Below are 71,806 nucleotides of genomic sequence, written 5' to 3'. Positions count from 1 at the left end.
TCTGATCATTTACGTGAATAAACGCTGGTGTAGTCCGGGACACGTTACTGTGAAGAACGTCTCGTGTTGTCAAGATTTAGAACTGTTGGCTGTCAGCATGCGTCCATATTATCTACCGCGTGAGTTCAGTCATGTGATCACGCTGTGTGTCTACATTCCTCCAAGCGCTGCGGCTGCATCTGCCTGTGAGAAGATGCACACAATGACAAAAAAATTAAAAAATACTTTCCATCAGGCTGTTGATTGTCCCACCAGGAATAACAGGACAATTGACCTTCTTTATTCCAACTTGAAGGACGCCTACAGAGTCAAACCTCTTCCTCCACTTGGAAGGTCCGATCACAACCTGGTCCACCTTCAGTCACAGTACATTCCTCTGGTGCAGAGACAGACTGTGACCACTAAGACAATCAGAAAGTGGACACCAGCTGTGGAGGACGCCATCAGAGACTGCTTTGAAACAACAGACTGGGATGTGCTGCTGAGGTCTCATGGTGAGGACATCGAGGGTCAGACACACTGTCTAACAGATTATTTAAATTTCTGCTTGGACGTTGTCGCCCCTACTAAGACTGTCCGCTGTTACCCTAATAATAAACCGTGGGTAACAAAGGAGGTCAAGGATGTCCTTAACAGGAAGAAAGTGGCATTCAGGAGCAGGGACGCCATGAGATCAGCTCAGCAGGAGGTGAAGCGATGCTTGAAGGAGGCAAAGGACACCTACAGGAGGAGGTTGGAGGAGAAGCTGAGCCGAGAAGAAATAAGAGAGGTCTGGGATGGTGTTAAAACCATCACTGGACACAAGACCAAGGCCTCTCTGACTGCAGTGGACACGGTGGAGGAGGCAAATTGACTGAACAACTTTTTCAACAGGTTTGAGCAGGTCACCTCACCCTCATTGCTGCCCGCCTCAGGACCTGCCCCACCTTCTTGTGCCCCCCTCAGCTCCACACAACCACTTCCCAGCTTCACCTCACTCCAGGTACAGGATGTACTTCGGAGGATTCGTCCAGGGAAGGCTGCTGGCCCTGATAAGGTGTCTGCTCGACTGCTAAAGACCTGCGCTGCTGAACTAGCTGAGCCGCTCCAGCATGTCTTCAACCTCAGTCTACGGCTGGGGAAAGTACCAACTCTGTGGAAGACTTCCTGTATCGTTCCAGTCCCTAAAAAGACCCGACCGAGTGTGCTGAATGATTACAGACCGGTGGCACTGACTTCGCAGCTGATGAAGACACTGGAGCGGCTGGTCTTCAAACATCTCAGGCCACAAGTCCAGCATGCGCAAGACCCCCTGCAGTTTGCCTACCAGCCAGCAGTTGGTGTGGAAGATGCCATCCTTCACCTCCTGCATCGGACCTACTCCCACTTGGATAAAGGAAGCGGTTCAGTGAGAATCCTGTTCGTGGACTTTTCTAGTGCCTTCAACACTATCCAACCCACTCTGCTGCAGTACAAACTGACTAAGATGCATGTGGACCCTGGTCTGGTCTCCTGGATTACGGACTATCTTACTGATCGACCACAGTATGTCAGGCTGAAGGACATCAAGTCTGACACTGTGGTGTGCAGTACAGGAGCACCTCAGGGGACAGTACTGGCCCCTCTCCTCTTCACCATCTACACTTCGGACTTCTGCTACAACTCAGAGCTGAGTCTCGTCCAGAAGTATGCTGACGACACTGCCATTGTTGGATGCATCAGGGACAACAGCGAAGACGAGTACAGGAGTCCGATACGTGACTTTGTGGACTGGAGTGAGAGGAACCACTTGCAGCTGAAAACCTCAAAGACCAAGGAGCTGGTCTTGGACTTCGGGAGGTCCAGGACAAAGCCACGTCCAGTGTCCATCAGAGGCGACGAGTTGGAGATAGTTGACAACTATAAGTACCTCGGTGTGTGGATGGACAGTAAACTGGACTGGTCCTGCAACACAGACCATGTATACAAGAAGGTTCAGAGTAGACTGTACTTTCTGAGGAGGCTTCGATCATTTAACATCTGCAAGAAGCTCCTCTGCATGTTCTACCAGTCTGTGGTGGCCAGTGTCATGTTCTATGCTGTGGTGTGTTGGGGTGGAAATGTGTCCAAGAGGAGTGTCAACAGGTTGGACAGGTTGATCAGGAGGGCTGGCTCTGAGGTTGGAATGAAGCTGGACTCACTGGTGACAGTTGCTGAGAGGAGATCATTGAACAAACTACTGTCCATCATGGATGATGACAGTCATCCTCTGAACACTGTCATCAGTGAGCAGAGAAGCAGAATGAGTGCACGAATGCTCCTACCCAGGTGCAAAACAAATAGACTCAGGGACTCATTCATCCCTCGGGCTATTAAATTGTACAATTCTGGGTTCGGGGGCAGGAGTGGAGTGAGAGTATCTGGACGTTCTGTTCCATGTTAGTCTTTGTATCCTTTGTCTTTGTTGTTTTTCATTCCTTGACCTATGTTCTTTGTCTTTGTCTTTAGACTTAGATTGTGTCATCTTGTTCTTCCTCTTTTTGTTCTTCTTATTTTATTTTTTATGTATTATTTTTTATTGTTTATGAAAAATTGCTGGCTATTGGTAAAAAACAATTTCCCGAAGGAGACCTCCTGAGGGATCAATAAAGTTTTACCTTACCTTACCTTTATCCAAGTGGGAGTAGGTCTGATGCATGAGGGGGAGGATGGCATCTTCCACACCAACTGCTGGCTGGTAGGCAAACTGCAGGGGGTCTTGCGCGTGCTAAACTGGAGACTTCACTTCAAGAACTCAAGCAAGGCATCAAGCAGCTGGAGGAGCGACAACAGAAACAGAATAAGTGGCGAAGAGACACAGAAGCTACACGGACGAACCCTTCGTTATCTTCGTCAGCGAGAAGCGAGCCTGACGGCCCGGAATGAGGACCTGGAAAATAGGTCGCGACGCAACAACCTGCGGATATATCAAGTTCCAGAAGGGTCTGAGGGTGAGAACATGAAAAGTTTTCTGCAACAAATGTTGAAGTCGACCATCCATCAACTGCCAGCATTAACTTTCAAATGGAGAGAGCGACCCTGACGCTGCACCGAGATCGATAGTGGTGAGGTTTCTGGACTTATCTACCAAAGGTTTCTGGACTTCTCTACCAAAGGTTTCTGGACTTCTCTACCAAAGGTTTCTGGACTTCTCTACCAAAGGTTTCTGGACTTCTCTACCAAAGGTTTCTGGACTTCTCTACCAAAGGTTTCTGGACTTCTCTACCAAAGGTTTCTGGACTTATCTACCAAAGGTTTCTGGACTTCTCTACCAAAGGTTTCTGGACTTCTCTACCAAAGGTTTCTGGACTTCTCTACCAAAGGTTTCTGGACTTCTCTACCAAAGAAGTTGTCATGAAACATGCATGGAGTCAAAGACGAGTCCTGTACAACAACAAGCCGATGTTCTTTGACCACGATTATTCGCCGGAGGTGCAGCGAAGGCGAGCTCAGGTGCGAGCGGTGATCAAACAGCTGAAGCTCAACAACATCACAGCAGGTGCATCTACCTGCTCAACATGTCCACGGAGAACGGCGAGAAAGTTTTCCCTTCACTCACCGATGCCAGCGCTGCGCAAACTTGACATTCAGGTGCGAGAAGATGAACGGTGGAGACAAGGAGCAGAGCCGGGAGGAGACGAGGAGCTGACGAGCACGGATGTTAAAGCCACTTTTGACGGAGCTTAACGACGGCTCTGAAAGAGAGTTCTTTCCTCATGTGCAGCGACTGCTTAGTTCACCCGACAACAGCTGCAGACTCACACCTGACAACAGCTGCAGACTCACACCTGACAACAGCTGCAGACTCACACCTGACAACAGCTGCAGACTCACACCTGACAACAGCTGCAGACTCACACCTGACTACAGCTGCAGACTCACACCTGACTACAGCTGCAGACTCACACCTGACAACAGCTGCAGACTCACACCTGACTACAGCTGCAGACTCACACCTGACTACAGCTGCAGACTCACACTGGGTGTGTGAACCCCGGGAGGAAGTGTCACCATCCTCTGCCCAGGACTCATCGGGCAACTGGCTCTATCAGGTTAGAAAATGTAATTGCTTCTGCATAACACAACTAAGGTTCCAGTCGGGTATGTGGAAGTTATTTTTGAATCTTGTTTATATAGTTTTTGAGTGCGTTTTGTTCTACCTTGAGACCGTGTTGAAACTTCATTATTATCTTGGGTTTATGTTCGAGTTCAGCAATGGAAGATTTCGGGAAATGTTTACGATGGAGGGTTTTTGAGAGGAAGGGAATGACGAGTTTACTTATTCACTAACTTATGAACAAGTTAAAGTTTGTGACTTACAATGTAAAGGGAATAAATAATCCTATAAAGCGGAAAAAACCAATTCAACTTAAACAAATGCACTGTTCTATAGCAATGATCCAGGACACTCATTTAGACACAAATGAACATAAAACATTGAAAAGAATGGGTTGATCAGGCATTTAGTGCTTCCTTTAAACATGGTAAAAAGAGGAGTTGCCGTTCTTATAGGCAAACTGGCATACTTCAAACATGAAACTACAATAGAAGATGAGCAGGGGAGATATGTGATGGTCATCGGATTCATAAGCGGCATAAAAATAACACTTGTTAACATATATGGCCCAAATGAGGACACTGCAGACTTCTATACAAATATTTCATTATTACTAGCTAAACATGCAGAAGGAATTATTTTAATTGGAGGTGATTTCAATTGTGTTTTGAGACAGAACTTGGACCGACTTCCCGCAGGACCATTAACCAAGAAATCACGTGCCCTGGAGTGTATGATTGAAGAACTTTAGTTGATATATATCCTAGAGTAAAGGACTTTACTTTTATGTCACAGGTTCATGGCAGCTATTCAAGACTGGATATGTTTCTCATTTCAAGTTCTGACGCGTATAGAGCTGTTGAATGCACTATAGAACTCATAACCATATCTGATCACGCCCCAGTCACACTACATTTACAAGTAGGGCAAAGTGATGGAACAAAATATTGGAGATTAAACGTGTCATTACTTAACGACGAAACTATCAGAAACGACATTGCCCAACAACTCTCTGAATACTTTACTATTAATGACAATAATATGGTGTCACTATCTACACTATGGGATGGCGCTAAAGCAGTAATGAGGGGCAATATTATTGCCATCTCATCTAGAAAAAAGAAGCTAAATGAACAATTGCAATTAGAGAAAGAAATTAGAGATAGAATATCAACGATCAAAAAAATCTGATTACTGATTAAAGCCAAAGGGGCACTTCGATTTGCAAGTAGAAAATACTATGAGATGGGTAACAGAGCAGGCCGCCTGCTGACCTACCAGTTACGTAAAGCTCAGGCCAGTAGAGTAGTGCACAAAATTAAAAGGTCCTTAAATAATCAGATGCTACTACAACCTAAAGAAATTATAGATGCATTTGCTTCTTACTATGACACATTATACAAAGGGCATGAAGGACCCGACAAAATACAGAATATTGAAGCCTTTTTTGAATCAGTGAAACTAAACAGTTTGACAACAGGAGGCTGATATGATCATCTCACCGATAAGAGGAAATCAAAAACACCATTCTTAAACTTAAAAACAACAAAGCACCAGGTACTGATGGCTTCCCTGCCGAATACTATAACACATTTATCAGCGAGTTATGTCCAGTTCTCTGCCGAATCTATAACTATGCCCTGACCAAGGGAGATCCACCAGGTTCATGGTCAGAGGCATTAATAAGCGTAATTTACAAGGAAAATAAAGACCCAACTTTATGTGCCTCATATCGACCTATTAGCCTCCTCTGTGTTGATCTTAAAATTCTGACATCTATTATATCAAACAGATACAGAACTATATTCAAAAATTAATAAAACCAGATCAGACAGGCTTTATTAAAAACAGACAAGGTACTGACAACGTCAGAAAAGCTCTTAACTTGCAGTCAACCGTATACAAAAGAGAAACTACGTCAATGTTCCTTAGACGCAGAAAAGGCCTTCGACCGGGTTGACTGGGTGTTTCTCCAACATACCTTAAAGCATATGGGCTTCAATAAAACATTCAGAAAGTGGATTCAAGTTTTCTACAAAATCTATACCTAAATCAAGAGTTGGGGTTAATGGGCATTGCTCCAAGTTTTTCCCCTTGGGTCGTGGTACAGGTCAGGGAGACGCCCTTTCTCCAACATTATTCGCCATCAGCATCGAACCATTGGCTGAGCTGATCAGCTGTAACTCCACTATAAAAGGAATATTGGATAACGGAAACAAAGAACATAAACTTGCGCTTTTCGCAGATGATTTATTATTTCTAGAGGAACCGAGTAAATCAAGCCCTGCATTATTACAAAATCTAGACCAATACAGCTCCATCTCAGGATATAAGATTAATATGACAAAGTCTGAATTGATGATGATGGCCAACACAACTTGATAACATGGTTTCATTTAAACAGCCTGGAAATGGTTTCAAATATCTTTGAGTTAATCTATCTCAAAGATTTTTGCAACTATTCTCCTCCAACTATGACACTTTAATAAAGGAAATAAAAAGGACATTAACAGATGGAACAAGCTACCGTTGTCAATGTTTGGCAGAATCGAGACCATAAGAATGAACATTCTCCCTCGATTCCTGTTCTTATTTCAATCTCTCCCAATAATTGTCCCAAGCACCACGTTTAATTCGATCAACAAACTCATATCACAATTTATCCGGCAAAACAAAAGACCAAGAATTAGATTAAAAATATTGATGTCACCAAAAGATAAAGGAGGACTTGGCCTACCCGATCTAAAACTTTACTACTGGGCAGTGCAGCTTAGAGCCTTGGTGGCCTGGGTGGTTAAAGACCTGAAATAGACTGGGTGTTGATCGAACAAAGCTCAATACTCCAGGTGTCTTTGTCAACTCTACCTTGTTCGAGCCAACAGACCAAAAGAAACTTAAAATAGACCATGTGTGGCTCAAATATACAATAAAAATATGGAAAGCAGTTCAAAAGCAGGTGAGAGGAGTCATGGGACTAACTAGATCTATGCCAATAGTTGATAATATAGAATTTTCACCATCCATCAATGATAACACTTTCAGAAAATGGGCAGAAAAAGGATTGAAAATAATTGACCAACTTTATGAAGGAAATTATTTTAAATCCTTCAAACAGCTAAACAACAAACATAATTAAAAAAAGTGACTTTTTCCGTTACTTGCAGATAAGAAATTATATTACAAAACATAAAGATCTGGGGAATATCATGAGGGAAATGACGAGTATTGAAAATGTCTTTCTTTGGTATTCAAACAAGTTCTACCACCAAAAAAGCTTGTATCTCAGATCTATAAAAGACTACCATCTGATACAACAGATAACACTCTTCACATTAAACAGCAATGGGAAATTGAATACTATTTTGGAAGATGACATTTGGGAAAATAGGGTTGCAGGCTGCCATAAAGGAATCGGAAGCCAAATATGGAAAGAATTTGGTTGGAAAATAAAAATGAGGTTCTTTCGAACTCTGTTAGTGTCCAGTAAGTTTAAAGATGGAACCAATGACATGTGTTGGAGGAAGTGTGGAATGGTTGGTGATCACTCACATATTTTGGGACTGTCCAAACATACGGGCATTTTGGACAAATATTGGGGGCGAGATCAAGACTATCATGGCAAAAGACATTCCTCTGGACCCTCTACTGTATCTTCTGGATGTATCAAAAGAACATTTGTATACCAAAGACCAACTCTATTTACTACACATACTGTTGTTAACTGCAAGAAAAATGATCACAATTCACTGGATAAAAATAAACCTGCCAACATTGGATCAATGGAAACAGACACTAAAGTTTACCAGATGTAAAAAAAATGACCAACTGCAACTTAAGGTCCCTTTGTTTGAAAAAAGATGGTCTCCTGTCATTCATTATTACAGTCAAGAACTGGTTGGTTGGTGAGCAATTAATGTTGTAATAGTATTGTAATACAGTTGTGATTTGTTTTTATGGATTTGTCTTTACTTCCTTTCCTCTTCACCCCTTCTTTTGTTTCAGTTCTGAAGAACTAAAAGTATAACTGAGATGCCCAATCTGAACACAGATACTGTCGAACTGAATGTTTAGCTCTATCTTAATTTATCTCAAGGTAAAGGTTGTTGATGTTGTTTTTTTTATTTTATATTTTTTGTATTCTTTTATTTATTTTTCTTTTGTTTGATTTGCCTTTGTATTACTGTTCTTATATCCAACTGATGGGTGACTCTAATAGGAGTAACTTGTATGTATATCTATCTACATCTATGATTGATGTAAATTGACAATAAACAAGTAAAAAAAAAAGAAAAAAGAACTGCGTGGATGACTCCTCCCCCTTATGAACACCTGCTGGAAAGGTTTTCTATTTTGTTTGCGGATTAAATGTCTGTAAATTACTTCATATATACATACATACAACGTAAATTGACATTTAATTATTATTTAATTTTTTTTAAACAAACTCGATTAAGTTCTGAATGAAACACTCGAGTAAGTAATATATTTATAGAGCGCTTTTTCCAGACCAGGGTCACAAAGCGCTGAAACAATAAAAAAAATACTCAATAAAATAAATACTCAAAAGGTCGAGATAACACAGAGACAGTGTCTCAGAAAATCGAGTAAATACTTTTTGCAAAACTTTAAATTTGTATTACTCAACTTTTTTTTTAGATTGGGAAAATTTAAAGACCTTACAACCCTTAAAACAATTATACCACACAACAACATCCTTAACAAACAGCAATGTACACATTGAAAAATGTACTTTTTTGAATCATCCTCTAGGAAAAATGAGCAAACAAAAATACAACATATTGCATTAAAAATAGTCGTCAACAATAAGTACAGTGTCTGAAAAGGTATTATAACTCCAATGTAATAATATTTAAAGTATTAAATTATATTTTGTATTTATTCTATTAATACCATATTGCACTATTTTTAACTTGTTAATATTTACACTTTTATATACAGTAATTCTATGCAATATTTAAAACGTTATTTATTTATTCTGTTTGTACTATATTGCGCTATTTCTAACTTACTAATATTTATACTTTTGTATATACCTTCACTCTGCTGTGTTTGTTTGCCAAGCAAGCGACGCAATTCTGTTGCCAGTTTCACTGTGTTTTCTGTGCAATGACAATAAAAGAAAGTCTTAAAGTCTAATATAAAGAACATAGTAAACGACGACAGAGATAAAGAGGAAACAATATATCACACAGTGCAAATTACTTTTCACACACAGAAAAGAACCAAGAAAGCAGTATTTAACTCAGTGGAAAAAACAGTTCACTTCAGTTGGTGTTTGTTGCACTGATGTACATCAATGTTAAAGAGGAGCTTCATTTTTTTTTTCAGCTAACAGACTAATGTTACTTCAGAGAAAATACCATCTTTTTTCAAAACATAAGTAATTTGTATTTATAGAGCGTTTTTCCAGACCAGGTTCACAAAGCGCTTCAACAATATTCAATAAAGCATATACTTTAAAGGTCAAGATAAAACTGATAACAGGAGTTCCAGAAACTCAGGGAAAAGCCTGAACAAATAAAAACTTCTTAAGATGTTTCTTAAAGGAGTCAGTAGATCCATCAAGCGCAAAGAGAGAGAAGATGGTTCCAAAGCTTAGGAGCAACAGTCTGGAAGGATTTCTCTCCTCTGGTCCTGAACCGTGTGCGTGGAACCATAAGTAGATTCTGATCCACAGACCTCAGAGCCCGAGCTGGGGTGCAAGTCTGGATCAGATCATGAAGGAAGGTCTGACAACGACGACAAAGCCTCCTGAGAGCGCTCTGTGAAAACACACTGCAACAAAAGTGTGCGGTCGGAGTCCATCCAACCCCTCGCGTCTGCCACACGTTCGAATAAAGAAAAAAAAAATCTTAATCTCCCGCTCAGGGAGGCACTAAACTGAGACTTCTCAGAATATCACGGGCACCCTCGTCATCCGGCGAGTCTTCCCTCGTCCCCATTTTGTCACCCAATATTCCTTCTTTCATTAACTTTAACTTCTCAGTTTCTACCTCCAAGTTAGCCAATTCAGTCCACCGTCTCAACTTCTCAAGAGTAACCTTCTGTTAGATTGGAAATTATTCTACACTATACGTATACGCCATAAGTTAAATTAATGCTAAAAAGATGATCAAAATATAGAGTATAAAATACTAGCCTCATCTAAGAGCTTAAACGTTTAAATACACATTCACAACCAACATTTCACTTGCATACTGATATACACTGTGTCAAGGGTAGCTTGAAACAGACTAGAGATTATTCAGCGATTTAATGAAGGACTGTCTGTCTGCTCTGTTCACACCTGTGGACGTGAAACAAAAGGGCAACACGGAACACACCCAAAAGAGGGGGGCTGGAAGACAAAGAAACTTGCCCACACAACAGGCAAGGAAGGAAGTTACTCTCCAGGTGACTCGAAACAGAAGTTAACATAAAAGAACCACTGCCCCGGAATAGGCGACCCCCTGGACAGGAAACTTTCCCTTAAATGTAGAGACAACCCATAACCCAAGACCGTCTTTCCCGGAGCTATTGACCTGTACAGCTGCCGGCAAAGAGCGAGTCCGATCGATCGTAAAAGTTTCTATGTTTGTTTGTTTTGAAGCGGTGAATAAACGACCGTACACTCTGAATTGATCCTTTTTTCTCCATAAAGCAAAGTATTAAGACCCGGAGGTGACGTCGTGTTGGAGCGACGGTAACGGACTCCGGTTTTATCCGTTTTACTTCTCAGTTTCCATCTGCATGCGTAGACACAATAATTCCTTCTGCTGCTCAAAACTCAGTTGGACAAACAGGTGGGAGTGGCATCACAGATGATTTCAAAACCTTCATTTCCCACAAGTTAGACTTAATAATATCCTTAACATCATCTTTAAACCGTTTATCACCCACAGAAATGTCAAAATGTTCTATTTTAACCAACTGTTCTCGTGTGCACTGCTCCAGCAGCTCCTCTGACGGAGCCTCATAGAAAGCTTCATCAATACTCATTTTGCACGTGAACATAAACCAGCAAACGGAATCACAAAAATGCACCGTATTGAGCAGAAATGCAGCACTTGCTCCGAAAACCACCTCTTAGTCAAATATCCCCTCCAACTACCCAACCCAACTAAAGTGCACACTAGTCTTCAGGGGCTACTGACGGCGGGTATTTACGCACTGTAAATCAGTAGAGTGGCAAAAGTGACCAGCAAGCTGGCAACCCCTCCGAGTCTATGGAGTCCTCCCGAGACAATTGCTCGAACCACTTTCACCTCACACTACAATCACCCGCCAACGAATCCCAAAGGGGAAACGCGCTACTCCTACAGAGGACCTCAATAGAGGCCAACATGTGCGCTTTTAACGGTCAACACTCACCTTTCGTGGACCCGTTCGGGTCTACCACACTCTTTACTCCTAGTTTGGACGAGCTCCCAATTTGTTATGGTCGGCTCTCGGACCACAACAAATGCAGCAGCCACACACAGCTTGGAGAACCAAAGTACATTTATTGAACAAAAAATGTACCTAAACTACAACAAGCAGGAATGATCAACACGTGTGACCCGAGAACCCCTGAGTTATCTATCATAACCTCAGGTTCTACGAGTTGGTGCGAAGCCCTCCAACAGCTTCGCTATGGGTTTACCCCGAGGCACCGCCTCGTCTCTGAGAAAGCTTAATGAACTCGCCACCCAGCAGGGGGCAGTACCTTCCTATAAAGGCGGGAAGCACCCGCCGCACTTTCTCCAACTGAAAACTCAGCGAGAAGGGCGGCCGCTGGGCGACGAGGTTGGAGGGCTTCGCACCAACTCGTAGAACCTGAGGTTATGATAGATAACTCAGGGGTTCTACGTCATTGGTGCTCCGCCCTCCAACGGCTTCGCTATGGGTTTACCCAAAAGGCGAAGCCTGACGGGATAAATGTACCCCCAGCTGGACGCCGCTCCTGGAGCAGCATCACTAGGGCCCCGCCGGCCCAGGGTCCAAACCCACTTGAGCCGTGGGCCCTGAGGGGGGCACAACAGCGCTCAAAACAGTATGAGCTACTGATCCCGCCGTTACGTCGAGGAGATAGGCCTTAGCGAAGGTAGACGTGGACGCCCAAGAGGCAGCAGAGCAGATATCCTCTGCTGCCACACCCCGCAAAAGAGCCACTGAGGCTGCCACGCCACGGGTGGAATGTGCCCTCAGACCGCTAGGAGCGGATCCACCCGCTGCTCGGTAGGCCCGGATAATGGCCGATCTCACCCAATGAGAGAACCTCTGGGGGGGAGACCGCCTCTCCCCGCCGGCATCTACCGTGGCAGACAAAAAGGGCATCAGAGCGCCTAAACTCGGCCACCCGCCGCAAGTAACAGGCCAACGCCCTCACTGGACACAACAGGTGGAGACGTTCCCGACCCGGGTCCGAGTGAGGCGGCGGGTGAAAGGCCCGCAGCATGAAGGTCGTCGCCCGGAACAAGGAACTCAGAATCTTCGGGCGGAACGCTGGGTTAGGACGCAAAGACACCGAAGACTCCTCGACGCCAAAGGAAAGACACTCAGGGCTAATGGAGAGGGCACAAAGCTCACTTGCTCTCTTCGTGGTTGTTAGTGCCAGAAGGAGCGATACCTTGAAAGACAAGATATCCAGTGGGACTTGGTCAAGAGGCTCGAAGGTCGGGCCTGTGAGAGAGTCCAGTACCAACTGGAGATCCCACTGAGGGCTGGAAGGCCTTGCAGGAGGTCGAAGCCTGCAGGCACCCCGCAGGAAACGCGCCACCAAGGGGTGGGCGCGAACCGAAGCACCCTCAAAACCGACATGCCTCGTCGCTATGGCTGATGCGAACACTCTCAGTGTCGCCACAGTCCGCCCGTTATCCAGCAAATGTTGCAGGAAAGACAGGATAGCGGAGACCAAACAAGAGCTGGGGTCCAAGGACCTGTCTGAACACCAGCGGGAGAATATCCCCCACTTTGAGGCATAAAGCCTACGTGTTGATGGGGCCCGGGCGTTCTCCAGCGTGTGGAGAACGTCCGGGTCCAAGGTCCCGATCAGCTCGTCCCGTGCAGGAGCCACATCTTGGGAGGCCGGCCCAGCACCGGGGGCGCTGTCAGTGTCCCCCCCGCCTGACACAGGGCAGCGGGGCCCCAAGGGATGGCCCACGGGGCCCCGACCGCCATGCGCACCAGCTCTGGGAACCAGAGCGCCCCCGGGGAGTCTGGTGCCACTAGAATTAACCTCAGCCCCCCCCGCCTCGTCCTCCGAATCAAGGGGAGAAGGAGCCGCGGAGGAGGGAAGGCGAACAGCAGACCGACCGGCCACCTCGAATGGGCTAAAGCGTCCACGCCTAGTGGGGGGCGATCCGAAGCCCTGAGGGAGAACCAAAGAGGGCATTTGAAGTTCTCCTTGCTGGCGAAGAGGTCTGCAACCGGGTGACCGAATCGAGACCAGATCTCGCTTGCCACTGCCTCGGACAGACCCCATTCGTCCTGGACGGCCCCCCTCGACAGTCTGTCCGCTACTGCATTCAGCTCGCCCGGGACGTGCTGGGCTCTGAGCGAAAGCAGGTGACAGTCCGCCCACAGCCAAATCTTCCTTGCCACACACAGAAGGGCTGGGGATCTGACTCCACCTTGGCGATTTACGTACGCCACGGCGGTGGAGCTGTCTGAAAATACTAGGACGTTGGACTGTGACAGTTGGGGAGAGAGGTGAAGCAGGACATTGTGAATCGCCTTCAGCTCTAGCCAGTTTATGTGTCTGAGCACCGGACTGCTCCAGACCCCACTGGCTTAGGCCTGATCCGAGGTGCCTCCCCAACCTGTCAGGGAAGCGTCTGTAAACACTTGAGTGTAACGAAGGACGCAACCCAATGGAACTCTCCGCCTGAGGTTGGCGTGAGAGTTCCAAAACTGGATGTCCTGCAAAACCCGAGCGGGAAGGCGCACTTTCCGACCTCTTTCCCGCTTGAGGTCTAGCTTGAGACGACCAACCATCTCTGAAGCTCCCTCATGTGCAGCAAGCCCAGCCGAACAACCGTGTGGGCTGCCGCCATGAGCCCCAGGAGGGACATAACAGTGCCTGCTGTTGTCACGTGACACCGAGCTTCCAGCAACTGTGTTGTCAGTCGGAGAATGGGCTGGATACGCACGTCCGGGAGGCGCGCGTATCCTTCCTCCGAGTTCAACAGTACCCCCAGGTAAACTAACTGTTGAACTGGAGTCAGAGCGCTCTTGCTGAGGTTCACTGTGAACCCCAGGGTGGCAATATGGCTCAACACCTTCTGTGTGTGAGCGTAACTTTCTGCCTCTGACCTGGCAAGGATCAACCAGTCGTCCAGATAGGTCAAGATCCTTACCCCACTCACTCTCAAAGGCTCCACTGCCGCTTCCACACACTTGGTGAAGGTCCTGGGTGCCAGAGAGTAGCCGAACGGGAGTCGAGTGTACTGAAACACCCGACCCTCGAGGGCGAAACGCAAGTACTTTCGATGTCTCTTGACTATCGGTATGTGAAAGTACGCGTCGGTCAGGTCGATAGATGTCATCCAATCTCCTGGACATACACCTGAAAGCAGTTTCTTGACCGTCAACATGCGAAACGGGCGGGTAGCTATGAACTTGTTCAGATAGCTGAGGTCCAAAATGGGCCTCCAACCCCCGGTCTTCTTCGCCACGAGGAAGTACCGGGAGTAAAACCCTGTCATCATCTCGGCTGCAGGGACCAGTTCTACGACCTCCTTCTGCAGCAGAGTAGACACCTCGTTTCTCAAACAGGATAGTTTCTCCTGCTCCGCCATACGCGTCCAGAGAATCCCTGAAAAACGCGGGGGTTGACGGGCAAACTGTAGCGCATAGCCCCGCCTGATTACTCCCCCCAGCCAAGTGGGTCCTAGAAGTAAAACCAGGCGACTCCAAGCCGAATAATGTTCTGTCAGAACCGCAGCCCTGGCGAACCTTGGGTAGTCCTCCGGCCCGCCCCCCAAGGACGGGCCGTAGACGAAAGGGCATCACACAAGCCGCGTCTCTATCTCTTGAATCCACAGAGCATGTACTCGAGTTGGATTCACTAGAACCCCCACTCTCATACATAAAAGCCGGCTCTGTGGGAGAAGCGCGCAAGTGCGCGTGAGACACCTCAGATGCGCGTCGTGCGTGTTCCCTTCCCCCCCCGGAAGTCTTCCCAACTCCCTGAGCACTTCTTAGTGTCACCGGAGCTGACAAAACCCGCAATGTGGAGGAAAGCGCTGGAGAATTAACCCGGAGCTGAAGTGAGTTAGGTCGCGCGCGCGTCGGCACCGCATCACTCACCCGGTCCCGTACATTCTCCAGCCCCGCTGGCGGTCCCGACCTGTTCGTCACTCGTGAGATCCGACCGCCACGCACCTCTCCAGTTGATCTACCAGACGGGACGGAAGTTCCTCGCCCTCGCCTGGTCTCAGAACGGCGAAAAAACTCGCGCGTAAAAGCACCAGGTTGCGTCAGTTCCATGGCGCTTCTCCGCCGCCAAACGTGACGTCCTCCACGGTGCCAGTGTTTGTAGACAGCGCTGTGGGGGAAGGAACAACCTTCGGTTAACATAGACATGTCCGGACAAGTTCCACTCACCTCATCAGCTGTCACGCTCTGTCGGGCACGAGCGCTGGTCGACGCGGAAGTAAACACAGCTGATTCAGCCGGTCTCGCGGACCTCTGCTCGCCTGTAAACAAAACACATGTGGTTGGAGTCTGCCCCTCATTCGTGTGGACAGACTCCGTAATTGCAGTCTCGGTATGACCCGGACGAAGGGGTTTAAAACCTCCTTCGGACTGTGTTATGAGAGGAAAATCACGCCGTCTATGACCGGCGGAGCATGTTAGCTTAGCATTAGCGGCGAAAGTTTCTAATGACGCCTGTGAATACGTCACACTCACAGGCGGAAACACATGCACGCTACCAACATCTCTCTCAGAACAAACCACAGAAACGTCATACGTTCTTTTGTTTTTATTTACATAGAGCCCTTTGAAAGAGTAGGGGGGAGGAGGGCTCCCCCGAGACGAAGCCTCGACGCCCCTGCGTCCTCGCCGCTGCGGGTCCCTCCTCCGCTGGCTCCGCTGCGGGTCCCTCCTCCACTGCTGGCTCCCCGGCTCCTGCTGCGGAACCCGGCGACGCTCGCTCGTCGCCCGCCGCGGCTGTTGCCGTTGCTGCTGGTGCTGCTGGGGCGGCTGGCTCTGGTGACGCTTTCCCCCCGCACCAGCTGATGGGGCCGACGAACGGGCTCTCCGTCTCCGAGCGCCGGAACCCCGTCGCGCCTCGTCCTCACGCCCATGCAGGTGATGGCGGAGCTGCGCCGACTCCTGCTGCGCTGCCTCCTGCCGGGCCACGACGTTCCGGAGCTCCGGACCGAACAGGGAGTCCTCCGTAATTGGTCCGTCCAGGAGGAGCCTTCGGTCTCTCTCCGGCAGCGCTGTGGCCAGGTCTAGCCACAGGTGCCGGTGGCCCAGCTGTCCAGCGTCGCGTAGACCCCCTCCCAGGATCGCGTACGCCTGCGACATCCGGAGGAGCGCAGCCACCGAGTCCTTGACTTCCTCCAACTCCGAAGGTCCAAGGTCGTCTCGGTCCACGGTGAGCCTGTCGAGCGAACCGCACAGGAGAGCCATGTTGTTCGCGAGGGAGACCACCTGCGTCCCCCCCTTGTAGGATCGGTTGAACAACATTGCCGTCAACCTGTCTTCAGCTCTAGGCAGAGCTACAGGGCGGCCTGGCCACAGTCGAGCCCCCGGGTCGAGGGCGGCACGTACCGTATCCGAGGGCTCCGGGACACCGCGCCGCCAGTCCACCCCGTCCACACGGCAATAGGGTCCGTAGGATCCTACGGGAGGCCCTGAAGCCATGGGAGAGGCAGACCCTCGCCGCGCGTAGCCCCAGATTTCGTCCAGCTTAGGACAAATAACCCCCGGAACAGCAGGCCTGCGCGCTTCGTTCCGCCCGACCTTCACTCCGCATGTAAACGGTGGTGGCGCGAGTGGAGGCACGGGGGGGAGCTCGACCTCCATGCGGTTCGCCGCGGCGGTGAATATGCGCGGCAGGACGTCAAGCGGGTAGCGAGGAACCGGCCCGGCTCCCCCGACCGCTTCGACGTCCCCCGGCTCGGAACCTAACAGGGTGCTCGGATCCGCCTCATAACACCGCCGGTCGTCCTCCTCGTCGTAGTCGGCCCACGACCTGGCTGGAGGACGCGGCGTGCGCCGACGGGCCTCGTATGCTCCCCGTCTCTTCCGGACCTCCTCGGGAAGCATACGGCAGGCCCCACAATCCGCAAATGCGTGATCTGGGCCTAGACAGACGAAGCAGAGAGCGTGTGTGTCCCCCCTCCCCAGGGGGGTGTCACACGTTAAACACAAAGACACATCTACGTCCACGTTCATGCTCACGTCCGCCATGCTGTATCCAGGAGCTTTCTCGCTGAGTTGAAAATGGAGAAAGTGCGGCGGGTGCTTCCCGCCTTTATAGGAAGGTACTGCCCCCTGCTGGGTGGCGAGTTCATTAAGCTTTCTCAGAGACGAGGCGGTGCCTCGGGGTAAACCCATAGCGAAGCCGTTGGAGGGCGGAGCACCAATGACGTAGAACACTACATGCTATCCGAGGCCCGCAGGGACACAGACTGGCCCAGCTTCATTAAGAAGGAGTGAATCATGGCAGCTGCCATCAATCACCAATCAGCCTCGTCTCCCAACAGCCAATCCTGAAACACAAAACATAACCCTGCATGGGGCCGTAACATTAAGACATTAAAAAACAAACTGTCACAATAGTCTAAATGACAAAAGCATGGATTATAAGATCCAGATCATGTTGTGACAACATTTTCCTAAGTTTAGAGATTTTTCTCAGTTGAAGGAAACAGTTTCTGGTCAGTTTTCTGCAGAGTTGAACAAGAGACATGTCTTTATCAAATACAACACCCAGGTTTCTCAGGCTCAGTTTGCAAAATGACCCAAGTACTGACTCAACCCTGGAACCTTATCATCAACAATCACCAGAGTTTCAGTTTTGTCCACATTTAGCAGCAAAGTGTTTTAAACTCATTGTTTGATTTCTAGCAAACAATTGACTAAGCTGTTCAGCTTCTGGGGTTCAGTTGGATCAAAAGAGCAGTAGAGCTGGATGTCATCAGCAAAAATGTGATAAGAAACATCTGGAAATCTCTGAATGATTTTACCGAGAGGAATCAAGTACAGCAAAAACAATAAAGGTTGTGTGTAGCATAGGAAGGTTCTAAACTGTTGTTGAACATTAAGGAAAGGATCAAAAAAAGAAATAGATTTAACAAATAACTACAAACGGTGTGTGTGTGTGTGTGGGGGGGGGGGTGTATGTGGGTGTGTGTGTGTGGTGTGTGCGCAGCGGAACAAAGTCTTGTTCTCCTTCACCTCTTTTTGAAGAGGAAGACGTGTGACAACAGCTGGAACAACCTGCGAGTGAACACATGTATAAGTTGACTTGAGAGCAGAAACAGCTTGGGTTCCACACACCTGCTCCAGAGGGACCACTTCCACACGGCTGATGATGATTCTGCAGAGAGCAGCACACACGTTGTCAATCACCTGCAGGTCTGCCTCTCTGGCCAGCATGCTGGAGAACACTGACAGCATCATGGGGTACTCTCTGGAGCTCATCAATTTAGGAACAAGCACTTGTTCTCAGGAGGTTCTGGAGTTCATCTGACACTTCTTTTAAAGGATACAAGGTCAACATGGGACCTGCTGCTTCAGCCAAACACCCGAGACTGAAAGTGCTTTTGTGGCCAACTTCAGCATCACTGCCCTTCACTCCAGCCATCAGGACGGGAAGCAAAAGGTTGGACAGTCGGCCTGCGAGGTCTCGACCACCCGTGACACCGACCAGCGCCTCCAGAATTAGACCGATGGTGTCATGTTTATGTTCTTCCCGTTTTATTTTGAAGGTGGTTTTCCGTTTGTATTGTGTCCTGTGTTTTCCTTTGACAGACGCTGGCAGGTGATGATTGAGTGGCGGGTTCTTCCTATTGATAAGGAGCATCTCTACCCGGAAGAACTCGCCAGAGTATTGCGTTTCCAGACCAGGTTGGCTATCCCTTCGATCTCGCTCCTCGCCTTTGAATCAGAACTTTGATAATCCTTTGGATACTCCTGACGTTGTCAGCACTTTTATTTAGTCACGTGAGTCCTTTTGTCTTTTTCTTTTAGTTGCTGTTCATTCCTATTACGGACCACTCTGGATTTATTAAAGACTTTTGTTCTGAACTTTTCCTCCGTGGATTTTTGACTCTTCCGCATCTGGGTCTCCTGCCCTGATCGGATCCTGAAAGATAGTTTCCATATAGAAAGTTATTTCCTAAAAAGACACCAGTGAGACTAAAAATGATGATTACTGCAAGAAGAAAGTATTATTCCTGGCATTATTTAGCAGCATTTCTGACATCTTAACTTTACTCCGGTGAAAAGAATAGTACTGAAGCAGTACATGAATGCACCGGGCACTTTATATTCAATTTCATACACATGAGGACAGAGACATCCGATGTTAAAAACTCAGTTTGGCTGATGATGAGGCAGCAGATCGTGGAGGAAGGTTGCAACGCTCTCAGCTGGAACTGCTGCAACCAGCAGAGGAATTCCATGGCAGCCATCTTGTAGTAGTGTATTCTACTGCAAACACAACATCACATTGAAACGAGTCCACATAAGTGCATTTAGGTGTGCAGTTTTGAAAGGCATCTCAAACCTTGGATGATCCAACACCATTCTCATGACATGCAGTCTGATCAACAAGAAAAAGTACAAGGTTTCACTAGGATTCTTGTCATTCTAACTTTTATTGTATGTTTTTTCCGTCTCACCTCCATCTTCAGCAGGTCATGGATCGTGTGGCTGATCTGTTTGAAGTATGCAGGGTTTTTGAAAACCTCTGCCTTGCAGGTCTTGATGATATTGTACATGGCTGGAATGGTTCTGAGCACATCATGTAGACTAGTCTCAGTCCTCACAATATCCAAAAAACAAGGTAAGAATGTGGTCTTACCTTGTTTTTTGGATATACTTGTGTATATACTTGTGTAGCGCGAGAGGAGGAAACAGAGAGAGGGTTTATCTTGTGGACCTTGAATTGCCTACAGCTCCTTCACCTATATGACAAACAAGAACTGTTTCTACCAAGTCTACCAATAACAAGCCAATGTACAAGTACCGGGAGGAGATGGTCGCTATGTGACTGACCCGGCATCCCTCTCTGACGCTTGTGGAGAGCGAGTCAGTAAATACGACGTCTGCTCCTCAGGGCTGAAGCATGAGGTAGAATGAAAGCCTTCTATTCATCACATCTCATTTCTTCTCACGTCTTTATCTCATTTAATTTGTATTATTATTTCTCAATTTTCAAATTATTCCATTCGTTTTCACTTACGTCATTTTAATAATTAATAATATTCTTTTTTTGCTCTTCTTTTTCTCCGGTCGCTATCTTTGATTTAATTTTAATGACATAATTACATCTTTGGTTGTTTATTTTCACTTTTTATTGACCCCATATTTTCATTTGATCATCTTATATTTTTATGAGAAAAGTTACTTTTACTGCAGGTGACCAGTTAAGCTCTGAGCAGGAAGATTGTTAAACAAATTGTCTCATCAATCTCCAGGCACAGCGAACTATGTCCACCTAAAAGATTTGAGAAAGGGCTCCTCTAAACATGGACAGATGGCTCAGACTTGTGCTCCTGATTCTTCCCCTGATAATAGTTTTGAGGGTCCTATCATAGCACCGGCTTTTACAAGACTCCGTGATAATGTAAGTTGTTCTCTGACTTTTGTATATTTCACTTAACAAGCGTTTTCTCCTAAACTCCTGTGTCTGTCCTTCTTAATCACCACAACGTATTGATACAAATCCCAACAATAGCATTGTTGCTTTCATAAAGTAAATACAACAAAGTAACTTGCCAGTCAAATATATTCCTGGGGTAAAGGGATCAGAGAGGGATTATTATTTGAAGGTCTAGTGGTCAGCTTTGCCTTGATAGTTGGACTCAGTGCTGTTCTCCTTCCACACATTGTAGATACTTTGGCAGAACTTCCCCATCACGTCAACCTCAAATGGAAATTGTAATTAATTTCATTGCAAAATTCTGTGAACAATGTTTCACAGTTATTTAACAAATGTATTTCACATACATTTGAAAAAAGGGTGGACGATGTCAAAACTGTTTTTAGACTATTTTGATGAATTAATAAGGTTCTTTGTTGAAATGAAATGTTCAGGCTTATAGTGGTAGCCTGTTGGTAGACCTACATCTCTCATCTCATACACCAGCTGAAAGCTCGTCTCAAAGAAAGGCAGGAAGTTGGCTCTGCAGAACAAGATAACAAAGGACATTTTATGATGCTGATATTAAAGGAGGTAATTGATGTTATTTTCTGACTGAACAGCTTCTACGTTGGTTCTCAGGTAACATGTAAAGTATATCATTTGTAAATGCAACTCCAAGTGTTTAGAAAATGGATGAATACCCGAGATTGTATGCAATTTCTCCAAGAGTATTACATTCATTTCCAAACATGGCTCTTTCTTTACTGTCCTTGACGCTCATCAACTTCGGCATGATGGCAGATAGGTAAGGCGTCAGGCAGTCGGAGTTCACGGTGGAAATTGCAGAATACAAGCCGAATCTGCAAGACAGAGAGCAAACAGAGCTTCTTATAGGTGTCATTGTTGGCTAACAGTCATTCTTTTCAGACTTTGAACAAAACAACTTTAAACACGTACATTTGGAAATTCAGGTCGAGGTCCTCAGTGTCTTTGTGAAGTTTGAGGCAGAGCTGGACATATCCTGCAGCAAGAGGACTGAAGATATCTTTGCCAATAGTACGGATGAGCATCGATAGAGTATCTGATAACAAAAAAAAACATATTTCAATCTTTAGGTTATGATGAAATTGAGTTATTTAGTGAGGTTTGTTCCAAGCAGGCTGTCATTTGGCAGATGGCAAGGAGAAGTCAAGTCATTAGAAACCAGCGACCACTCCAGTAGACTGGACAGTGTCATCCAAATTAAACTTGATACAAACCATAACACATACCAAAGGATAGCATTTGCACACTCTTCATGTCCTCAGTGGTGGCCGTCAGGAAACACTTCAGACTCTCAGTGACGAGAAAGAAGTAGGGAACCAGCAACTCCTCAGCATATTTACCTTCAACGGGGAGGTGACATTTGTCATTAAACAACCAAATAAAATGACATTCAAGTACTATAATCATAATAATTCATTAGTTACTATCCCTTAGTTTGTGGGTACATATATATTTAAAATATATATATATATATATATACTGTATATATATTGTATTGTCTATAATAGAGCAGAGATGAATGGTAATAATGTTACCAATGGTACGTATGACAGGGATCGTGAGCTCTAAGATCCTCAGCTCATCAGTGTTGTTGAGGACTGACAGCATTGTGTCCATAACAGTGGGCAGGTAAGGCTCAAGATCCTCTTCTGTTTGAAAGATAACATGAGGGTAATTGCATGACTTATCTTTCAATGCACATCAATTCTGAGAATTAATTACTATGCTCACCCAATTCAATTATGAAGCCCTTCAGAATTCCAACTTTCAACATGAAAAATTCTGGTCTCCTTCAAGGAGGACAAGTAGCCCAGCAGCAAAGGCATCAACTCTGGGTAATATGTTCTCACCTCTGGCTGTAAATTGGCAGGAAAATATAGTTAATGGAAACAAACAGAACCTAACAATAATTTTCACCTGTAGACGTTGAGAAAAATCTTCAAGGATATAAAGTCCAGTATTGCGAACAACTTGATTATTGTCTGACAGACTCTGTCACACCGTCTGCATCACGGAGGAAAGCATCCTAAAAATCCAACAAACATGTCATTTAACATTTGGTCAGTACAAAAACTTTTCTTTGCTCCGAATGACCAGCCATACTTGGTGCGGATCTGATCGTTGCATCCTTGAGTCAATGAACCAAGAAGAAAAAGCCCTGCCCTCCTGTGGTAGGGATTGGAACTGGCCAGGTATTCTTGAGGGAGGGGCATCTGGTGTGAAGGATTCAAACGATGATATAATCAAGACGTGCATCTTCACAACTGGTCAATAATTGTCAAAAAAGGGTTTAAATGACATTTCACCAAGTGTTTGAACATTTCCTCTTGTGGCAAATGCGTCACCACAGTCTGTGAATGACAGCAAATGTTGGTGAATATTCTACATTCTACAAATGTGATGAATTTTCTACACAGACTAGGATGAAAAGACTGCAATATTACGACCGGAAAGGTGCAGGAACTGGAAGGTTTGCATTTATTCTGACATGGTGCTTTCACTTGTGCTCTGGTTGCACCGTATTTTAAACTTCCTGCATCATTCTACTCGAAATATCTTCATCTGTTTCTCTAAAACTGCAGTTTTTGTTCAAGGTCAAACTCTGGAAGGTCATTGAGGCCTCCTGTGGCTACACCCAACTATCAGCATGAACATTCACAGCAATCTTTAAGCAACTTCTAGACACAATCAAAATTAAACACATCATTTACAAATATTGGGCCGATTTTTGATCTGGGTTTTACCTCATCAGTCTGACCAGAGAGTTGATGCAGTCCATCGCAGACGATCTCGCATGATCACCCGTCGAGCCAGGCAGTGTAACATCACAGCTCACCTGAAAACAAAAGTACAGAGAGGGACTTAAGATGGTTAACAATGCAGGGTGTATAAAAACACTGTGGTATCAGTGTGTTAAAAGCATTTAAAGAAGTACATGAGATAAACAGAAAAAAATGTTGAAAAAACAAAACAAGATAAAGAAATGGATTAAATGCCAATGATAGTCATCATAGTCAATCAATAAAGTTTTACCTTACCTTTTACCTTAGTTTTCCAGAGATATCTTTTGTCTTCCACAGTGCAAGTAAATGATCTGCACTGCACCTGACCGTGGAGGAGCTGGCCAGCTCCTTCAATGGCAGGCTCAGGCACCCCCAGTGTAGGACGGATCATTATAGAAGGTCCTTCATCCGGTGTCACGATATTTAACTCTCTACTTTAAATATCCTGATGCTAATCCGTAGTGTGTTTTTCTTCTCGTGTGTTTTATTTTATTTTTATTTTATTTTATTTTATTCTATTTTATTTTGTTAATAGTGTTAAATTTCTAATTTTGTAAATAATTTGTATATTTTTAAGATCGTTTTTATTTTATTTTGTATTATCTCTTTTATTATTTCTTTTTTCCTTGCACTTTATTTTTTTTCAACTGTGCTGTTGTAAAAGTGTGTTTCCCCTCTGGGGATGAATAAACATTTTCTATTTCTTCTTTAAACATTCAAACGTTTAAAAAAACATCGAATCCATCACCAGATGACGTCATTGAAAGCTAGGTATTATTTTTCTTACCATAGTCTGAGGCTCCATCGTAACGCGAGGAATCAGCCGTTAGCACTAAGTGCGGGAGGAAGAGGCGGAGCTTCATAGACGGCGGGACGCGGCGGAAGGGGCGGAAAAGGCGGGGCCGGAAACCGCATCGAGGCTGCAGAGAGCGCGGGCGGGAGAGACGAGAAGGGACCAAACACGAGTGTTTAGATCTGCGTCGATGACTTCTCCCCCTTATGAACACCTGCTGGAAAGGTTTTCTAGACATTTTGTTTGCGGATTAAATGTCTGTAAATTACTTCATATATATATATATATATAACGTAAATGGACATTTAAGTATCATTAAAAAAAACTCGATTAAGTTCTGAATGAAACACTCGAGTAAGTAAATCATTTATATTTATAAAGCGCTTAAACAATCAAAACAATACTCAAAAAAGTATATACTTTAAAGATCAAGATAATACTGAGAACAACACAGGAGTTCCAGAAAATCAAGTAAAAGCCTGAACAAATAGAACGTCTTAAGATGTTTCTTAAAGGAGTCAGTACATCATCAAGAGCAAAGAGAGAGGAAGATTGTTCCAAAGCTTAGGAGCAACAGCCTGAAAAGATTTCTCTCCTCTGGTCCTGAGCCGTGTGCGTGGAACCATAAGTAGATTCTGATCCACAGACCTCAGAGCCCGAGCTGGGGTGTAAGGCTGAATCAGATCAGTGATGTAAGGAGGAGCCTGACCATGAATAGCTCTGAAAGTAAGAACCAGAATTTTAAAGTTGATCCTGAAAGAAACTGGAAGCCAGTGAAGAGTTTTAAGGATCGGAGAAATGCGAGTTCTTCTACTAGAGCGGGTTAGAATTCTTGCTGCAGAGTTCTGAATCAACTGCAGGCGAGAAAACTCCTTCTTGTTAAGACATGAAAACAAACTGTTACAATAGTCCAGACGAGAAGAAACAAACGCATGGATTATAAGATCCAGATCATGTTCCGACAACATTTTCCTAAGTTTAGAGATTTTTCTCAGTTGAAGGAAACAGTTTCTGGTCAGTTTTCTGCAGTGTTGAACAAGAGACATGTCTTTATCAAATACAGCACCCAGGTTTCTCAGGCTCAGTTTGACAGACCGACCTAAGTCACCCAAGTACTGACTCAACCCTGGAACCTTATCATCAGGAGCAATCACCAGTGTTTCAGTTTTGTCCACATTTAGCTGTAGAGTGTTTTCACTCAGCCATTGTTTGATTTCTAGCAAACAATTGACTAAGCTGTTCAGCCTTTGGGGCTCAGTTGGATCAAAAGAGCAGTAGAGCTGGATGTCATCAGCAAAAATGTGATAATAAACATCTGGAAATCTCTGAATGATTTTACCGAGGGGAATCAAGTACAGCAAAAACAATAAAGGACCCAGAACAGAACCTTGAGGGACTCCACACAACAGATCTGCCGATTCAGACCTCATTTGATTGGCAGATACACTAAAACTGCGCCCAGAAAGGTAAGATGAGAACCATTCTAACACAGACCCAGACAGTCCCACTTCATCCCTCAGTCTTTTCAGCAGGATCTGGTGAGCAACTGTGTCAAAGGCTGAGGACAGATCCAAGAGAACCAGAACAGTGAATTTACCCGAGTCAGCCCACATTATGATGTCACTGGACACCTTCACTAAGGCTGTCTCCGTAGAGTGATGTTTACGGAAGCGAGACTGAAACTTCTCATGGATGTCGCTCTGATCCAGGAACAAAGACAGCTGCTCAGACACCACCTTCTCAAGATCTTGGACAAGAAAGGGAGCTTTGAAATCAGCCTGAAATTACTGAGGTCAGTTGGGTCTAAGCCTGTTTTTTTGAGCAGAGGCTCCACAATAGCATGTTTAAATGCATTGGGAAAAAACCCTGTGGAAAGGGAGAGGTTCACCATATTGGTAACCCAGGGCTCGATTAAGCCTACAAGGAAGGACGTCATCTGAGCAAGAGGAGGGTTTCATCTTGTTCAATAGTGCTGAAATATCACCCAAAGATACAGCAGTGAAGGAGGACCAAGAGGAGGAGAGGGGCACAGAGACAGTAGGGGTTCCAAACAAAGTGGGAGAGATTTTCTCTTTGATCAATTTAATTTTGTCAATGAAAAATCTCAACAATGCATTGCTGTCAGCTTCACAGAAGACAGGCGTGATTTGAGGAGCAGGAGACACGAGAGAATTAATCGTGTCAAACAAAACTTTGGGGTTTTTCCTATTTGCTGCTACCAGTTTTCTGATGTAATCAGATCTAGCAGTTTCTACCATCTCACTGTAAGAAGTCATCAGATCCCTGAGGTGAAGTCTATGCACCTCAAGTTTAGTGGACTTCCAGAGATGCTCAGTCTTTCGACAAAGTCTCTTCAGACTCAGGAGATCTTCATTTGTCCAAGGTCACCGTTTTTTCTGAATTTTCAAGTTAGATTTAACAGGTGCCACTTGATCCAGTATTTCAACACAATGATCAGTGAATCAAACTTTCCACATCTGGGCAGTCATCAAAGGAAAGACGGTCAAACATAGCAGAAAAACTGACTGCGGTATCGGCTGAGATGACACGCCCCTGAGACCTAACTTTCAAAGGCTTAGGTTCAGGGATGAAGTCCAGGTTAAACAAGACAAGAGAATGATCACTCAGATGGACATCATATACAGATACATAAGAGATGTCCAGGCCAAGAGTAAAAACTAAGTCTAAAATGTGGACTTTTTGATGATTGGGTTCAGAAACATGTTGCTCAAAATTAAAGGCTTCTGTTAAAGTTAAAAGTTCTTTAGCAGAGCAAGATGTGACGTCATCAACATGAAGATTAAAGTCTCCAAGAATAAGGACAGATTCCATTTGAATAATGGAAGATAAGAAGTCACTGAAGTCTTTCAAGAACACAGCTGCAGGACCAGGCGGGCAGTAGATTGACACACAATAGAAAGGTCTTGTAGAACCAACCATCATCTGAGACTCAAAAGAAGTGAATTCCTGTGTCTGAATCACTTTGCAAGAACAACTCTCCCTAAAAACTGTAGCAAGACCTCCCCCACGACCAGAGAGGCGAGGCTTCCCCAGGACAGCGCTCCCTACTCGAGTTCGTTCAGATGAATAAACTCTTTCTCTCTCTGCCAAGTCTCAGAAAGACATAATAAATCCAAATTAACTCTTGTGAAAAGATCATTAAGAATAAAGGATTTATTAGTAATGGAGCGAACATTTACTACCGTAATTCTACAACTATGAAGCGCACTTGAAATGTTTAATGTCAACAGTGTGATTCCAACCCCGATTGTGCTTAACGACCTCAAACCACTTTAAGGAGGTACAGAGTGAACATAAATCGGTAAAAAATGCTTAATTTTAATTTTTTGAAGCTTGGATTGTTCACGCATCGCGGAAGTCAAGAGGCTCTTAAAAGTTCAACCTCCAAGCGAAACCACTCCCACAAACAAGGTAAACTCTTTCAGAGCTCATTCACACTTGCAGCAGCTGAAAAGACAACGTCTGCCAAGCAGCAGTTCTTATCAGTAAGAGATAGTGTTCAAAGACACACGAACCTGGACTCTCAGCTGAGTCACAGAAAGTCAGAGATCTCACACAAATGAATGCTCATTTTTACAAGTACCGCAGAGAAAAACAAAATATTCAAAAGATAATAGAATAGAATAGAAAAGCTTTATTCATCCCCAGAGGGGAAACACACTTTCACAACAGCGCAGTTTAAAAAATAAAGTGCAAGGAAAAAGAAATAATAAAAGAGATAATACAAAATAAAATAAAAACGATCTTAAGAATATACAATTATTTACAAAAATTAGAAATTTAACACTATTAACAAAATAAAATAGAATAAAATAAAATAAAATAGAAATAAAAACGGGAAAAAAATAAAAATAAAAAGCACACGAGAAGAAAAACACACTACGGATTAGCATCAGGATATTTAAAGTAGAGAGTTAAATATTCTGACACCAGTTGGGATGAAGGACCTTCTATAACGCTCCGTCCTACACTGGGGGTGCCTGAGCCTGCCACTGAAGGAGCTGGCCAGCTCCTCCACGGTCAGGTGCAGTGGGTGAAGGGCGTTGTCCCTGATGGAGGATAGTCTGGAGAGTGTCCTCCTCTCTCCCACCTCCTCCTCCGAGTCCAGCGAGCGGCCCAGGACAGAGCAGGCCCTCGTGACCAGCCTGTTGAGTCTCTTCCTGTCCCGGTCCGTGCTGCCTGCTCCCCAGCAGACCACAGCGTAGTGGATAGCAGAGGCTACCACGGAGTCATAAAAGGTCCTTAAAAGTGGTCTGCACACTCCGAAGGACCTCAGTCTCCCCAGGAGGTGGAGGCGACTTCGGCCCTTCTTGTACACGGCGTTGATGTGTGTGGACCAGTTCAGTTTATTGTTGAGGTGAACACCCAGGTATTTGAAGCTGTCCACCAGCTCAATGTCCGAGCCCTGGATGCTCACCGGTTGATGTGGTGGGGACTTTTTCCTGAAGTCAATCACCATCTCCCTTGTCTTACCGGTGTTTAAGCAAAGGTAGTTGCTCTCACACCAGTCAACAAAGTCCTTGATGACTGACCTGTACTCCAGCTCGCCCCCCCCAGACACGCAGCCCACAATGGCCGAGTCGTCAGAAAACTTCTGGAGGTGACAGCTGCTGGAGTCATAGGTAAAGTCCGCCGTGTAGAGGGAAAAAAGGAAAGGTGACAGCACTGTCCCTTGAGGCACCCCGGTGCTGCAGATGGTCACCTCAGACCTGCAGTCCTGCAGCCTCACATACTGCGGCCTGTTGGTGAGGTAGTCCATCGTCCATGCTGCCAGCTGTGTCCCAACTCCTGCGTCCTCCATCTTCTTCCTTAGCAGCGCCGGCTGGATGGTGTTGAAAGCACTTGAGAAGTCAAAAAACATGACTCTCACAGTGCTACCGGCGGCTTCCAGATGAGTCAGTGCCCGGTGCTGCAGGTAGATGACGGCGTCGTCCACCCCCATCTTTGGCCTGTAGGCGAACTGCAGCGGATCCAACGCAGAGCTCACCGTCGTGCGTAGCTCGCGGAGTACCAGCCTCTCCAAGGTCTTCATCAGATGAGAGGTCAAGGCGACTGGTCTGAAGTGGCTCGGCTCCTTCGCGTGTACCGCCTTGGGAACCGGAACCACACAGGAGGTCTTCCACTGGACCGGGACCTTCTCCAGTTTGAGGCTCAGGTTGAAGATGTGTGTGACCAACTCACAAAGTTGAGCACAGTCCCTGAGCAGTCTGGGGCTGAGTCCATCTGGTCCAGCAGCTTTCCTGATCTTCAGTCGCCTTAATTCTCTCCTCACCTGTTCAGATGTAACAGAGAGAGGTGGCTGTGGGGGGTTGGGCAGCTGAGGCAGTAGGGCGTGTTGGGGGGGAGAAAGGTGGCTTGGAGGTGAGAACGGTTGGGGGGAGGGGGCTGAAGCAGGGGAAAAGCAGCTTTGTGAAGAGTGGGGGGCAGAGATGGAGGGGGGAGGGGGGCCCTGATCAAACCGGTTGAAATACTGGTTAAGTTCAGTGGCCCATCTTTGGTCTCCCCCTGCTGTGGCTCTGGCTCCACTCTGGCCATGACCTGAGATGTTCTTCAGGCCTTTCCACACATCCCTTGTGTTTCCCTGCGCCAGTTGCTCCTCCAGTTTCCTCTTGTATTCCTCCTTGGCCATCCTGATCGCCTTCTTGAGCTCTCGCTGGACCTCCTTAAGCTCCTCTCTGCTCCCTGAAGCAAACACCCTCTTCTTCTTGTTCAGCAGAACTTGAAGTTGAGGGGTCACCCATGGCTTGGTGTTGGCAAAGCACCGCACCTTGCGGGTCGGTGTGACGTTGCCCTCACAGAACTTTATGTAATCTGTGGAATGGTCATTGAAGGTGTCGATGTCATCACCATGAGAGAACACGCTCCAGTCTGTAGACTCAAAGCAGTCTCTCAGCCTCTCCTTGGCTTCATCATTCCACATCTTAACAGTTCTTTTCTGTGCAGGCTGTCTCCTCACCATGGGAGTGTATTCAGGTCGCAGACGTATCAGGTTGTGATCAGAGCGGCCGAGGGGGGGCAGGGCGGTGGAGGTGTAGGCACCTTTTACATTTGCATATAAAAGGTCCAGAGTCTTGTCCTCCCGGGTGTGGCACTTCACGTATTGTGTGAAGGTGGGAAGAATGGAGGAAAGTGAGGCATGGTTGAAATCTCCGTTAATGAGCAGGAGAGAGTTCGGGTGTTTGCAGGTCCGACACTGAGGCGCTCAGCCTCTCGCTCGCTGCGGCTGCGTCCGCAGAGGGAGGAATGTAAACAGTGAACACAATCACATGTGAGAACTCCCTCGGGATGTAATACGGGCGGATGCCCACCGCAACCAACTCTATGTCCTTAGTGCACACTTGTTCTTTAATGGAGACATGAGCGGGATCGCTCCATCTCTCATTAATAAACACCGCCACTCCTCCTCCTCTCCTCTTTCCATCCATGTCCCGGTCCGCACGCACCATCTTGAACCCCTCCAGGGAAACAACAGAGTCTGGGATCTTCTCCGTCAGCCAGGTCTCCGTGAAACATAGAAGGCTGCTCTCCCGGAAATCTCTCTGATGCCGGGTCAGCGCAGCTAGCTCGTCCGTTTTATTCACGATCGAACGTACATTTCCCATGATGATCGATGGAATAAAGGGACGGAACCTACGTTTCTTCTCGTTTCATCCGACCTGCTCTGCATCCGCGTCTTTTTCTCTTGATTTCCCAGGGAATCGTCCATTCCGCGCTGAGAGAGAGAGCGGTGTTGCGCAACCCCAACAGCTGATCCCTTGTGTAAACAAAAGACCCGCTGAGCGTGTCTGCCGACGGAGTTCCCAAAAGTGACGAAAATAGCAGAAAACCGTATGCAAAAGTTGTAAAAGTGGTCTCGTTTTGTGCACAACGGCAACAAGATCCGACCACTCTAAAGAAAAAATTAAAAAGACGCCAAAAAAAAGGAAAAAGTGTAATAAAAAGTAAGAAGAAAGAGGGAGCTGTTGTAACCAGCTGCTGCTCGTGCGGCGCCATCTTGGAAGTATGTCTGTATAAAAATATACAGACAGAATATTTAAACAAACAATATGTCATGACAATACGACGACAACAGTATTTTACCAAAACAGGTCAGAGAGACAAACTATGCTACGTGGAACGAGACTCTTGACCAGCCTGTCGTGTCTAAAGTGTCGAAATCAGATTGGAGAGCCTCTCGGTCCGTAATCAGTTTCAAAACACCCTGGATAGGAGACCGCTCAACTCATCCATTCTATTTCAACCCCCGTCGAACTAACTGGTGATTGTTCGGAAAATTAACTAGCCCTAACTATACTGCCAAATACCTGTGGAGCCTCTCGACACAGAAACACAAATGAGATCTAACTGGCCTACACACCGGCTGGCAGAGTCTTCAGACCAGGATATTGGGAGAGACCCACTCAAATCCCACATATCCCCAAATTTATGATAGCTACTTGGCTTACTGAAAAAGTACGTCTACCATAATCACCCATTGGCCAAGCATCCTAACTAGTTTAAGAATCAAACGTCAGATGCCCTGTAGAGGGAGCCAGCTACACTCCACCCCTACTCAGAATTCCCAAGGGTTACCAGGTCGTGTAACCGTCTCCTCTGCCTATCATTTCAACATAAATTCTAATCAACGTTTTTTTCCTTTTTTTTCAATGATGCTTCTTCTTCCCGGGACACGATAATGTCGTCTACACTTAAAACAACAAACAAACAACAACTGACCATGCAATACCCCAAAAAAACGAGCATCAGCTTATGAAAGCACTATTGAAATATATAATCTAAATTTGTGACAGAACCAGAGACTTACGTTTATTCTTCCAGGCAACCAAAACTAATATAAAATGTATATGTAATCTTTCCTAACCAAAATATAAACTTAATTTTAGATTATAGATTATAAAATCTATGTAGAAAATAAGATAAAATCTTTCTCACCTGATTCTTGAAGTAAGGTATAGTGGGATCCCTGGTTGCCTGGAGAACAATCAGCTCATAGTTCGTCTCGGAATCGAAAAGGCCTTCAAACCATCAGTCCACGCCAAGGGTCACGTGCACCAAGTTGTTAGGGATTTTTGTGTTCCGAGGAACCGACCCCTCCCCAGCCTCGTACGTGGTGATGGAATGAAGGACAGACACATGGATGAGTTTAAGAAAAATGCTCGTTTAGTGAATTATGCAAAAGTCATAGACAAACTTACGTGAACACGGGCGCTAGCAAGCAGAGAGATCTATCGCAGACGTCTTCGAATGCCAGAACGCAAAGATCAGACAAAATGGTGGATCTTTATAGTAGAATATTCAGGTTAACGCCTCTAGTCAAATGTGAATGTATGATCGGTCAGTAACTCTAAACACTTGATTCTAAGATGGCCGGTCGCACGTGATCGTCATGGAAACTTACCGAAGTTGTTGACTTCTCGAGAGAGAGTTTGTTCCCAGCTTCTTGCTGGACTGTTGTGTCTTTCAGTGGGAGTTTTCAAACAGGTGTCCACAGATTTGCTGAGAGTCTGGGATTGTTTAATCTTTCTGTGTGTGCAAGGCTTTGTGACCTCGGCCTTGCGTTGCAGTCAGTGAATGCAATGCAAGAATAGGATTATTTAATATGAATTAAATATAAAAGATTATCAGTTAATGAAGTGACTATTTGAAATGTGTGTTAAATCTAGATGATTGTTTACAGTAAAGTTGTCATTTCCTTACACCGCTGATTGACTGAAGCTGTTTTACTAATAACACACAACTGTAAAATGAAATACAAACATTCGATTTCCGAAATAATTCGCTTTTTAAATAACAAAAATGTTAGAATATTCCTCTTTCAATAACTCATTCTACCAGTGAGTAGTTTATAAACACCTCAGTATTTATTTAGTTTTCATTTCGATTTTTTTTCTTCCCGATTTAAATCAATTATTAAATGTACATAAGCGAATTATTTCTGAACTCGAATGTTTGTATTTCCTTGTTCAGTTGTGTGTTAATATTATATTATTATTAGTAAAACAGCTTCAGCCAATTAGCAGCTTCGTCACATGTAGCGAGGTCACTTCCTGTTGGTGTCAAAGTCACGTGTGTCGTCAGACCAGGAAATGAAAGAAATCGATTATGTTTACGAACATCGTCTTTTTGTCAATATAAATGTTTTATGTGGTAAAAAGTATCATGTAAACCTTCTGTTGACGTTTCTTTAACCCATAAAAAATATTTTAAAGAGACGTTCGCATATGCCGCGTGTGACGTCATCACGTAGGAAGTGGAGGGACCGATATTGTAGGGGGGACCGAAATTGTACCTACAACGGGAACGGAACCGAACCAGAAACTGTCGTTTTACTGTGAATTGTCTCGACTTTTACACAACCTGCTGCGTTCAGTGCAACACAGCTCAGCACTGACACCTGCCGGCCGGAAGATGTAACTGCATGTTTTAATCCATCGCAGACTGTAATGGTATTTTTTAATCGAATATTTACCACCAATAAAGGCTGCTTTTATCACTTTGATCTAAGACAAGCTTTCAAAGTGACTTTCTGAATATAAGGTTAATGACTTTTCAAGTCATTTGCTTTTGAAAATTAAATTGCTAATTGTTTTTTTCCAATAGCCTCAGAAAATACAGCAATTTTTCATGAAAAATAAAAAATAAAAATACAAATTACCAATACCAAATATTACCAGTGATCCAGAATTATAGAGGTTTAATGAATAGTGTAACATTAGTGTATTATACCAGTAATGGTTAATTTCCATCATTTGAGAGCCACATTACCTGGGAATTAAACACATTCTTTACCATTTGTAGATACTTAAGAGTAAGAAAGTTCAGTAAATAAAGCAACTAAAAGTCCATTTCCAATTCCAAGCAGCTTTACTTTTGATAGTTTTATTGTATTTTCATATACATCCTTTGATCTAGATTACCAGCAAGACTGGATCAAGAGAAAGTTTACTCATCACCCAACTATCAACTGAATGATGGCCGCTGCTCCGGTAAGATTACTTTTCATTTGGTAAGTTCAGGAGGAGATGGACACGAAGATATTTTGCAAAAAAAAAAAAATTTTGAAAACCATGTGACCAGAACGTGGCACTTTAACATGTTTCAGCAGCTAACAGCTTCTACGCTGTTAGAACTCATCACCCCCCTCCGCCCCCCCTCCGACAGGGTCGGCACAGAGTTCCTCGTATTCCTTCTCCAGCGCCGTCATGTCGTCTCTGGCCTCGGTGAACTCGCTCTCATCCATCCCCTCGCCCACGTACCAGTGGACGAAGGCCCTCTTGGCGTACATGAGGTCGAACTTGTGGTCCATGCGAGTCCAGGCCTCGATGATGGCGGAGGTGTTGCTCAGCATGCACACTGCCCTCCTCATCTTGGCCAGGTCTCCTCCTGGAACCACGGTGGGGGGCTGGGAGTTGATGCCCACCTTGAAGCTGTTGGGGCACCAGTACACAAACTGGATGCTGCGTCTGGCTTTGATGGCGGCGATGGCGGAGTTCACGTCCGTGGGCACGACGTCTCCACGATACAGAAGACAGCAGGCCATGTATTTACCGTGACGAGGGTCACACGTCAGCATCTGGTTGCCGGGCCTGAAGCAGGCGTTGGTGATCTCTGCCACGGACACCAGCTCGTGGTAGGCCTTCTCCTTGGAGATGGCGGGGGCGTAGGCGACCAGAGGGAAGTGGATACGAGGGAAAGGCACCAGATTGGTCTGAAAATCGGTGAGATGCACATTCAGGGCTCCACTGAAGCGCAGAGAAGCCGTGATCGAAGACACGATTTGTCCAATGAGCCTGTTCACGTTGGTGTACGAAGCCCTGTTGATGTCCAGGTTCCTGCGGCAGATGTCGTAGATGGCTTCGTTGTCCACCATGAAGGTGCAGTCGAAGTGCTCCATGGTGGCGTGGGTGGTCAAGATGGAGTTGTAGGGCTCCACCACGGCGGACACCTCGGGAGATGGGTACACTGCGAACTCGAGCTTGGACTTCTTGCCATAATTGTCAGCGAGTCGCTCCATCAGCAGGGAAGTGAACCCAGAACCAGTGCCTCCACCGAAGGAGTGGAAGATCAGGAACCCTTGCAGTCCAGTACACTGCTCCGCCTACAGGGAGAAAGTAAAGTTATCAATTGCTTTGTGATGGCTAAACTGGGCCATCAAATGCTATTCTTCTTTAGTACCTTTTTTGTCATAATAGAATACCAAGAATAAGAAGTAACCCTTCATAAACAATGAAACAGTATAGTAACTGTAACTGTCTTGTTATCCTAACCCCTACCCTTACCCTTACCCCAACCCTATGGGAGAGTCAAACGTTTAGAACTTGTTGAAGTACACGATCCAACACCATTTTGACCTCTTACCAATATACGAGTCTGGTCCAAAACGGTGTCGATGATCTCCTTCCCGACGGTGTAGCGACCTTGAGCATACATATTAGCAGTGCCTTGATTCCCTGTGATCAGGTGGTCAGGGGGGAACAGTTGACGGTAGGTTCCTGTACGCATCTCATCTGGAGGGAACATGAACAGATTGATGGAGGTGTCAGTTCAAGTATATATGTGTAGTATTGTCCAGTACTTGACTTTGGTGTTGTGATAGTGTAGTAACAAGGATATATGTGTAGTATTGTCCAGTACTTGACTCTGGTGTTGTGATAAGGTAAGGTAAGGTAAAACTTTATTGATCCCTCAGGAGGTCTCCTTTGGGAAATTGTTTTTTTACAATAGCCAGCAATTTTTCATAAACAATAAAAAATAATACATAAAAAATAAAATAAGAAGAACATAAACAGGAAGAACAAGATGACACAATCTAAGTCTAAAGACAAAGACAAAGAACATAGGTCAAGGAAAGAAAAACAACAAAGACAAAGATACAAAGACTAACATGGAACAGAACATCCAGATACTCTCACTCCACTCCTGCCCCCGAACTCAGAATTGTACAATTTAATAGCCCGAGGGATGAATGAGTCCCTGAGTCTATTTGTTTTGCACCTGGGTAGGAGCATTCGTGCACTCATTCTGCTTCTCTGCTCACTGATGACAGTGCTGAGAGGATGACTGTCATCGTCCATGATGGACAGTAGTTTGTTCAATGATCTCCTCTCAGCAACTGTCACCAGTGAGTCCAGCTTCATTCCAACCACAGAACCAGCCCTCCTGATCAACCTGTCCAACCTGTTGACACTCCTCTTGGACACATTTCCACCCCAACACACCACAGCATAGAACAGGACACTGGCCACCACAGACTGGTATGCAGAGGAGCTTCTTGCAGATGTTAAATGAACGAAGCCTCCTCAGAAAGTACAGTCTACTCTGAACCTTCTTATACACATGGTCTGTGTTGCAGGACCTGTCCAGTTTACTGTCCATCCACACACCGAGGTACTTATAGTTGTCCACTATCTCCACCTCGTCGCCTCTGATGGACACTGGACGTGGCTTTGTCCTGGACCTCCCGAAATCCAAGACCAGCTCCTTGGTTTTTGAGGTGTTCAGCTGCAAGTGGTTCCTCTCACTCCAGTCCACAAAGTCACGTATCAGACTCCTGTACTCGTCTTCGCTGTTGTCCCTGATGCATCCAACAATGGCAGTGTCGTCAGCATACTTCTGGACGAGACTCAGCTCTGAGTTGTAGCAGAAGTCTGAAGTGTAGATGGTGAAGAGGAGAGGGGCCAGTACTGTCCCCTGAGGTGCTCCTGTACTGCACACCATAGTGTCAGACTTGATGTCCTTCAGCCTGACATACTGTGGTCGATCAGTAAGATAGTCCGTAATCCAGGAGACCAGACCAGGGTCCACATGCATCTTAGTCAGTTTGTCCTGCAGCAGAGTGGGTTGGATAGTGTTGAAGGCACTAGAAAAGTCCAGGAACAGGATTCTCACTGAACCGCTTCCTTTATCCAAGTGGGAGTAGGTCCGATGCAGGAGGTGAAGGATGGCATCTTCCACACCAACTGCTGGCTGGTAGGCAAACTGCAGGGGGTCTTGCGCGTGCTGGACTTGTGGCGTGAGATGTTTGAGGACCAGCCGCTCCAGTGTCTTCATCAGCTGCGAAGTCAGTGCCACCGGTCTGTAATCGTTCAGCACACTCGGTCGGATCTTTTTAGGGACTGGAACGATACAGGAAGTCTTCCACAGAGTTGGTACTTTCCCCAGCCGTAGACTGAGGTTGAAGACATGCTGGAGTGGCTCAGCTAGTTCAGCAGCGCAGGTCTTTAGCAGTCGAGCAGACACCTTATCAGGACCAGCAGCCTTCCCTGGACGAATCCTCCGAAGTACATCCTGTACCTGGAGTGAGGTGAAGCTGGGAAGTGGTTCTGTGGAGCTGGGGGGGGCACAAGAAGGTGGGGCAGGTCCTGAGGCGGGCAGCAGTGAGGGTGAGGTGACCTGCTCAAACCTGTTGAAAAAGTTGTTCAGTCCATTTGCCTCATCCACCGTGTCCACTGCAGTCAGAGAGGCCTTGGTCTTGTGTCCAGTGATGGTTTTAACACCATCCCAGACCTCTCTTATTTCTTCTCGGCTTAGCTTCTCCTCCAACCTCCTCCTGTAGGTGTCCTTTGCCTCCTTCAAGCATCGCTTCACCTCCTGTTGAGCTGACCTCATGGCGTCCCTGTCTCTGCTCCTGAATGCCACTTTCTTCCTGTTAAGGACATCCTTGACCTCCTTTGTTACCCACGGTTTATTATTAGGGTAACAGCGGACAGTCTTAGTAGGGGCGACAACGTCCAAACAGAAATTTAAATAATCTGTTAGACAGTGTGTCTGTCCCTCGATGTCCTCACCATGAGACCTCAGCAGCACATCCCAGTCTGTTGTTTCAAAGCAGTCTCTGATGGCGTCCTCCACAGCTGGTGTCCACTTTCTGATTGTCTTAGTGGTCACAGTCTGTCTCTGCAAATGATAGTGTAGTAACAAGTATAATATACATGTAGTATTGTCCAGTACTTGACTCTGGTGTTGTGATAGTGTAGTAACAAGTATATATGTGTAGTATTGTCCAGTACTTGACTCTGGTGTTGTGATAGTGTAGTAACAAGTATATATGTGTAGTATTGTCCAGTACTTGACTCTGGTGTTGTGATAGTGAAGTAACAAGAATATATGTGTAGTATTGTCCAGTACTTGACTCTGGTGTTGTGATAGTGAAGTAACAAGTATATATGTGTAGTATTGTCCAGTACTTGACTCTGGTGTTGTGATAGTGTAGTAACAAGTATATATGTGTAGTATTGTCCAGTACTTGACTCTGGTGTTGTGATAGTGTAGTAACAAGTATATATGTGTAGTATTGTCCAGTACTTGACTCTGGTGTTGTGATAGTGTAGTAACAAGACACACGTTTGGTTTCAAGAATCCTCCTGCTGCTGAAAATACACCTGTGAGTATATGAACATATAATGATAATAAATATATAAAACTTTGTTCACAACGTTAACGTCACCAAGATGGAGTCGTTTAGTGTAGAAAGAGTCTATCGATCCATACTCAGTTTAGTGACAGTTTAGTGTGTATGGAGCACTACATTTACATACTAAGAATTGAGACGCACTTATGCACTAAACATACTAAGTTGAAGTACACAAGTATGTGATTTGAGACACACTAAGGCCTCGTCACCTCCTCATCTACGGACCGACCTATGACTGTGGGCTCCAGGTCCACAAAGATGGCTCTCGGGGCAGGTTTCCCGGCTCTGGTCTCATTAAAAAAATTACTGTAGTAATCTTCTTTAACGTTCCTGGACCACGTCTGCCCGTCAGTCTGGACCCCATGTTCCAGGCAGTACAGCTCCCAGCATGCAGTGCCCATGTTGATGCCGGCTTGGCCAACATGTATCGAAATACACTCACGCTGCAAAACACGAGGAAAAAGTTTAGGTTTTTAAACAAGAGAATTTTTAAATATTTATTTATTATTATTATTTATTAATATTATTAATTTATTTGTAGAGCGCTTTTCTAGACCTGGGTCACTAAGTGCTTAAAAGATTTTAATAAAAATACACTTAAAAGATCAAGATAACACTGAGAAAAAAAACACAGTAGTCCCAGAAAAATCAAAGCAGAATTATTGATCATTTTTACTCTCACAGGAATTATGTATCTAGATAGTTTTAAATTGATGATTGATATATTTAAGCAATCAATTTATTTTAAATTACTAATTAAAAAAAAAGGTTTCAAACAAATGAATCAAACTATTCCGAGAGGATGATAAACACACAAGTGAACACAATACACGACACACTTGAAGGATGTAAACTAGTGATGCTAACGTGTCAATGCTGCACAGCTGTAGTTTAATCCGACTGAGGCCTGATGAAAACCGTTAACTTAGGTTAATTGGCTCGATATTGACAGATTCGATCTTTGCGCTCTAATACCTCTTTATACGAGTTATTAAAAATAACAAAGCCCAACGTTTTTTGATCACTGTTACACTAGCTATGTACTACACCCTCATTTTTGAAGAAAATATCTGTTGATCGCACGTAAACAGCAACAATAGCGTGATATATGACCATTTCTGTATAATATTTCACATACATTTTGTAATAGCTTATGAATTTGGTGACCAGAGTTGTAATTAAATCTATTACAAAATGTATGAAATATTGCATGAAAATATTGATTTAAAGAAGAAATTAAAACATCTAATGTGTAGTAACATATATATGGAGGCCCTTCTTTAATCACATGATCATGGTGACCATAAAAACTAAAATTAAGGAGTTATAAAGAAGTCAACCCTTTTTCGGTGTTTGTCTATTGGAGGCCGGTCCCTTATACGCCGCCTCACTTGCTGCCTACATAGAGATCCGTGTATTTTATCAGGACAATATGACGAAATATTAACGTACATATTAACTCTGATTAGAAAAAGATAATATTTGTAATTCAACACCTTAGCGTTCCCGAGTTATTACCGCACAAAGATCGAATCTGCCAAAATCGCGCCAACTTTACTGAAGCCAACGGTTTGATTTAACGCCGCATTCAAAACTTCTAACAACTTTAACTCAACGAAGTACATTTCTTTAAACATTCAAACGTTTAAAAAAACATCGAATCCATCACCAACTGACGTCATTGAAAGCGAGGGATTATTTTTCTTACCGTAGTGTGCGACTCCATCGTAACGCCAGGAATCAGACGCAACCTCGTCCAGAGGAAAGGGAACGAGTCGACAAATTGGAAAAGAACTTGAAAATAACAGATGATATCGCTGACGAGCCGGAGTCGACGCTAATGGCGGAGCTAACGAGCCTCCGTGAAGAGAGAAGGCCAGAGTCACACCAGACAGACTCTGACTAAGGTAAGGTAAGGTAAGGTAAAACTTTATTGATCCCTCAGGAGCTCTCCTTCGGGAAATTGTTTTTTCCAGTAGCCAGCAATTTTTCATAAACAATAAAAAATAATACATCAAAAATTAAATAAGAACAAGAAAATAAAGAGAAAGAACAAGATGACACAATCTAAGTATAAAGATAAAGACAAAGAACATAGGTAAAAGAAAACAACAAAGACAAAGGATACAAAGACTAACATGGAACAGAACATCCAAATACTCTCACTCCACTCCTGCCCCCAAACTCAGAATTGTACAATTTAATAGCCCGAGGGATGAATGAGTCCCTGAGTCTATTTGTTTTGCACCTGGGTAGGAGCATTCGTGCACTCATTCTGCTTCTCTGCTCACTGATGACAGTGCTGAGAGGATGACTGTCATCGTCCATGATGGACAGTAGTTTGTTCAATGATCTCCTCTCAGCAACTGTCACTAGTGAGTCCAGCTTCATTCCAACCACAGAGCCAGCCCTCCTGATCAACCCGTCCAACCAGTTGACACTCCTCTTGACACATTTCCACCCCAACACACCACAGCATAGAACATGACACTGGCCACCACAGACTGGTAGAACATGCAGAGGAGCTTCTTGCAGATGTTAAATGATCGAAGCCTCCTCAGAAAGTACAGTCTACTCTGAACCTTCTTATATACATGGTCTGTATTGCAGGACCAGTCCAGTTTACTGTCCATCCACACACCGAGGTACTTATAGTTGTCCACTATCTCCAACTCGTCGCCTCTGATGGACACTGGACGTGGCTTTGTCCTGGACCTCCCGAAGTCCAAGACCAGCTCCTTGGTCTTTGAGGTGTTCAGCTGCAAGTGGTTCCTCTCACTCCAGTCCACAAAGTCACTTATCAGACTCCTATACTCGTCTTCGCTGTTGTTCCTGATGCATCCAACAATGGCAGTGTCGTCAGCATACTTCTGGAAAAGACTCAGCTCTGAGTTGTAGCAGAAGTCTGAGGTGTAGATGGTGAAGAGGAGAGGGGCCAGTACTGTCCCCTGAGGTGCTCCTGTACTGCACACCACAGTGTCAGACTTGATATCCTTCAGCCTGACATACTGTGGTCGATCAGTAAGATAGTCCGTAATCCAGGAGACCAGACCAGGGTCCACATGCATCTTAGTCAGTTTGTCCTGCAGCAGAGTGGGTTGGATAGTGTTGAAGGCACTAGAAAAGTCCAGGAACAGGTTTCCCACTGAACCGCTTCCTTTAAAAGGATTAAAGGCGCCGACGAGGACGGCTGCCTCTTCCAGTAGCTCCGCAGCAATTTCTAAAATTTTCTGTTTTTTATTAATTTTTTTTTAATATAATTTTTTTAATGGATTCTTTTGAATATGGAGAGAATCGTCTTGTTTACTCAAGAGAGGATCTACTGTCGCTGAAGTCAATGGCACGGGCTGGAGATCGCCACAAGATCCCGATCGAACTTCAGCGCCGGTACAGAGGCTGTCGGGCAGGCAAGAGGCTAAAGGCTAAGCTAACGGACAATCGGAGACGTCACAGACCAACGATCCCAACGATCACGATGGGGAACGTCAATTCACTGACGAATAAGATCAACGAGCTGTCTGCCCTCAACAACCAGCGGATCTTCAGAGAGAGCAGCTTGTTGATCTTCACGGAGACGTGGCTCACTCAGCTGACTCCGGACTCACATGTGGAGCTGCCAGGTTTCAGCACCGTCAGAGCGGACAGAGACGCAGACGCGTGTGGGAAGCGCAGAGGAGGAGGTCTGATCATTTACGTGAATAAACGCTGGTGTAGTCCGGGACACGTTACTGTGAAGAACGTCTCGTGTTGTCAAGATTTAGAACTGTTGGCTGTCAGCATGCGTCCATATTATCTACCGCGTGAGTTCAGTCATGTGATCACGCTGTGTGTCTACATTCCTCCAAGCGCTGCGGCTGCATCTGCCTGTGAGAAGATGCACACAATGACAAAAAAATTAAAAAATACTTTCCATCAGGCTGTTGATTGTCCCACCAGGAATAACAGGACAATTGACCTTCTTTATTCCAACTTGAAGGACGCCTACAGAGTCAAACCTCTTCCTCCACTTGGAAGGTCCGATCACAACCTGGTCCACCTTCAGTCACAGTACATTCCTCTGGTGCAGAGACAGACTGTGACCACTAAGACAATCAGAAAGTGGACACCAGCTGTGGAGGACGCCATCAGAGACTGCTTTGAAACAACAGACTGGGATGTGCTGCTGAGGTCTCATGGTGAGGACATCGAGGGTCAGACACACTGTCTAACAGATTATTTAAATTTCTGCTTGGACGTTGTCGCCCCTACTAAGACTGTCCGCTGTTACCCTAATAATAAACCGTGGGTAACAAAGGAGGTCAAGGATGTCCTTAACAGGAAGAAAGTGGCATTCAGGAGCAGGGACGCCATGAGATCAGCTCAGCAGGAGGTGAAGCGATGCTTGAAGGAGGCAAAGGACACCTACAGGAGGAGGTTGGAGGAGAAGCTGAGCCGAGAAGAAATAAGAGAGGTCTGGGATGGTGTTAAAACCATCACTGGACACAAGACCAAGGCCTCTCTGACTGCAGTGGACACGGTGGAGGAGGCAAATTGACTGAACAACTTTTTCAACAGGTTTGAGCAGGTCACCTCACCCTCATTGCTGCCCGCCTCAGGACCTGCCCCACCTTCTTGTGCCCCCCTCAGCTCCACACAACCACTTCCCAGCTTCACCTCACTCCAGGTACAGGATGTACTTCGGAGGATTCGTCCAGGGAAGGCTGCTGGCCCTGATAAGGTGTCTGCTCGACTGCTAAAGACCTGCGCTGCTGAACTAGCTGAGCCGCTCCAGCATGTCTTCAACCTCAGTCTACGGCTGGGGAAAGTACCAACTCTGTGGAAGACTTCCTGTATCGTTCCAGTCCCTAAAAAGACCCGACCGAGTGTGCTGAATGATTACAGACCGGTGGCACTGACTTCGCAGCTGATGAAGACACTGGAGCGGCTGGTCCTCAAACATCTCAGGCCACGAGTCCAGCACGCGCAAGACCCCCTGCAGTTTGCCTACCAGCCAGCAGTTGGTGTGGAAGATGCCATCCTTCACCTCCTGCATTGGACCTACTCCCACTTGGACAAAGGAAGCGGTTCAGTGAGAATCCTGTTCCTGGACTTTTCTAGTGCCTTCAACACTATCCAACCCACTCTGCTGCAGTACAAACTGACTAAGATGCATGTGGACCTTGGTCTGGTCTCCTGGATTACGGACTATCTTACTGATCGACCACAGTATGTCAGGCTGAAGGACATCAAGTCTGACACTGTGGTGTGCAGTACAGGAGCACCTCAGGGGACAGTACTGGCCCCTCTCCTCTTCACCATCTACACTTCGGACTTCTGCTACAACTCAGAGCTGAGTCTCGTCCAGAAGTATGCTGACGACACTGCCATTGTTGGATGCATCAGGGACAACAGCGAAGACGAGTACAGGAGTCCGATACGTGACTTTGTGGACTGGAGTGAGAGGAACCACTTGCAGCTGAACACATCAAAGACCAAGGAGCTGGTCTTGGACTTCGGGAGGTCCAGGACAAAGCCACGTCCAGTGTCCATCAGAGGCGACGAGGTGGAGATAGTGGACAACTATAAGTACCTCGGTGTGTGGATGGACAGTAAACTGGACTGGTCCTGCAACACAGACCATGTATACAAGAAGGTTCAGAGTAGACTGTACTTTCTGAGGAGGCTTCGATCATTTAACATCTGCAAGAAGCTCCTCTGCATGTTCTACCAGTCTGTGGTGGCCAGTGTCATGTTCTATGCTGTGGTGTGTTGGGGTGGAAATGTGTCCAAGAGGAGTGTCAACAGGTTGGACAGGTTGATCAGGAGGGCTGGCTCTGAGGTTGGAATGAAGCTGGACTCACTGGTGACAGTTGCTGAGAGGAGATCATTGAACAAACTACTGTCCATCATGGATGAGGACAGTCATCCTCTGAACACCGTCATCAGTGAGCAGAGAAGCAGAATGAGTGCACGAATGCTCCTACCCAGGTGCAACACTAATAGACTCAGGGACTCATTCATCCCTCGGGCTATTAAATTGTACAATTCTGGGTTCGGGGGCAGGAGTAAAGTGAGAGTATCTGGACGTTCTGTTCCATGTTAGTCTTTGTATCCTTTGTCTTTGTTGTTTTTCATTCCTTGACCCATGTTCTTTGTCTTTGTCTTTAGACTTAGATTGTGTCTTCTTGTTCTTCCTCTTTTTGTTCTTCTTCTTATTTTATTTTTTATGTATTATTTTTTATTGTTCATGAAAAATTGCTGGCTATTGGTAAAAAACAATTTCCCGAAGCAGACCTCCTGAGGGATCAATAAAGTTTTACCTTACCTTACCTTTATCCAAGTGGGAGTAGGTCTGATGCAAGAGGTGAAGGATGGCATCTTCCACACCAACTGCTGGCTGGTAGGCAAACTGCAGGGGGTCTTGCGCCTGCTAAACTGGAGACTTCACTTCAAGAACTCAAGCAAGGCATCAAGCAGCTGGAGGAGCTACAACAGAAACAGAATAAGTGGCGAGACACAGAAGCTACACGGACGAACCTTCCTTCGTTATCTTCTGCAGCGAGAAGCGAGCCTGACGGCCCGGAATGAGGACCGGAAAAATAGGTTGCGACGCAACAACCTGCGGATATACCAAGTTCCAGAAGGGTCTGAGGGTGAGAACATGAAAAGTTTTCTGCAAAAAATGTTGAAGTCGACCATCCATCAACTACCAGCATTAACTTTCAAATGGAGGGAGCGACCCTGACGCTGCACCGAGATCGATAGTGGTGAGGTTTCTGGACTTCTCTACCAAAGAAGTGGTCATGAAACATGCATGGAGTCAAAGACGAGTCCTGTACAACAACAAGCCGATGTTCTTTGACCACGATTATTCGCCGGAGGTGCAGCGAAGGCGAGCTCAGGTGCGAGCAGTGATCAAACAGCTGAAGCTCAACAACATCACAGCAGGTGCATCTACCTGCTCAACATGTCCACGGAGAACGGCGAGAAAGTTTTCCCTTCACTCACCGATGCCAGCGCTGCGCAAACTTGACAATCAGGTGCGAGAAGATGAACGGTGGAGACGAGGAGCAGAGCCAGGAGGAGACGAGGATCAGAGCCGGGAGGAGACGAGGAGCAGAGGCGGGAGGAGACGAGGAGCAGAGCCGGGAGGAGACGAGGAGCTGACGAGCACGGATGTTAAAGCCTTGTTCCAGGAGTGATCACACTTTCCTCAAAACGGATATGCCGAGTTTGAAAAACAGTTCACTGTGATATAGTTAGGATGACTTTTACGTTTATATTTTTTCCACTTTTGACGGAGCTTAACGACGGCTCTGAAAGAGTTCTTTCCTCATGTGCAGCGACTGCTTAGTTCACCTGACAACAGCTGCAGACTCACACCTGACAACAGCTGCAGACTCACACCTGACTACAGCTGCAGACTCACACCTGACTACAGCTGCAGACTCACACCTGACTACAGCTGCAGACTCACACCTGACTACAGCTGCAGACTCACACCTGACCACAGCTGCAGACTCACACCTGACCACAGCTGCAGACTCACACCTGACCACAGCTGCAGACTCACACCTGACCACAGCTGCAGACTCACACCTGACCACAGCTGCAGACTCACACCTGACCACAGCTGCAGACTCACACCTGACCACAGCTGCAGACTCACACCTGACCACAGCTGCAGACTCACACCTGACTACAGCTGCAGACTCACACCTGACTACAGCTGCAGACTCACACCTGACTACAGCTGCAGACTCACACCTGACTACAGCTGCAGACTCACACCTGACCACAGCTGCAGACTCACCTGACCACAGCTGCAGACTCACCTGACCACAGCTGCAGACTCACACCTGACCACAGCTGCAGACTCACACCTGACCACAGCTGCAGACTCACACCTGACTACAGCTGCAGACTCACACCTGACCACAGCTGCAGACTCACACCGGACTACAGCTGCTGACTCACACCTGACTACAGCTGCAGACTCACACCTGACTACAGCTGCAGACTCACACCTGACTACAGCTGCAGACTCACACCTGACTACAGCTGCAGACTCACACTGGGTGTGTAGCCCCGGGAGGAAGTGTCTCCATCCTCTGCCCAGGACTCATCGGGCAACTGGCTCTATCAGGTTAGAAAATGTAATTGCTGCTGCATAACACAACTAAGGTTCCAGTCGGGTATGTGGAAGTTATTTTTGAATCTTGTTTATATAGTTTTTGTGTGCGTTTTGTTCTACCTTGAGACCGTGTTGAAACTTCATTATTATCTTGGGTTTCTGTTCGAGTTCAGCAATGGAAGATTTCGGGAAATGTTTACGATGGAGGGTTTTTGAGAGGAAGGGAATGACGAGTTTACTTATTCACTAACTTATGAACAAGTTAAAGTTTGTGACTTACAATATAAAGGGAATAAATAATCCTATAAAGCGGAAAAAACCAATTCAACTTAGCAAATGCACTGTTCTATAGCAATGATCCAGGAGACTCATTTAGACACAAATGAACATAAAAAATTGAAAAGAGAATGGGTGGATCAGGCATTTAGTGCTTCCTTTAAACATGGTAAAAAGAGGAGTTGCCGTTCTTATAGGCAAACTGGCATACTTCAAACATGAAACTACAATAGAAGATGAGCAGGGGAGATATGTGATGGTCATCGCATTCATAAGCGGCATAAAAATAACACTTGGTAACATATATGGCCCAAATGACGCTGCAGACTTCTATACAAATATTTCATTATTACTAGCTTATTATTACACCGCTTCCGGTGAGCCTTTGATCGGCTGCTTGAAACGTGAGCTCCTGCAATAATTGCCAAAAACAGTCGTTTTAACGACTACTTGTCCGGATATTATGCTCATATCACTTAAGATATGTCTCAAGCATCTCGGATCTATGATCGTGATGCTCTTCTCAACATCAGAGAGTCGATGGAGGACTTCACTCGCGACCGTTACCAACGTCCGGTGAACGTGTTTCCGGCTCCGCTTCTCATCGACTCGGACTCTGTGGAATATCGTTTGATCTCTCGAGTACCGGGCGATTTCCACAAGGGATCGAGTCGGGCTGGAGTACAGGTCAGGATGAGACGTGCAGTTGCGATCGCTCGGAACAACTCTGACGTCATCAGACGTCATCGATGTTTGATCGACATTCCTCTCACTGTGTGTGACGACACATCAGCGCTGCCGTCTGTCCAGACCTCAACGAAAGGTGGTAAGATTTTTTCATTTCCTCTCTTTAATTCGACTTTTACAACCGAGTTGAACTTCAGTGACAGCTGGTACCCACGTGACCGCTGTTCGCTTCAAAAGATCCCGCTCTGCGCGCCTGTCAGTGACGCGGCGTCGTCAGTGACGTCATCGGTGCTGAATGTGGGACTTCTTAATGTTCGCTCCATTACTAATAAATCCTTTATTCTTAATGATCTTTTCACAAGAGTTAATTTGGATTTATTATGTCTTTCTGAGACTTGGCAGAGAGAGGAAGAGTTTATTCATCTGAACGAACTCTGTCCAGTAGGGAGCGCTGTCCTGGGGAAGCCTCGCCTCTCTGGTCGTGGAGGAGGTCTTGCTACTGTTTTTAGGGAGAGTTTTTCTTGCAAAGTGATTCAGACACAGGAATTCACTTCTTTTGAGTCTCAGATGATCTTGGTTGGTTCTACAAGACCTTTCTATTGTGTGTCAATCTACCGTCCGCCTGGTCCTGCGGCGATGTTCTTGAAAGACTTTAGTGACTTCTTATCTTCCATTATTCAGATGGAATCTGTTCTTATTCTTGGAGACTTTAATCTTCATGTTGATGACGTCACATCTTGTTCTGCTAAAGAACTTTTAACTTTAACTGAAGCCTTTAATTTTGAGCAACATGTTTCTGAACCCACTCATCAAAAAGGCCACATTTTAGACTTAGTTTTTACTCTTGGCCTGAACATTTCTAATGTATCTGTACATGATGTCCATCTGAGTGATCATTCTCTTGTCTTGTTCAACCTGGACTTCATCCCTGAACCTAAGCCTTTGAAAGTTAGGTCTCAGAGGCGTGTCATCTCAGCCGATACTGCAGACAGTTTTTCTGCTATGTTTGACCGTCTTTCCTTTGATGACTGTCCCGATGTGGACAGTTTGATTCACTGTTTTACTGATCATTGTGTTGAAATACTGGATCAAGTGGCACCTGTTAAATCGAACTTGAAAATTCAGAAAAAACGGTGCCCTTGGACAAATGAAGATCTCCTGAGTCTGAAGAGACTTTGTCGAAAGACTGAGCGTCTCTGGAAGTCTACTAAACTTGAGGTGCACAGACTTCACCTCAGGGATCTGTTGACTTCTTACAATGAGATGGTAGAAACTGCTAGATCTGATTACATCAGAAAACTCGTAGCAGCAAATAGGAAAAACCCCAAAGTTTTGTTTGACACGATTAATTCTCTCGTGTCTCCTGCTCCTCAAATCACGCCGGTCTTCTGTGAAGCTGACAGCAATGCATTGTTGAGATTTTTCATTGACAAAATTAAATTGATCAAAGAGAAAATCTCTCCCCCTTTGTTTGGAACCCCTACTGTCTCTGAGCCCATCTCCTCCTCTTGGTCATCCTTCTCTGCTGTATCTTTGGGTGATATTTCAGCACTAGTGAACAAGATGAAACCCTCCTCTTGCTCAGATGACGTCCTTCCTTGTAGGCTTTTTATAAAAGTATTTGATGTAATTGGCCCCTGGGTTACCAATATGGTGAACCTCTCCCTTTCCACAGGGGTTTTTCCCAATGCATTTAAACATGCCATTGTGGAGCCTCTGCTCAAAAAACCAGGCTTAGACCCAACTGACCTCAGTAATTTCAGGCCTATTTCTAAGCTCCCTTTCTTGTCCAAGATCTTGGAGAAGGTGGTGTCCGAGCAGCTGTCTTTGTTCTTGGATCAGAGCGACATCCATGAGAAGTTTCAGTCTGGCTTCCGTAAACATCACTCTACGGAGACAGCTTTACTGAAAGTGTCCAGTGACATCATGATGTCGGCTGACTCTGGTAAATTCACTGTTCTGGTTCTCTTGGATCTGTCGTCAGCCTTTGACACAGTTGATCACCAGATCCTGCTGAGAAGACTAAGGGATGAAGTGGGACTGTCTGGGTCTGTGTTAGAATGGTTCTCATCTTACCTTTCTGGGCGCAGTTTTAGTGTATCTGCCAATCAAATGAGGTCTGAATCGGCAGATCTGTTGTGTGGAGTCCCTCAAGGTTCTGTTCTGGGTCCTTTATTGTTTTTGCTGTACTTGATTCCCCTCGGTAAAATCATTCAGAGATTTCCAGATGTTTCTTATCACATTTTTGCTGATGACATCCAGCTCTACTGCTCTTTTGACCCAACTGAGCCCCAAAGGCTGAACAGCTTAGTCAATTGTTTGCTAGAAATCAAACAATGGCTGAGTGAAAACACTTTACAGCTTAATGTGGACAAAACTGAAACTCTGGTGATTGCTCCTGATGATACGATTCCAGGGTTGAGTCAGTACTTGGGTGACTTAGGTCAGTCTGTCAAACTGAGCCTGAGAAACCTGGGTGTTGTATTTGATAAAGACATGTCTCTTGTTCAACACTGTAGAAAACTGACCAGAAACTGTTTCCTTCAACTGAGAAAAATCTCTAAACTTAGGAAAATGCTGTCACAACATGATCTGGAGCTTGTAATCCATGCGTTTGTTTCTTCTCGTCTGGACTATTGTAACAGTTTGTTTTCATGTCTTAACAAGAAAGAGCTGTCTCGCCTGCAGTTGATTCAGAACTCTGCAGCGAGAATTCTGACCCGCTCTAGTAGAAGAACTCACATTACTCCGGTCCTTAAAACTCTTCACTGGCTTCCAGTTTCTTTCAGGATCAACTTTAAAATTCTGGTTCTTACTTTCAGAGCTATTCATGGTCAGGCTCCTCCTTACATCACTGATCTGATCCAGCCTTACACCCCAGCTCGGGCTCTGAGGTCTGTGGATCAGAATCTACTTATGGTTCCACGCACACGGCTCAGGACCAGAGGAGAGAAATCTTTTCAGGCTGTTGCTCCTAAGCTTTGGAACAATCTTCCTCTCTCTTTGCGCCTGATGGAGTCTACTGACTCCTTTAAGAAACATCTTAAGACGTTTCTATTTGTTCAGGCTTTTCCTTGAATTTCTCGAACTCCTGTGTTGTTCTCGGTGTTGTCTTGATCTTTGAAGTATGTACTGTTTTGAGTATTGTTTTGATTGTTAAAGCGCTTTGTGACCCTGGTCTCGAAAAGCGCTATATAAATATATATTACTTACTTACTTACTTACTTACTAGCTAAACATGCAGAAGGAATTATTTTAATTGGAGGTGATTTCAATAGTGTTTTGAGACAGAACTTGGACCGACTTCCCGCAGGACCATTAACCAAGAAATCACGTGCCCTTAAGTGTATGATTAAAGGTTCACAGGTTCATGGCAGCTATACAAGACTGGATATGTTTCTCATTTCAAGTTCTGACGCGTATAGAGCTGTTGAATGCACTATAGAACTCATAACCATATCTGATCACGCCCCAGTCACACTACATTTACAAGTAGGGCAAAGTGATGGAACAAAATATTGGAGATTAAATGTGTCATTACTTAACGACGAAACTATCAGAAACGACATTGCCCAACAACTCTCTGAATTCTTTACTATTAATGACAATAATATGGTGTCACTATCTACACTATGGGATGGCGCTAAAGCAGTAATGAGGGGCAATATTATTGCCATCTCATCTAGAAAAAATAAGCTAAATGAACAATTGCAATTAGAGAAAGAAATTAGAGATAGAATATCAACGATCAAAAAAATCTGATTACTGATTAAAGCAGAAGTACTTCGATTTGCAAGTAGAAAATACTATGAGATGGGTAACAGAGCAGGCCGCCTGCTGGCCTACCAGTTACGTAAAGCTCAGGCCAGTAGAGTAGTGCACAAAACTAAAAGGTCCTTAAATAATCAGATGCTACTACAACCTAAAGAAATTATAGATGCATTTGCTTCTTACTATGACACATTATACAAAGGGCATGAAGGACCCGACAAAATACAAAATATTGAAGCCTTTTTTGAATCAGTGAAACTAAACAGTTTGACAACAGGAGGCTGATATGATCATCTCACCGATAAGAGGAAATCAAAAACACCATTCTTAAACTTAAAAACAAAGCACCAGGTACTGATGGCTTCCCTGCCGAATACTATAAAACATTTATCAGTGAGTTATGTCCAGTTCTCTGCCGAATCTATAACTATGCCCTGACCAAGGGAGATCCACCAGGTTCATGGTCAGAGGCATTAATAAGCGTAATTTACAAGGAAAATAAAGACCCAACTTTATGTGCCTCATATCGACCCGTTAGCCTCCTCTGTGTTGATCTTAAAATTCTGACATCCATTATATCAAACAGATACAGAACTATATTCAAAAATTAATAAAACCAGATCAGACAGGCTTTTTTCAAAATAGACAAGGTACTGACAACATCAGAAAAGCTCTTAACTTGCAGTCAACCGTAGACACAAGAGAAACTACGTCAATGTTCCTTAGACGCAGAAAAGGCCTTCGACCGGGTTGACTGGGTGTTTCTCCAACATACCTTAAAGCATATGGGCTTCAATGAAACATTCAGAAAGTGGATTCAAGTTTTCTACAAAAATCCTGAATCAAGAGTTGGGGTTAATGGGCATTGCTCCAAGTTTTTCCCCTTGGGTCGTGGTACAGGTCAGGGAGACGCCCTTTCTCCAACATTATTCGCCATCAGCTTCGAACCATTGGCTGAGCTGATCAGATGTAACTCCACTATAAAAGGAATATTGGATAACGGACACAAAGAACATAAACTTGCACTTTTCGCAGATGATTTATTATTTCTAGAGGAACCGAGTACATCAAGCCCTGCATTATTACAAAATCTAGATCAATACAGCTCCATCTCAGGATATAAGATTAATATGACAGAGTCTGAATTGATGATGATTAAGGGTGAATGGCCAACACAACTTGATAACATGGTTTCATTTAAACAGCCTGGAAATGGTTTCAAATATCTTGGAGTTAATCCATCTCAAAGATTTTTGCAACTATTCTCCTCCAACTATGACACTTTAAGGAAATAAAAAGGACATTAACAGATGGAACATGCTACCGTTGTCAATGTTTGGCAGAATCGAGACCATAAGAATGAACATTCTCCCTCGATTCCTGTTCTTATTTCAATCTCTCCCAATAATTGTCCCAAGCACCACGTTTAATTCAATCAACAAACTCATATCACAATTTATCCGGCAAAACAAAAGACCAAGAATTAGATTAAAAATATTGATGTCACCAAAAGATAAAGGAAGACTTGGCCTACCCGATCTAAAACTTTACTGCTGGGTGGTTAAAGACCTGAAATAGACTGGGTGTTGATCGAACAAAGCTCAATACCCCAGGTGTCTTTGTCAACTCTACCTTTTTCGAGCCAACAGACCAAAAGAAACTTAAAATAGACAATGTGTGGCTCAAATATACAATAAAAATATGGAAAGCAGTTCAAAAGCAGGTGAGAGGAGTCATGGGACTAACTAGATCTATGCCAATAGTTGATAATATAGAATTTTCACCATCCATCAATGATGACACTTTCAGAAAATGGGCAGAAAAAGGATTGAAAATAATTGACCAACTTTATGAAGGAAATTATTTTAAATCCTTCAAACAGCTAAACAACAAACATAATTTAAAAAATAGTGACTTTTTCCGTTACTTGCAGATAAGAAATTATATTACAAAACATAAAGATCTGGGGAATATCATGAGGGAAATGACAAGTATTGAAAATGTATTTTCTTTGGTATTCAAACAAGTTCTACCACCAAAAAAGCTTGTATCTCAGATCTATAAAAGACTACTGACTGATACAACAGATAACACTCTTCACATTAAACAGCAATGGGGAATTGAATACTATTTTGGAAGATGACATTTGGGAAAATAGGGTTGCAGGCTGCCATAAAGGAATCAGAAGCCAAATATGGAAAGAATTTGGTTGGAAAATAAAAATGAGGTTATTTCGAACTCCGTTAGTGTCCAGTAAGTTTAAAGATGGAACCAATAACATGTGTTGGAGGAAGTGTGGAATGGTTGGTGATCACTCACATATTTTGGGACTGTCCAAACATACGGGCATTTTGGACAAATATTGGGGGCCAGATCAAGACTATCATGGCAAAAGACATTCCTCTGGACCCTCTACTGTATCTTCTGGATGTATCAAAATAATATTTGTATACCAAAGACCAACTCTATTTACTACACATACTGTTGTTAACTGCAAGAAAAATGATCACAATTCACTGGATGAAAATAAACCTGCCAACGTTGGATCAATGGAAACAGAAACTAAAGTTTACCAGATGGAAAAAATGACCAACTGCAACTTAAGGTCCCTTTGTTTGAAAAAAGATGGTCTCCTGTCATTCATTATTACAGTCAAGAACTGGTTGGCTGGTGAGCAATTACTGTTGTAATAGTATTGTAATACAGTTGTGATTTGTCTTTACTTCTCTTCCTCTTCACCCCTTCTTTTGTTTCAGTTCTGAAGAACTAAAAGTATAACTGAGATGCCCAATCTGAATACAGATACTGTCGAACTGAATGTTTAGCTCTATCTTAATTTGTCTCAAGGTAAAGGTTGTTTTTATTGTGTTTTTTATTTATTATTTTTTTTGTATTCTTTTATTTATTTTTCTTTCGTTTGATTTGCCTTTGTATTACTGTTCTTATATCCAACTGATGGGTGACTTTAATAGGAGTAACTTGTATGTATATCTATCTACATCTATGATTGATGTCAATTGACAATAAACAAGTTAAAAAAAAAAAAAACTGCGTGAATGACTCCTCCCCCTTATGAACACCTGCTGGAAAGGTTTTCTAGACATTTTGTTTGCGGATTAAATGTCTGTAAATTACTTCATATATACATACATACGACGTAAATTGACATTTAATTATTATTTAATTTTTTTTAAACAAACTCGATTAAGTTCTGAATGAAACACTCGAGTAAGTAATTTATATTTATAGAGCGCTATTTCCAGACCAGGGTCACAAAGCGCTGAAACAATAAAAAAAATACTCAATAAAATAAATACTCAAAAGGTTGAGATAACACAGAGACAGTGTCTCAGAAAATCGAGTAAATACTTTTTGCAAAACTTTAAATTTTCCCAATCTAAAAGAAAAGTTGAGTAATACAAATTTAAAGACCTTACTACCCTTAAAAAATTATACCACACAACAACATCCTTAACAAACAGCAATGTACACATTGAAAAATGGACTTTTTTTAATCATCCTCTAGGAAAAATGAGCAAACAACAATACAACATATTGCATTAAAAATAGTCGTCAACAATAAGTACTGTATCTGAAAAGGTATTATAACTCCAATGTAATAATATTTAAAATATTAAATTATTATATTTTGTATTTATTCTATTAATACCATATTGCACTATTTTTAACTTGTTAATATTTACACTTTTATATACAGTAATTCTATGCAATATTTAAAACGTTATTTATTCTGTTTGTACTATATTGCACTATTTCTAAGGTATTAATATTTATACTTTTGTATATACCTTCACTCTGCTGTGTTTGTTTGCCAAGCAAGCGACACAATTCTGTTGCCAGTTTCACTGTGTTTTCTGTGCAATGACAATAAAAGAAAGTCTTAAAGTCTAATATAAAGAACATAGTAAACGACGACAGAGATAAAGAGGAAACAATATATCACACAGTGCAAATGACTTTTCACACACAGAAAAGAACCAAGAAAGCAGTATTTAACTCAGTGGAAAAAACAGTTCACTTCAGTTGGTGTTTGTTGCACTGATGTACATCAATGTTAAGGAGGAGCTTCATTTTTTTCTTCAACTAACAGACTAATGTTACTTCAGAGAAAATACCATCTTTTTTCAAAACATAAGTAATTTGTATTTATAGAGCGTTTTTCCAGACCAGGTTCACAAAGCGCTTCAACAATACTCAATAAAGCATATACTTTAAAGGTCAAGATAATACTGAGAACAACACAGAAGTTCCAGAAACTCAAGAAGTTTTTATTTGTTCAGGCTTTTCCTTAAGATGTTTCTTAAAGGAGTCAGTTTATCAATAAAGTTTTACCTTACCTTAGATCATCAAGCGCAAAAAGAGAGAAGATCGTTCCAAAGCTTAGGAGCAACAGTCTGAAAAGATTTCTCTCCTCTGGTCCTGAACCGTGTGCGTGGAACCATCAGTAGATTCTGATCCACAGACCTCAGAGCCCGAGCTGGGGTGCAAGTCTGGATCAGATCACTGATGGAAGGCCTGACAACGACGACAAAGCCTCCTGAGCGCGCTCTGTGAAAACACACTGCAACAAAAGTGTGCGGTCGGAGTCCATCCAACCCCTCGCGTCTGCCACTCGTTTGAATAAAGAAAAAAAAATCTCAATCTCCCACTCATTAAATTGAGGCACTAAACTGAGACTTCTCAGAATATCACGGCACCCTCGTCATCCGGCGAGCCTTCCCTCGTCCCCATTTTGTCACCCAATATTCCTTCTTTCATTAACTTTAACTTCTCAGTTTCTACCTCCAAGTTAGCCAATTCAGTCCACCGTCTCAACTTCTCAAGAGTAACCTTCTCAGTTTCCATCTGCATGCGTAGACACAATAACTCCTTCTGCTGCTCAAAACTCAGTTGGACAAACAGGTGGGAGTGGCATCACAGATGATTTCAAAACCTTCATTTCCCACAAGTTTGACTTAATAATATCCTTAACATTTTCTTTAAACCGTTTATCACCCACAGAAATGTCAAAATGTTCTATTTTAACCAACTGTTCTCGTGTGCACTGCTCCAGCAGCTCCTCTGACGGAGCCTCATAGAAAGCTTCATCAATACTCATTTTGAATCACAAAAATGCACCGTATTGAGCAGAAATGCAGCACTTGCTCCGAAAACCACCTCTTAGTCAAATATCCCTCCAACTACCCAACCTAACCAAAGTGCACACTAGTCTTCAGGGGCTACTGACGGCGGGTATTTACTCACTGTAAATCAGTAGAGTGGCAAAAGTGACCAGCAAGCTGGCAACCCCTCCGAGTCTATGGAGTGCTCCCGAGACAATTGCTGGAACAGCTTTCACCTCACACTACAATCACCCGCCAACGAATCCCAAAGGGGAAACGCGCTACTCCTACAGAGGACCTCAATAGAGGCCAACATGTGCGCATTTATTGGTCAACACTCACCTTTCGTGGACCCGTTCGGGTCTACCACACTCTTTACTCCTAGTTTGGACGAGCCCCCAATTTGTTATGGTCGGCTCTCGGACCACAACAAATGCAGCAGCCACACACAGCTTGGAGAACCAAAGTACATTTATTGAACAAAAATGAACCAAAACTACCACAAGCAGGAATGATCAACATGTGTGACCCGAGAACACTACATGCTATCCGAGGCCTGCAGGGACACAGACTGGCCCAGCTTTATGAAGAAGGAGTGAATCATGGCAGCTGCCATCAATCACCAATCAGCCTCGTCTCCCAACAGCCAATCCTGAAACACAAAACATAACCCTGCATGGGGCCGTAACATTAAGACATTAAAAAACAAACTGTTACAATAGTCTAAACGACACAAACGCATGGATTATAAGATCCAGATCATGTTCCGACAACATTTTCCTAAGTTTAGAGATTTTTCTCAGTTGAAGGAAACAGTTTCTGGTCAGTTTTCTGCAGAGTTGAACAAGAGACATGTCTTTATCAAATACAACACCCAGGTTTCTCAGGCTCAGTTTGCAAAATGACCCAAGTACTGATTCAACCCTGGAACCTTATCATCAACAATCACCAGAGTTTCAGTTTTGTCCACATTTAGCAGCAAAGTGTTTTAAACTCATTGTTTGATTTCTAGCAAACAATTGACTAAGCTGTTCAGCTTCTGGGGTTCAGTTGGATCAAAAGAGCAGTAGAGCTGGATGTCATCAGCTAAAATGTGATGATAAACATCTGGAAATCTCTGAATGATTTTACCGAGAGGAATCAAGTACAGCAAAAACAATAAAGGTTGTGTGGAGCATAAGAAGGTTCTAAACTGTTGTTGAACATTAAGGAAAGGATCAAAAAAAGAAATAGATTTAACAAATAATTACAAACGGTGTGTGTGTGTGGGGGGTGTGTGTGTGTGTGTATGTGGGTGTGTGGGTGTGTGTGTGTGTGTGTGACCAGCGCCTCTAGAATTAGACCGATGGTGTCATGTTTATGTTCTACCCGTTTTATTTTGAAGGTGGTTTTCCATTTGTATCGTGTACTGTGTTTTTCTTTGACAGACGCTGGCAGGTGCGCGGCTGGTGATGATCGAGTGGCGGGTTCTTCCTATTGATAAGGAGCATCTCTACCCGGAAGAACCCGCCAGAGTATTGCTTTTCCAGACCTGGTTGGCTATCCCTACGATCTCGCTCCTCGCCTTTGAATCAGAACTTTGATAATCCTTTGGATACTCCTGACGTTGTCAGCACTTTTATTTAGTCACGTGAGTCCTTTTGTCTTTTTCTTTTAGTTGCTGTTGAGACCCCGATCTCCAGCTGTGCCCTGCCTTCGTCCCGAGCGCCTGTTTTGTTTTTGTTCCTGTTCATTCCTATTACGGACCGCTCTGGATTTATTAAAGACTTTTCTTCTGAACTTTTCCTCTGTGGATTTTTGACTCTTCCGCATCTGGGTCTCCTGCCCTGATCGGATCCTGAAAGATAGTTTCCATATAGAAAGTTATTTCCTAAACAGACACCAGTGAGACTAAAAATGATGATTACTGCAAGAAGAAAGTATTATTCCTGGCATTATTTAGCAGCATTTCTGACATCTTAACTTTACTCCGGTGAAAAGAATAGTACTGAAGTAGTACATGAATGCACCGGGCACTTTATATTCAATTTCATAAACATGAGGACAGAGACATCCGATGTTAAAAACTCACAGTTTGGCTGATGATGAGGCAGCAGATCGTGGAGGAAGGTTGCAACGCTCTCAGCTGGAACTGCTGCAACCAGCAGAGGAATTCCATGGCAGCCATCTTGTAGTAGTGTATTCTACTGCAAACACAACATCACATTGAAACAAGTCCACATAAGTGCATTTAGGTGTGCAGTTTTGAAAGGCATCTCAAACCTTGGATGATCCAACACCATTCTCATGACATGCAGTCTGATCAACAAGAAAAAGTACAAGGTTTCACTAGGATTCTTGTCATTCTAACTTTTATTGTATGTTTTTTCCGTCTCACCTCCATCTTCAGCAGGTCATGGATCGTGTGGCGAGGATTTGAGTTAATTTAACTGTTTGTTTTTCAACACATCAACACAATGGCTGAAGAGCTTGATCTGGACGTGGATATACTTGCAAAGTCATTTTCAAGTAGGACTTTTCAAGAGAAGCTGGACATTGTTAAGAAAATGATGCTAACTCTGACGAGTCTTTCACGAGCCTCAAATGATTCATCTATTTCCTCCATGAACTACGTGAGTAAATGCATTTTAATAACGCAATAATGTTGCGCTTTATGAGATCAATAGTGGTGCTTATGTGTTTGTGTCGCTTTAGCGTGTGTGTGTGTGTTTGTCGCTGAAGTGCGTAGAGAGTGTGTGTGTGTGTGTGTGTGTGTGTGTGTGTGTGTTTGTCGCTGAAGTGCATAGAGAGTGTGTGTGTGTGTGTGTGTGTGTGTGTGTGTGTGTGTCGTGGCCATGGATAACCACACAGACTAGTGGGAGTGATATTTTGATATAATGCACTGATGTTCATTTGATGATAAATGTCTTTTTGACCTATAACAGTACACGCTCAGATCCCTGTGGTGTATAAGGAACCTTAAAGTAGTCATGAGAGGTGGATTCATTCAAACGCCCGTCGCTGACGCTGAACACCCTCATGGATGGCGTCCAGTTAATATGAGCCTGGTCGGTTTGTTGGTGGTTAAACACAAAATGTTGAACTGTTTTGTGTCTCAATGAAATATATTGTGTTGCATTTTACCTTATATACTTCCATCAGAGGTTTTAGAGCAGCTTTTAGACTTGGAATGATGTTTTGCAACTGGTGTCGGTCGGAAAATCTTTTGGAATTATTTTCACACTCAAGATTATATAAAGCAGACATGAGCACAAATGTTGAGCCTCTTACAGTGTCTTGGCTGCTGGAGTTCTGAGTGATGGTGAAGATGAGGATGCAGTAGTCCAAGGCACGCAGGTTGTCATGATCCTGCAACACTGGACTTAACAGACACAACAGCTGGCCGTAGGAAGGCTGGAAAGGCTTCGGATCCAAAGCAATCAGATCGAACAGCAGGCAGAGGCCGAACTGCAGGAGAAAACAATATAGATCGATCGATCAACTTGGTTGATAGAAGGTATCATAGCAGCCATGAATCACATCAATGTCTCCCTGCTTCACATTCACGCTAGTAATGATTTAAAGTGTCCACTGTTCTTACTCATATATGCAACACTATGCGTAAGAGTTGTTCTGCACCCGTCTATCACGAGGGCTGCCCCTCTCAACTGCCTGATCAAAAAGCTGCATCAGAGCAGGCCAGCGCACAGGAGTTTCATGTTTGACTATCGCTGCACACAGTCGGCACACTTGGATCCTCCCTGCGAGTCTATAAAACACAGAATCAACCACCTCACAGGCGTTCTTGCATCAACCGCTGCAACACCGTCGCCTTCAGACTGCAAAGATGATCGTTTTAGTTCAAAGAAAACAAATGATCATTTGAAAACACAAACAACCTCTCTCTGTCACTCAGGGTTATTTTCTTCCAGAATTCCACGACATTATTATTCATATTAATATTCCCATTATAATATGTCTGAAAGTCTGTCTCCGATAGATTACACAGCACATTGTAATCTCTTGCACTTTGTTCTTTTTATTTGCTGTCTTAGCTTAGCAAAGATTTCCTCTTGGAATCACTGTGTAGATCAGCAGATGAAGTCACAAGTTACTACCTAAAGTCTTCTATTATTAAGTTCATTGGGAGATTTGAGGTTCCTTGATGACAGAAGCAGCCAGAGATGTGGAGATGATTCAAGAGATCCAGTGTAATATCTGGCTGTTGTTGTTTGTTGAGTAATATTGCTTTAATAGAGGAACTAGTAACATCATTTTTCATATTCTTTAAAGAGTGTTATTGCTTTAATAGAGCACACTAGTGACATCGTACTTTATGATGTCTATGTCAAATTGTAGCTGAAACTAAACAGAATGTTCATCAACAAAACAGAATGGCTGGGTCAATTTTTCAGTGTTTTTCTCTGCGTCATCTTGACCTTTTAAGTATATATTTTATTAGTATTATTATGATTGTTTAAGCTCTTTGCGACCCTGGTCTGGAAAAGCGCTCTATAAATATTACTTACTCACTTCCTTAAAATTATCAAATAAAATGTCAGCAAGATCTGGACATGAACTCTGGTGATATTTCCTCCAAACCCGTCTGAGGTGGCTTCCATGGACTCTGGTATCCCAAGGTCCTCGAGCAAAGTTCTTTTAGATTATGCTAGGGGTCATCAACTTGTTTGCTACCATCAGTTTGTTACACCGTCCGGTATTATCTTAATATATATTAAAAACAAGATTGATCGTTATCAAACTTACCGTAACCATGGTGATGCCTGAGATCCTGTCATCTGTCTACAGCTGAATCATCTTCAATCTAGATCACAAACAGAAGCTTTTATTGTTGTAAACACAACATAGGATTTCTGTGGTGTCAGAATAAAATATAGACAAATACTTTCTCCAATCTAATGTGAAAGTGCTTCTCAAAATATTAACAAAAATGTAAACAACCATGAAGTGTATTAACATCTCAAACCTCCTGGAGCAACATTTAATATCCAGTATGGATTGGTCGGTGTTTAATTCTTTGTTTAACACTTTAAACTTTGTTTTAAAATGAGTCCAAAAATCAGCTTTAAAAGCTGTTGGTGTTTCCTTTCTTTTTCACTTTCATGTTTTTATTTATTGAAAAAAAATCATTTGATCTGTGATCAACACGATTACAATATAAGCCATCAAATAACTTTGAATTTAAATATAATGTTATTTCAAAGGTTAAGTATATATTTATATATAATTCAAAGTTATAATTTAAAAAGAAAAACGATCCCCGGGGGTCAGCCGTGCCGTTCTTCCCGATTTAAACAATTATTAAATGTACATAAGCAAATTATTTCTGAACTCGAATGTTTGTATTTCCTTGTTCAGTTGTGTGTTAATATTATATTATTATTAGTAAAACAGCTTCAGCCAATCAGCGGCTTCGTCACATGTAGCGAGGTCACTTCCTGTTGGTGTCAAAGTCACGTGTGTCGTCAGACATGTGCTGTTTCTCAAATCGCATACTACTCTTAGTATGCTAGAAGTTAGTATGCATCAGTTTAGTGTACATACTAACTAGTACGCAAATTCTCCACAGATAGTATGTCTCAAATCAAACTCTGCTGCTACACACTAACCGCAGATAACATGACAGCTTCTTCTTCTACTTCTATTTAACGATGTTTCAACCAGCTGTTTGAACGCTATCGCGACACCTGCTGGCAGCACGTTTTGCAAGTTTGGAAAATGAAATAAATAAAAAATATGAGAATCTAAATAATCGCGAGATATTTAAGCTGGTATCAGCAGCGAAGACGTGTTTATCCTTCTACTGCTGCTGAAAATACACCTGTAAGTATATGAATATATATGCATTTATATATGACGTAACTTCCGTTTAAAACGTAACTAAGATGGCGGCTGTTTAGTGTGGTTATGCTGTGTCTCAAATCGCATACTAGCGTACTAAAAGTTAGTATTTATAGTGCGTTAGTGCGTCTTAATTCTTAGTATGCGAAATTTAGTGCGCCATGCACACTAAATTGGCGTACTAACATGCCCACAAAACTGAGCATGGTTCGATGGACACTAACCATCCTAAACGGCCGCCATCTTAGTGACGTTTTAAACGGAAGTTACGTCATATATAAATAAGTAAGTAAGTAATATTTATTTATATAGCGCTTTTCCAGACCAGGGTCACAAAGCGCTTAAACAAACAAAACAATACTCAAAAAAGTATATACACTTTAAAGAACAAGATAATACTGAGAACAACAAAGGAGTTCCAGAAAATCAAGGAAAAGCCTGAACAAATAGAAACGTCTTAAGATGTTTATTAAAGGAGTCAGTAGATCCATCAAGCGCAAAGAGAGAGAAGATCGTTCCAAAGCTTAGGAGCAACAGCCTGAAAAGATTTCCCTCCTCTGGTCCTGAGTCGTGTGCGTGGAACCATAAGCAGATTCTGATCCACAGACCTCAGAGCCCGAGCTGGGGTGTAAGGCTGGATCAGATCAGTGATGTAAGGAGGAGCCTGACAATGAATAGCTCTGAAAGTAAGAACCAGAATTTTAAAGTGGATCCTGAAAGAAACTGGAAGCCAGTGAAGAGTTTTAAGGATCGGAGAAATGTGAGTTCTTCTACTTGAGCGGGTTAGAATTCTCGCTGCAGAGTTCTGAATCAACTGCAGACGAGACAGATCCTTCATGTTAAGACATGAAAACAAACTGTTACAATAGTCCAGACGAGAAGAAACAAACGCATGGATTACAAGCTCCAGATCATGTTCCGACAACATTTTCCCAAGTTTAGAGATTTTTCTCAGTTGAAGGAAAGAGTTTCTGGTCAGTTTTCTGCAGTGTCGAACAAGAGACATGTCTTTATCAAATACAACACCCAGGTTTCTCAGGCTCAGTTTGACAGACTGACCTAAGTCACCCAAGTACTGACTCAACCCTGGAACCTTATCATCAGGAGCAATCACCAGTGTTTCAGTTTTGTCCACATTTAGCTGTAGAGTGTTTTCACTCAGCCATTGTTTGATTTCTAGCAAACAATTGACTAAGCTGTTCAGCCTTTGGGGCTCAGTTGGGTCAAAATAGCAGTAGAGCTGGATGTCATCAGCAAAAATGTGATAAGAAACATCTGTAAATCTCTGAATGATTTTACCGAGGGGAATCAAGTACAGAAAAAACAATAAAGGACCCAGAACAGAACCTTGAGGGACTCCACACAACAGATCTGCCGATTCAGACCTCATTTGATTGGCAGATACACTAAAACTGCGCCCAGAAAGGTAAGATGAGAACCATTCTAACACAGACCCAGACAGTCCCACTTCATCCCTCAGTCTTCTCAGCAGGATCTGGTGATCAACTGTGTCAAAGGCTGAGGACAGATCCAAAAGAACCAGAACAGTGAATTTACCAGAGTCAGCGGACATCATGATGTCACTGGACACTTTCAATAAAGCTGTCTCCGTAGAGTGATGTTTAAGGAAGCCAGACTGAAACTACTCATGGATGTCGCTCTGATCCAGGAACAAAGACAGCTGCTCGGACACCACCTTCTCCAAGATCTTGGACAAGAAAGGGAGCTTAGAAATAGGCCTGAAATTACTGAGGTCAGTTGGGTCTAAGCCTGTTTTTTTGAGCAGATGCTCCACAATGGCATGTTTAAATGCATTGGGAAAAACCCCTGTGGAAAGGGAGAGGTTCACCATATTGGTAACCCAGGGGCCAATTACTGAGGACGTCATCTGAGCAAGAGGAGGGTGTCATCTTGTTCACTAGTGCCGAAATATCACCCAAAGATACAGCAATGAAGGAGGACCAAGAGGAGGAGATGGGCTCAGAGACAGTAGGGGTTCCAAACAAAGGGGGAGAGATTTTCTCTTTGATCAATTTAATTTTGTCAATGAAAAATCTCAACAATGCATTGCTGTCAGCTTCACAGAAGACCGGCGTGATTTGAGGAGCAGGAGACACGAGAGAATTGATAGTGTCAAACAAAACTTTGGGGTTTTTCCTATTTGCTGCTACCAGTTTTCTGATGTAATCAGGTCTAGCGGTTTCTACCATCTCATTGTAAGAAGTCATCAGATCCCTGAGGTGAAGTCTATGCACCTCAAGTTTAGTGGACTTCCAGAGACGCTTTCGACAAAGTCTCTTCAGACTCAGGAGATCTTCATTTGTCCAAGGGCACCCTTTTTTCTGAATTTTCAAGTTCAATTTAACAGGTGCCCCTTGATCCAGTATTTCAACACAATGATCAGTGAATCAAACTGTCCACGTCTGGGCAGTCATCAAAGGAAAGACGGTCAAACATAGCAGAAAAACTGTCTGCAGTATCGGCTGAGATGACACGCCTCTGAGACCTAACTTTCAAAGGTTTAGGTTCAGGGATGAAGTCCAGGTTAAACAAAACAAGAGAATGATCACTCAGATGGACATCATGTACAGATACATTAGAAATGTCCAGGCCAAGAGTAAAAACTAAGTCTAAAATGTGGCCTTTTTGATGAGTGGGTTCGGAAACATGTTGCTCAAAATTAAAGGCTTCTGTTAAAGTTAAAAGTTCTTTAGCAGAACAAGATGTGACGTCATCAACATGAAGATTAAAGTCTCCAAGAATAAGAACAGATTCCATCTGAATAATGGAAGATAAGAAGTCACTGAAGTCTTTCAAGAACACCGCCGCAGGACCAGGCGGACGGTAGATTGACACACAATAGAAAGGTCTTGTAGAACCAACCAAGATCATCTGAGACTCAAAAGAAGTGAATTCCTGTGTCTGAATCACTTTGCAAGAACAACTCTCCCTAGAAACAGTAGCAAGACCACCCCCACGACCAGAGAGGCGAGGCTTCCCCAGGACAGCGCTCCCTACTGGACAGAGTTCGTTCAGATGAATAAACTCTTCCTCTCTCTGCCAAGTCTCAGAAAGACATAATAAATCCAAATTAACTCTTGTGAAAAGATCATTAAGAATAAAGGATTTATTAGTAATGGAGCGAACATTAAGAAGTCCCACATTCAGCACCGATGACGTCACTGACGACGCCGCGTCACTGACAGGCACGCAGAGCGGGATCTTTTGAAGCGAACAGCGGTCACGTGGGTACCAGCTGTCACTGAAGTTCAACTCGGTAATAAAAGCCGAATTAAAGAGAGGAAATTAAAAAATCTTACCACCTTTCGTTGAGGTCTGGACAGACGGCAGCGCTGATGTATCGTCAAGCTCTTCAGCGAGAGGAATGTCGATCAAACATCGATGACGTCTGATGACGTCAGAGTTGTTCCGAGCGATCGCGACTGCGCGTCTCATCCTGACCTGTACTCCAGACCGACTCGATCGCTTGTGGAAATCGCCCGGTACCCGAGAGATCAAACGATATTCCACAGAGTCCGAGTCGATGAGAAGCGGAGCCGGAAACACATTCACCGGACGTTGATAACGGTTGCGGTTATAATCCTCCATCACCTCTCTGATGTTGAAAAGAGCATAACGATCATAGATTCGAGATGCTTGAGACTTTAGTGATATGAGCATAATATCGGGACAAGTAGTCGTTAAAACGACTGTTTTGGGCAATTATTGCAGGAGCTCACGTTAAATGCATATATTTTCATATACTTACAGATGCATTTTCCGCAGCAGTAGAAGGATAAACACGTCTTCGCTGCTGATACCAGCTTAAATATCTCGCGATTACTTAGATTCTCATATTTTTTCTTTATTTCTTTTTCCAAAGTTGCAATACGTGCTGCCAGCAGGTGTCGGCGATAGCATTCAAACAGCTGGTTGAAACATCGTTAAATAGTGTCTAACGTGTCAATGCTGCACAGCTGTAGTTTAATCCGACTGAGGCCTGATGAAAACCGTTAACGGTTAACTTAAGGAAAATTGGCTCGATATTGACAGATTCGATCTTTGCGCTCTAATACCTCTTTATACGAGTTATTAAAAATAACAAAGCCCAATGTATTTTGATCACTGTTACACTAGCTATGTACTACACCCTCATTTTTGAAGAAAACATGTGTTGATCGCACGTAAACAGCAACAATAGTGTGATATATGACCATTTCTGTCTAATATTTCCACATACATTTTGTAATAGCTTATGAATTTGGTGACCAGAGTTATAATTAAAGCTATTACAAAATGTATGAAATATTGCATGAAAATAATGATTTAAAAAAGAAATTAAAACATCTAATGTGTAGTAACATATATATGGAGGCCCTTCTTTAATCACATGAACATGGTGACCATAAAAACTAAAATTAAGGAGTTATAAAGACGGGAATTATAAGAAGTCAACCCTTTTTCGGTGTTCGTTTATTGGAGGACCTTATACGCCGCTTCACTTGCCGCCTGCATAGAGATCCGTGTATTTTATCAGGACAATATGACGAAATATTAACGTACATATTAACTCTGATTAGAAAAAGATAATATTTCTAAATCAACACCTTAGCGTTCCAGAGTTATTACCGCACAAAGATCGAATCTGCCAAAATCGCGCCAACTTTACTGAAGCTAACAGTTTGATATAACGCCGCGTTCAAAACTTCTAACAACTTTAACTCAACGAAGTACATTTCTTTAAACATTCAAACGTTTAAAAAAACATCGAATCCATCACCAGATGACGTCTTTGAAAGCGAGGGATTATTTTTACTACCATAGTGTGCGGCTCCATCGTAACGCGAGGAATCCGAAGTTCGCACTAAATGCGGGAGGAGGAGGCGGAGCTTCATAGACGGCGGGATGCGGCGCAAAGGGGCGGGACTTCCGGTGACGCCATGACACAGCAAAAAGCATAGAAGTTCAGCTCCGTCGTTAAAACTAAGAAAACTTCTTAACTAAACTGAATTTTCTCGAGAAAAAAAAAAAGACAAGAACAACATGGCAACCTCATCCAGAGGAAAGGGAACGAGTCGACAAGACAAATTGGACAAGAAATGGAAAATAACAGGTGAGCCGGAGTCGAGGCTAATGGCGGAGCTAACGAGCCTCCGTGAAGAGAGAAGGCCAGAGTCACGCCCATTACAGGTGATGTAAATGTACAATGTTGTAGCTCAACTCTGTAGTTACTGTCATGTGAGAACACACAACGCTAACAATCCGGGATTCAAAATATGTTCGTTTATTATCTTCTTCGATCTCGACACACATCCATCAATGTCAAGAGAACAGCGCACCCAAGTGGTCATTAGGTTCCACTACAGTTATTGATATCGTTTGACATTAATGGTTACAGTTGCTTATAGAGTCAGTCATTGGTTTTGGTTTTTACTATGAACATCCATAATACCCTGACAAGAAAAAGTAACAAGGAGAGCGAGCAGGAAGCAGCTTCATCCATGTCTTCTGAAAACACACTGAAGTCACTGGAGTGAACATTCAAACTGAGAGAGTAGCTGCAGCTAAAGCCTTCACTTGAACTCACCAAGACACCTGACTTGGACTTAGTTCAGTGTTTTTATTGTACCTTTTAAAAACAAGGCTCTGGTCATTTGGTGCCCTTTAAAAAAAAAAAAACATTTTTCATCAAGTATCAAACACATAAGGTAAGGTAAGGTAAGGTAAAACTTTATTGATCCCTCAGGAGGTCTCCTTCGGGAAATTGCTACATCACATCTAACATGATTTTGTTCAATGAGATGAAAACTTATTTAATTGTTCAATCCACTGTTCAGGTTGACTTCAGTGCTTATGTTTTTAGTAGAAGTTAAGCTGTTGTGCTTTAGTGTAATTAATGGACACAGGACTAAACTTTGTTGTTGGTTGTAAGTTTTTTTAACTTTGGGATCAACCGTCACTTTTTAGTTATTTAATTATTTCTCCGTACTGTGCGAGTCGACCCAGAGCCATTGTTCAGCCTGAAGCCAATACGTTTTTAGGTTGAAAAGTTTGCCCCCCTGAAAAAAATGTAATGCCCCCCCCTTAAATGTTTTTCTGCAGCCGGGTCTGAACTGGAGACTTTACTTCAAGAACTCAAGGCATCAAGCAGCTGGAGGAGCGACAACAGAAACAGAATAAGTGGCGAAGAGACACAGAAGCTACACGGACGAACCTTCCTTCGTTATCTTCTGCAGCGAGAAGCGAGCCTGACGGCCCGGAGTGAGGACCTGGAAAATAGGTCGCGACGCAACAACCTGCGGATATATCAAGTTCCAGAAGGATCTGAGGGTGAGAACATGAAAAGTTTTCTGCAACAAATGTTGAAGTCGACCATCCATCAACTACCAGCATTAACTTTCAAATGGAGAGAGCGACCCTGAAGCTGCACCGAGATCTAGACCAATACAGCTCCATCTCAGGATATAAGATTAATATGACAAAGTCTGAATTGATAATGATTAAGGGTGAATGGCCAACACAACTTGATAACATGGTTTCATTTAAACAGCCTGGAAATGGTTTCAAATATCTTGGAGTTAATCTATCTCAGAGATTGTCGGAACTATTCTCCTCCAACTATGACAGTTTAATAAAGGAAATAAAAAGGACATTAACAGATGGAACATGCTACCGTTGTCAATGTTTGGCAGAATCGAGACCATAAGAATGAACATTCTCCCTCGATTCCTGGTCTTATTTCAATCTCTCCCAATAATTGGGTTTTTCGAAGTTTTATACGTGCTAACTATACCAGCGATGTATGTTTCTTTCTTTTTAAAGTATGCAAACGGTATTGAACTAAATTTGGAGCTTATTTTGGTTGTGTTGATCGATGTATTTTGAGGTTTATGAACTTTTTACGACCACAGTTGTAAGCGGAATGCTAAACGTGCTAGCAATGGTCAATACAAGCGATCTATTTACATGTTTCTTTGTTGTTTTCTACAACGATGCAAACGGTAGAGAAAGTTTGGAGCTTATTGTGATGTAAATTAATGTGTATGCATCTTTAAGACCGCATTTACAAGCTAACAATGGTCAACATAAGCCTCCATTTACCCGTTTATTTTTCTAAAAGAATGAAAACGGTAGTAAACTATGTTTAGAGCGTATTGTAGCTGTTTGTCAATCGTTGATGTTTACCATCCCTCTTACATAAACCTGAAGTAATTTGAACTTATTTTGAGTAGCTTTTACTCAAACTATTCTTTTTGATGCTCATTTCTTGTCATGTTTCTGTCATTCGTGTTTTATTTTGAAGGTGTGTTTCCGTTTTTTGTACGTGTTCCTCTGTTTTGTCTTGACAGACGCTGGCAGGTGCGCGGCTGGTGATGATTGAATGGCGGGTTCTTCCCACAGATAAGGAGCATCTCTAACCTGAAGAATTCGCCAGAGTATTCAGTTTCCTGATCAGGTTGGCATCTCAGATCTCTCCGTGCTCGTGTTCTAAACAGTCTTTTGAAGACCCCCTGACGTTGTCAGCGATTTAGTTTCTCACGTGAGTCTTTTTCCCTCTTTTGTTTTTAGTTGCTGTTCGAGACCCCGATCTCCAGCCGCGTCCTGCCTCCGTCCCGAGCGCCTGTTATGTTTTTGGTTTCGGTCCTTTCCGACCGTGTGGATAATTAAAAGACTTTGTTCTGAACATTTCCACCGAGGATTATTCACTTCCGCATCTGGGTCTCCTGCCGTGTTCCACCCGTGACAGAATACTCTGGCCACCAGATGGACCCAGCGGAAGTTAAGGAGCTCCGCCAAGCCCTCGGTTCTCAAGGAACAAGACTTTGCTCTCTCGAGGAAGTGACACGGGACAGTCACGCAGTCCGCTCCTGCTCAACCTGAGAGACTGCCGGCTCTACGTGAACCCACGATACCCACGCCAGGACATTATAGTGGAGAAGTGGGTGGTTGTGCACGTTTTTTACTCCAGATCCAGTTAGTGTTCAGCCAGCAGCCCTCCTCGTTTTCCACGGGTCGTGCCCAGATCGTGTATCTGATAAATCTCCTCCGGGGTAGAGCAGCGGACTGGGCTACTTCTCTGTGGGAGTCTAACTCTCCGGCTCTAGCGAATTATGACGGTTTTACTGACGAGATGCGCCGGGTTTTTGACCTACCACATCGCTCTCCCGCTGTGTCCTCTCGCAAGCTACTTAGGTTAAGACAGGGAGAGGAGTCTGTGGGGCATTACTCTGTAGATTTCCGTATTTTAGCCGCCGAGAGTGGTTGGAATGAGCCCGCACTTTTAACCGCGTTTACCCAGGGGTTAAGTAGCTCCGTTAGGGATCAACTCGCCACCCGGGAGGAACCAGAGGGGTTAGAGGCTCTTATCAGCCTAGCCATCAGGATCGATAATAGGTTGAGGGAACGCCGCAGGGAACGTGGCAAGGACGTTTTTTCTTCTTTTTCCCTTGTTGACCGACCAGCTCCTCAGTTGACTCCTGAGACTCCGACGCCGCCACCCGACGAGCCGATGCAGCTGGGTCGTACACGTTTGTCTCCCGAACAGCGCTCCCACAGGCTCACGAGGGGACTGTGCTTGTACTGTGGCGAGCCTGGTCATCTACTACGTGTCTGCCCTAGTCGCCCTAAGGTTAGTGCTCGGGTGGGGCACACCCGCTCGTCTCATGACCCCACTCACCGGATCATTCTACCTGGACTTTTGACTGTTGACATGACTTCGACTGCTGAAGCTGTTCTGATCGACTCTGGCGCTGACGACAACTTCATTGACCGAGACTTCGCCCTGTCCCTTAACATTCCCCTGGTTGGACTAGACGTTCCCCGCCCGGTCTGTGCCATAGATGGCCGACCGCTCCTTGACGTGACTCACCAGACAACTCCCCTTTCCCTCACAATTTCGGGTAACCACTCTGAGGTAATTTGTTTTCTTCTCATTTCATCTCCCTCTTCTCCTATAGTTCTCGGTCTCCCCTGGCTTCGTATCCATAATCCTCACTTTGATTGGGTGAACTCCACGGTACTTGGTTGGAGCCCTCATTGTCATTCACAGTGTCTCCGGTCTGCACCTACTACCTCTCGT

The 71,806-nt window shown here is 44.0% G+C and overlaps 2 protein-coding genes and 1 long non-coding RNA gene across 9 annotated transcripts; all 3 read right to left on the bottom strand.

Annotated features, from left to right (window-relative positions):
• Positions 1–18,463: 18,463 nt before the first annotated feature.
• On the bottom strand, positions 18,464–24,574 carry LOC148068024 (importin-4-like). Of its 4 annotated transcripts, none has more exons than XM_087803610.1 (16): positions 24,477–24,574; positions 23,651–23,742; positions 23,213–23,257; positions 23,010–23,119; positions 22,824–22,932; positions 22,638–22,762; positions 22,442–22,555; positions 22,133–22,246; positions 21,819–21,942; positions 21,563–21,721; positions 21,345–21,402; positions 19,897–21,143; positions 19,782–19,817; positions 18,763–19,705; positions 18,551–18,683; positions 18,464–18,490 (listed from the first exon to the last, which is right to left on the bottom strand). In XM_087803610.1, the coding sequence occupies exons 6-12, from the start codon at positions 22,678–22,680 to the stop codon at positions 21,051–21,053; spliced, it is 705 nt and encodes a 234-aa protein (XP_087659736.1). In that variant the 5' UTR covers positions 22,681–22,762; positions 22,824–22,932; positions 23,010–23,119; positions 23,213–23,257; positions 23,651–23,742; positions 24,477–24,574; the 3' UTR covers positions 18,464–18,490; positions 18,551–18,683; positions 18,763–19,705; positions 19,782–19,817; positions 19,897–21,050. The 4 variants fall into 4 exon arrangements, with proteins under 4 accessions (XP_087659736.1, XP_087659737.1, XP_087659738.1 ...); XM_087803611.1 differs by lacking the exon at positions 23,213–23,257 and having other exon boundaries at positions 19,897–20,008; positions 20,079–21,143; XM_087803612.1 differs by lacking the exon at positions 23,213–23,257 and having other exon boundaries at positions 19,897–20,181; positions 20,244–21,143.
• Positions 24,575–34,182: 9,608 nt separating this feature from the next.
• LOC148068022 (tubulin alpha chain-like) lies at positions 34,183–67,840 on the bottom strand. Its single transcript, XM_087803597.1, has 5 exons — positions 67,779–67,840; positions 40,625–40,667; positions 39,146–39,359; positions 35,862–36,010; positions 34,183–35,601 (listed from the first exon to the last, which is right to left on the bottom strand). Exons 1-5 carry the CDS (start codon positions 67,781–67,783, stop codon positions 34,627–34,629), a joined length of 1,386 nt encoding a protein of 461 aa, XP_087659723.1. The 5' UTR covers positions 67,784–67,840; the 3' UTR covers positions 34,183–34,626.
• LOC148068023 (uncharacterized) lies at positions 57,437–61,694 on the bottom strand. Of its 4 annotated transcripts, XR_015713160.1 has the most exons (5): positions 60,984–61,075; positions 60,658–60,704; positions 60,157–60,333; positions 58,958–59,072; positions 57,545–58,723 (listed from the first exon to the last, which is right to left on the bottom strand). It is a non-coding gene; the product is annotated as an uncharacterized LOC148068023 (long non-coding RNA). The 4 variants fall into 4 exon arrangements; XR_015713162.1 differs by lacking the exons at positions 57,545–58,723; positions 60,658–60,704 and adding an exon at positions 57,437–57,538; XR_015713161.1 differs by lacking the exons at positions 60,658–60,704; positions 60,984–61,075 and adding an exon at positions 61,633–61,694.
• Positions 67,841–71,806: the final 3,966 nt, after the last annotated feature.

Source organism: Callionymus lyra, chromosome 12 (genome assembly GCF_982586985.1).
Source record: "Callionymus lyra chromosome 12, fCalLyr1.hap1.1, whole genome shotgun sequence".
NCBI classification, from domain to species: domain Eukaryota; kingdom Metazoa; phylum Chordata; class Actinopteri; order Syngnathiformes; family Callionymidae; genus Callionymus; species Callionymus lyra.
The sequence above is the reverse complement of the archived record's forward strand: the minus strand, read 5'-3'. Positions and strand labels throughout refer to the sequence as shown.

Bases quoted from the DNA above. Each gene is read 5' to 3' on its own strand.
- LOC148068024 (XM_087803610.1), bottom strand. From the start codon at position 22,680: ATGTTGAAAGTTGGAATTCTGAAGGGCTTCATAATTGAATTGG. The intron at 22,556-22,637 runs GTGAGCATAGTA...TCTTTCAAACAG, and splicing joins GGGCTTCATAATTGAATTGG to AAGAGGATCTTGAGCCTTAC. The intron at 21,144-21,344 runs GTAGGTCTACCA...TTTCCATTTGAG, and splicing joins TGGTGTATGAGATGAGAGAT to GTTGACGTGATGGGGAAGTT.
- LOC148068022 (XM_087803597.1), bottom strand. The intron at 39,360-40,624 runs GTAAGAAAAATA...CGTGTTTTGCAG, and splicing joins CGATGGAGTCGCACACTACG to CGTGAGTGTATTTCGATACA. The intron at 36,011-39,145 runs GTCGGTCCGTAG...TGTTCCCTCCAG, and splicing joins CCTGGAGCCCACAGTCATAG to ATGAGATGCGTACAGGAACC.